This window comes from Corvus moneduloides, chromosome 1 (assembly GCF_009650955.1).
Source record: "Corvus moneduloides isolate bCorMon1 chromosome 1, bCorMon1.pri, whole genome shotgun sequence".
NCBI classification, from domain to species: domain Eukaryota; kingdom Metazoa; phylum Chordata; class Aves; order Passeriformes; family Corvidae; genus Corvus; species Corvus moneduloides.
In genome coordinates this window covers 147,631,224-147,703,312 of record NC_045476.1, presented here as the reverse complement: position 1 = coordinate 147,703,312, position 72,089 = coordinate 147,631,224, and the positions used below count along the sequence as shown (strand labels likewise).

The 72,089-nt window shown below is 38.6% G+C and overlaps 1 protein-coding gene across 1 annotated transcript; it reads right to left on the bottom strand.

Annotated features, from left to right (window-relative positions):
- Positions 1–21,198: 21,198 nt before the first annotated feature.
- Positions 21,199–59,910, bottom strand: EMC2 (ER membrane protein complex subunit 2). The gene is made up of 11 exons (XM_032131550.1): positions 59,808–59,910; positions 53,391–53,504; positions 52,685–52,749; positions 48,364–48,449; positions 45,450–45,507; positions 34,472–34,557; positions 34,242–34,301; positions 31,833–31,914; positions 30,585–30,695; positions 29,611–29,715; positions 21,199–23,790 (listed from the first exon to the last, which is right to left on the bottom strand). Exons 1-11 carry the CDS (start codon positions 59,845–59,847, stop codon positions 23,704–23,706), a joined length of 894 nt encoding a protein of 297 aa, XP_031987441.1. The 5' UTR covers positions 59,848–59,910; the 3' UTR covers positions 21,199–23,703.
- Between the last annotated feature and the right edge of the window lie 12,179 nt (positions 59,911–72,089).

The window sequence follows — 72,089 nt, the reverse complement described above, 5'->3', positions numbered from 1 at the left end:
GCATTGTTCCTGTGGCTGGGACCAAGGAGCAGGTAACTGCCTGGGGGACACCTGTGCCCTACAGCCCCTCGGAGGAGGACATCTTCCATCCTGCTGCGTCTGCCCCCAGGCCCGTGACATAGCCCTCGTGCAGGAGGGTTGGGCAGTGCAGCACAAACCCTAAACTGTCAGGAAGTTGCACTGCTGGCTCATCCAGCGGCTCCCAGGTGAGACCAAGCAGTGGCACGAGGTACAAGGACACATGTACGGTGGTACACAGGGTCTGTCTCATGTTTGTGTTTTTGCTCCTCTCCCTGTCTTACCCTCGTTAGCATCTCGTTAGGCACAGTTGGCAGCTGAGCATCTGTCAGGCAGATTGCACACTTGGCACATTTCTTAACAACTTCAAACACCATTCCCAAGCATCTGCAAGAGCTTCTGGGCCATTCCTGGCTGTTGCTGTATCGCCCTAGGTGGGCTGCTCTGGGTCTTTCTGCAGGTGTTTGGAGACAAAGCATGTTCAAAGAAACTTTTACATCTCATTTTTACTGCTTCTGTCCTCTTTTTGTCTGATGCCAAAGATTAAAGAATGCAAAGATTGAAATATAGAAATTATATTTATAATATGAAGGCATGTTCATGCAGCTATTTGGTCAAGCCTGTGATCTGATGCTGGTCAAAATTCAATCATGTGTATGTTTGCAAAGCAGCATTGGACACAGAGAAGACATGTGGCCAATGTAGAAGGACACTAAGGGAATTATCAGGCTTAAAGAAACATAAGGGTTAAAATTACATTCCAGTTTAGTGGCTGGAGATTTTACTTAGAACTCTGGAATAAAGATTTTTATATATCATCTCAGACATCTTAAAGAGAGCAGTTTATGATGCAGGACTCCAGAATGATAACTAATTATATGTAATGTGTTAATCTAGACGAGGAATTTTGCAGTACCCCTAATTAAGGAGAGTGATAGGATGCTAAATATCAGGTAAGTAACCTCTGGCAGGGAAGCTTGTTCCCGGAACCTGAGGAACCCAGCGGTGATCCATTTTCTACTTACTTCAAAAACAGTGGAAAGGCTTTAACTTTTCCAGATTCTTGTAATGAAATCTTGCACTATGAAAATGCTTTCTGCAGCACACCCTGCACTAACAAAAGTCATATTTGTCAGTGCTTTGGAATGGGAATTAGCACCACAGTGACCAGAAAGAAAGCATTTGAGTATGCAAAACCACTGTATTTGAATAAATCACCAAGAAAAAAAGCAGTCTTCAGAAATACCAAAGATTTACCTAAATATTCTCTCTTAGAAGCAAAAATAAGTGCTTTGGAAGGCTTCATAAAAAATGCCTCATGGCAAGCTGGCTTTGTGTGATTCAAATCAATGCAGAGGAGACTAACTGTTGTTATGCTAAACTGAGCCATAGTTTGATTTGACTGGTTTTGGAGTTCAGCAGGTTGTCTTTGCAGACATCCCAACTCCTTCTGCAATTGGAGGGCGAGCTAGAATAAACAAGCATGGGTTTTGGGCCCAAAACTGGAAGAGGAGCCCTAATTCTTGCTGTGGATGGTAAATGTGGTCCCTGGGGTGAGGTAAGTAGTGGCTAAAACTCTAAGGTAGAAACATCGGATCTTTCAGATGCTTTTGCTGTCTGTGACTGTCTGTGAATACTGTACATGATGTGATGGCTAATGATGCAAATGTGCCTGGGTGAGGCAGTTCCACCTGAACCATCAAATTCTGGGCTGTGCCTTGCTGGTGGTATCCAGCCTGTGACATCTCCTGCATTAGCTGAAGGGGCCCTCCAAAATTTTCTGAGGCAGGGACAGCCCTGGCTACAGCCTATTTCACTTGGATAGAGATACCTGGACACACAATAAGCTGCTCCAAAAATGCAGTGTGGTTCCCCTTTGCAGGTGACAGTGGTGTGCTCACAGGCACTCAGTCCTGGGCAACCAAACCATCCTTGCTCACCCGTCAGGTCCCTCACAGACATTCCTGGGATCAGGGCAAATGAAGGCAGGATTTAAGGCAGCATCACATTAGGACTCACACCACAATCTGGGTGCGCTCACGCTCCACCTAAGCCAACAAGTTATATGATTACATATATTATATATAATATATATTATATATTATTATAATATTTATTATTATTATATATTATTATTATTATTTCAATATAATATATATTATATTAATATGATTAAGGGATGTAAAGTATCATTTCAAAATGCAAGTGTCAGAAGACATGGGGCCAGCCAAGGAGCAGCTGAGAGGAGGTGCATCACCCCTGCTGTTCCCTCCTCAGTGCTAAGCCCTGTCTCTGTCTCTGGGACCCAAAGCAGGACCACTGGCTATCTGGGGCAATGAAGCTGGGCCAGGAGCGAGGCTTGAGCTCCAGCAGGCAGGTGTCCATGGTGTGAAGCTGTTGGGCTGCTCCTACTCCACAGAGCACTCTCCCAGCAATGTCAGGTCACACTGTGGGAGGAAGGACTTATCCCAGTAGGCAGGAATGTGGGGGGTTGAAAAGAGTCTGTCTGGGCACAGGCTGGGCCTGGTGCCTGCCCTTGGGCTGTTTGGTTTATGAATGTGTTGTGGGGATGGAAGTGCAAGGCACTGTTACAGCCCTGCAACCCTCCTGCCACTGGGCCCCAAGCCTCTTGCAAGTCCAGCACAGAGAACAGAAAATGCTCATCTCAACATTTGTAAGGAAGCAAACCAAATGCCTTCAAATTTTTAAAGCACTTCAGCTTGGCTTTGTCAGTTATGTAGTGGTGGCACAAGGCATGTTTTTATAAAGAAGCATGGTTTTAAAAAATAGCAATAACCCTACTCTAATTAGTCTTCTTACACTTATTAAGGCACTTTCTGAATAAATTGCATTTTAAGCATGACAGAATGTCATACTTTGGGTGAAAAACTTTAATCAAATACGTTGGAAAACCCAGTGATGACTTTCATGCGTCTTTGAGAGTAAAAACAACTAAAATCTTTTTCTCCCCTGTTATAAGCCGCAGTTCAAATACTGGAGCAAGGTCACTTTTAAACAGACACATTCCACCCAATCATTGTTTAGGTGAAACAAAATGTTAAGGCCTTTTTAGATTTATGCAGTAGCCACCAATGAAATTCTATTCAATATAAATCAAAGAAATTGGATCTATTCAGATTGATGGGGATAGGGGTCAGGGAAGCATGCCCATTCCTCAGCAGTCAAAGTGACAGATTGTGTAGGTTTTCCACAAATCTGACGTGGTTTCTTAATTAGAAACATAAAGGAAGCGGATATACAAATCCCACTGGTATCCGGTGGAAATGAGAGGAGAATGCCAAATGATAAACCAATATTTATAGGGGATTGTTTCCAAGAATTTATTACATTGTTTTTCCATTTAATTATCTTGAATTGGTCCTATAGAAATACTATAAAAAATATAAATGTGCTCTTATTTAAAAAAAAAACCCCAAAGTCCTGTTTAAAATGGGCTAATTAGTCTTACTAGATACATTTGAGATCTGCTGTGAAATCCCAAGGCTTAGTCTGCTCACAGCATAATCACCTTAGCTGACATCTCTCATTGGAAAAGTCTAAGCTTTACAGGGCACTGGGAAAGACGATCTCATGTATTATTCCAACATTTACAAATCTCTAAGGCAACTGGTTCCATTTTTAGTAAAAATTCATACATGTTGTATGATTCGGGGTTCATTATTTGCATTGAAGAAATTAATTGTATGTTTACAAAAGAAGGATGCAAGCAGCAAGAAAACCATTTCCCAAAAAAATCACCTTTTTTTCAAGTAACTTTTTCTAAAAGAAATTTTTTGGGTAGACTGGCTCTAGATTTTTTTTTTTTCTATCAGCATTCAGAATGAAACAAGAGAAAATATGTACCATTTCCTCTCAGTCATATCCTTAATCAGATTCTGTTTTAACTTTAAAAAAGACATATTGGGAAATTGCTGGAATCAACACCTACTTTGAAATCAGAAATAGTAGTCAAGAGCTTCTATTCCAGACCAACAAAGTGTAACAGTACATACAAAAACAGACAAACACTATGAGGCAGCAGAAGATAGGGTATATTTCCTGCAGAATGAAGTAGGATCAGGTAATTTTACAAGTACTATTATTTTTTAAACATACTCTGTGCTACAATGACACTTTAGAGTTTATTCCTAGACCTGTCTGATTTAAATAATATACCAACCCTCCTCTAGAAGAATTTAAACCCAATTTCAGAAAAAACATTGAGCTTCATATGTCCTATTAAAATTTATAGTTCTGACAAGCTTAAACATATTTGCAAACCTCATTTTTTCAATCAAATTTGAAAGGCAGTGGCTTGGTATGGATTGGCAAGACAGTGTAAATATGAGGTATGGATAATCAGTGACACTTCACATTCATCTAGTTTTCCACAGGCAGCAGGTAAAATGAAGATGTGCATTTGGCTGTGAGGAATGGGGATGTGGATAGAGCCCTGCCCATGCAGCAGGACAGCAAGGGAGAGAGCTTGGCAGTGTCTGGCTGAAAAACTATCACAGGCATAATGGAAGGTGGAGTTGATCCTTTTTACTGAACAATGGGCAGGATGAAGAATAAGAAGGTATTATGAACTGAGGGAAAGGAGCTTATTTTTGAAATGATAAAGAGGAATCGGGGAAGGATTACAGAGAGTAATGTCAGAGAGTGTCACAGTCAAAGCAACAAGGCTGAAGGATGACCCATGCAGCAATATGCTCGATGGAAGCAAACAGCAATGCTGCATTTATCATACCTAGAGAAAGTGTGCAGAGATCAAGACATGAGCTGGTGAAAGCTACAGGGTGAGCTTCAGCAGTGCAGTTAGATAGGAAGGGCCATGTCTTAGAGAGGCTAGGCATCTTCAACCCTTCTTTCTCTCTGAAAACTCAGTCCTCTTTCCAGGAGGGAAAACTTTGAAAGATGTGCGGAGGTGATGTGTCAGTTAGATGGGTGACAGCCATGAGGTGCTGCTATCTGCAGAAGTGAGGATGGAGGGGAGTCTCAGACCCTGGCAGGCTGCTTCATAATATAAAGGGGACAAGACAGCTAAATACAGAGTCTCAATGAACAGAATCAGGTTACAACCAGAGGACAATTTTTGTCCCCAAATGCACACGTATCTGTTGCTTATTTTATTGCATACGATGTGCCAGAGTGTTTTTTGACTTTGCACAGCACAGCTCATATTAATGCAGCTGTACCCTGCCCCTCTCTCCTCCAAGAGGGTGCTCTCATCTCTTCTGGCTTTTGGAACACTTCCTCAGCTGACCAGCTCCCCAAACAGCTGGGGATGCCCTTTCCATGGACATATTCCATGGAAAAATGATGGTTGTCACAGCCCAGGTCAGGCTAGAAAGTGTACTACCAGTTACACTGTATGACTGCACAGCAGTGCCATGTCTCATGTAGTTTACTAGGATTTGTTCAGATTAATTTAGCTTACCAGATGGGTGTTACTGTGTTAGAGCCAACCTGAAAGCAGTCCTATTGCTGGGGGGGGTGGAGAGGGTGGAAGGAATCATGTAGAGGTGGGCCTTTGCAAAAGAAACCTCCCGAACAAATCCCAAGCTTAACTAACTCACATAATCTCAAGAAAAGCTTCCCCCATGGCATATATACTCCTAGTTGGGAAAATTCTACAAGGGCCAAGTTTCTGCATTAAGCTGTGGGCCTGGCTTTCTACCTGCTGCAGGCTGTGGGGTTGACCAGATGCTTTTAACCTGTCCTATAACACTTCATGCATATTAATCAATCACCTTAGTACTAGGGAGACATGTGCAAGCCCATCACCTATTTTACTGAACAAATTAGGCCTGGCTTGTTCCACAAAGCTGTATGCTCATTGCACAGAACCCATCTTAAAGCTCTGCTGATGGTTAGTATTTATTATCTGCACCACAGTTCAGCCTGTGCACCCTGAGCCTCAGCATATGAGGTGCTGTATACAAAACCAGCACTAAAAGATGTTCCCATGCTCCAATGGGCTTATTCCGATCTGGCTGCTTAGCAATATTGAAATGTTTTGTTGAATATTAAGATTGAATAAGCAGACAAGGTATGTGGCATGTATTCAAGTATTTTTTAATGAGAATTTCTAACCCAAATGACCTTTGAAAGGTAGAAGCTGTCATTCCAAGAAATACATAGGGGCAGGCGTCATCTTTTACAGTGCAGAATCTGACTCGCTTTCAAAACACTGGCACCAAAAGGGAGACTTGCGGACAATTTCTGTCGTAAACATTAAGAAAAAGTGACTAAACACTGGAAGAAACAGAAAAGCCTACACCTTTTTGAGAATTTAAACTAATCTATGATGCTTCAGGTATTTTCCTTTAGAATTAAGTACTTTGTCTTCTATGGTGCTATACAGTACATACAGCAGGGAATACCACTTTTGAGAAGCAAAATAAGCCTCATGATACAAATCCTGCTTACTGCACTTAAGCAAACATTCTTCATATTGAATCCAATAGGACAACTTCTGAAAAGTAGAGGAGAGAATTTGGTCCATTATGTGGCTATCAGATTTAAATTACACCAATAACTGAGACGCATGGGGTATCAGTGACAGGAATACTGGACCCAGAGTGTATGATTACTCAATTACTTCAATGTCTGTTGGATGCTTAAAGGCTAAAACAATTTTGGGTTCCTTCCAGTCAGTGCATATCACTGTCAGCTCTTCAGACAGTTTACCTTTCCCAAGAAGCTTTTGCTTACCTTATCACCTTCCCAGATCTGCTGCCTGCATTCTCCAATTACTGCACTTAACTGCAAGCCACGTTACATATACTTTACACTTCATCTTTATCTGTTCCATTTTGGTGATGTGATATTAGGCAAACATCTTAAACTCACAGCACTGGGCTTTAAGTCACTGACATCTTAGATTTATTTTTCCCAAAGCTTTCAGTTTTAGCAGGAGCTCAAATGGAGCACTGAGAAAGTGGAGCAGGGAGCCGTAGTCCCAAATGTGAGGGCAGTCTGGGAAATTAATGTATTCTTAAAGTGCAAGACAAAAAGAGGTAAAAATCTTCAGTACTCTGTAGTTCTGACTCATGAAGGAGATCACAACATTTAAAGTTGAAAAGAAAGTTGAAACAAGATAATATGAATCAAAAAGGAGAAACGTGAAGCAAGGGGTCTAATTAATGTAGGTTATAAGAAATCTATAAAAGATATTATATTAGCTGGAAATATTTCTTATTACTGTTGTTATTTCTATTTAAAAATCTTGACGGAAAGCAGCTATTCACAGAGTGAGACAGAAATATCTACTTCCTTCATTAAACACTTTTATCTGATTTAGCTTTACCCTGCAGTACCACTACTTGAAATGTAATGCATCATTCAGGGAAATAACAGCCAAGACATAGATCACTTATAAAAGGAACGTGCTTAATACTTCATATCAAAATCAAATGTGTTTGTTTATTCTAATTTGTCACATGGGTCTTGCTTATGTGTGCTGATAAAATTAATTCATAACCAAGTGGCTCCTGTTTCCATCGATTACACATTTTGAGCATCAATCATAATTTTTTACAAATAGTCACCAGTATTTTCCTTGGTTTGTTTTTTCTCTAAACTCTTTCCTGATCCAAAACTAAAGGAACAGTTTGTAAGACAAATAATTCAGCAAAGACAAATGAGATAAATTTATCACAGTCAATTCATACCAATAAAGGGAAATACTAAGAAAATCAGCAATGACTACAAAATAACCAAACTATTTAACTGCTTTCTATTTTTTTCGTATTAAAATATGGTTTTAATATCAGATAATAATCAATACATTGAAAATACTGTCTAAAGAAAGTGGGGCTCTCCACATAACTTCAGAATATTTCTTATCCTTATGCTTCCAGGGCGAGGGCTGAGGCTTACAAAGCACACAAATCCCACAAAAGAGGGCTGGAAACCTATATAGCTCTTCAGAGTCAGGCTACAGTCAGAAACAGGGCTCTGAAAGAAACTTTACAGGCACTGAGGGCCCTGATTTAAAACTGTCTTTGGTTTCTGACATCTTCAGGGAAGCACTTCAGCATTCATTTGATTATAAGCAAATGCTTAAACAGAGGTGACTCAAAAAACTTGAAAAACTTCATTTCTTGAGAGGGTATCATCAGCACTGCAAGTTGCTTAGCAGGTCTGTAAATCATATTTTTTAAATATCAAGTCCAAATCATACACATATGCCCCACCCATCTGTACATAAAACAAAATCATATAAATTCATGGACTGCCTTTCTTAATGAGGCCATATAAACACACTCCATTATTCACAATTTAAGAAAAAAACCCTCTCTAGGTAATTATATTAATCGCTGATTTGAACTTTGCATAATTCAGACCTAGTAATCCAAAACCTGTCTCAAATTAGAAAAAAAAATGGATATGGTAGTAGTTAATATTAAGGTGGAATTCCTGATTGAACCATATATCTGGTAGTGTTTCAGATAATTAAACTGAGCTCTAACTAATATGAAAGGGTACAGTTATGGTCAGTTTTTATCTTCTAGCATTGCAGGGCTGTTGGGACTTGAAAATTATATGCAGGCAGGTTTGGAATGGGTCCAAGGTAGACCACACTGAACTAAGTAACATCTGGTGTATACGGCCTAGGTTTTTCAAAAGTGTGCCTGGACAGCTGTAAAATGGAAATTACATACATCTCTGACTAAAGGCTACATGTAAAGCTGGCAGAGCTAACTGTGTGTTACTTGGAAAGGCCCTGTTCTCTTCTCAGAGCTGGGTGCAACCATCCTGGAACATTCGCAAAGACATTCCAGTTATGCTGTAAAGAATTTATTCTACATCAAGTGAATGAGAAATACTTGTAAAACCTGCATCTTTGACTAACATTTCTCCTACCTCTCTTTCATGTTTAACAAGTTGAAAATAAAACAAAACCAAGACACTTCTAAGAGCCTGGTCCAGCCTGAGGATGTTACCTACACAGAAAACATGTAGATGACATCAGAAACTGTTACTGTGGTATGAAATGCTCCAGAAAGCACCTCAGCCACCCAATGCCTTGGGTGTTGCTGCAATGACACTGTGTAAGCAGGGAAGAGCATAAGCCTAAAAAGGCTTCTCCAATTAAAGAGAGGTGGAGTGAACCAAAGAGTCGCATCTAAGAAATTAAGGAATTAATGTGTTTGAGTACAAGACAGGACTTCTTCTTTTTTTTTAAGAAAAACTAAATGGCAGTTCATGATCTTAACAAAACCACCGAAAACACTTCTTCTGTCATTTGACGTGCATATTTTTGTTGGAAAAACAGAAGATTTGGTCCAAAAAAATCATAATTGATCTTTGGTGAAACAAGTAAAAGGCAAGAAAGCAATCATATAACTAAAATCATAGGCTGTCTTTAAAATAAGTTACATGTTTAGGTAATTGTTACCGTTCCCCAAGGAGAGCTGGCTGTTCCTGAGACTGACTACAAGACGTACGAGCCTGGAAGGGATAGCCTGAACCTCAGCTTTCCAAGATAACCTCCACCTCACAGCTCAGTGTGCTGAAGCCTCAGACCTCACAACCACGTGGTAGGTTACGTTTGTTTTTTAATAGGAGCAGTTAAAATGCCTATTGATCAAATTTGCCTTGCCTGTACCAGGATAGGGATCCTGGCTGCTTTGGAGTGACAGTAAGAGAGATGCTGGTCTTTAATGGAGGAGCTCTCACTCCACCAAATTCCAGTGCTTCAGCCATTTGCTGCTGTGACTGGAGGTGTGAGCACAGCGTGGGATTGGGCCCCTGAGGAGGGGAAGGTAGGGCAGTGTGGTTCACATAGAGGGCTCTCCTTCTTCATTTGTAGGGAAAGAAAAAGACAAGAATTTCCTCTTAGGATCACCATGAAAAATGTGCTTTTTCTTTATAGTTAGGCTCATAGCTAACCCAAATGCATGCCTGAGACAGTAAGAATAATATATTGTTATATATAAACAAATAAAAAGTATGTGAGATGGTGATGGCCATGGGGAGCTCCTGATGAGAACAAACCTCTTTCCAGTAGCTTGGGTGCCCAAACTGGCATCCAAGTGCCAGTTGTGATAACTAAGTCCAGTCAATACTTCGGTTAAGTTTGGGCCACATTTGTGCAATGTGCCAAGCCATTAGTCCTTGAGACTATAAGATCTGAATCCTTTTTCTTCTTCTTTGTATGCAATACAACACATTTTTCCCAAAGGGATGTCTGAGTGCTGTCCCCTGCTGCAGCCACCCCCCAGCATGGTGAAGCGCTGGGCTGGGCAGGTCAGTCACACCCCACCAGGGCGGCTGCAACACCAGCAACCTCAGCTGTCACTCTGGCTGGCTGGAAGCCACTTCACGAAGGTTTGTGACCTGTTGCTTTCACAAAGAGTCATACTGTAAAACTCCAAGAGACACCCCAGGACAAAGCACCTGCAAAGTTCACTTACTCCAGAAATATTTTTTTCATTTAACAGCATCTGAAACCATTAAGTTGGAAAATAATAGTGTTCCTGAAAGTGAAAAAAAATAAGCCAAACCATTTTCCTTCCAAAGTCTGAAACATAATTCCTAGGCTATGAGTATTGCCAATTTTTATCCCTCAATTACATTTTTGCTCACTTTAAATCTAAATCTAATGCAAACTGCAGCTGAGATTTTACAGCATATCAGCTCCATATTTAAAATTCTGTCACTAACTCCAATATGTCAGATTTCTTACAACAGGCAAAATGGACCTTTAAAAGCAATGGTTTATATTAAAAAGGGCTTAAAGGGCTAAGGAACTCTTTACAATAGGAATGCTCATTGCAAAGGTAAAGCAGAGAGAAGTTAAAGTGCAAAGGTTAGAAATAGTATGATTTTGTCTTCAGAGCAGAAGGTTGCCTATGAAAATATGCCACTGCCCAGCAAAACATTTCAAGTGACCAAGGTAAAGGATGACCCAAATTTTACTATCAGAAATGAGACCTGGTTACCAGTCCTGTGGATGCTGAAATGAAAGTTGGGCAAAGCTATGTCTGAGAGAAGAAATGCAGAGAGGTGAAGGACTGAAAATATGAAAGACTGGGCACACAAAACTTTCTGTGCAACAGTGTCACTTCAAGTTTTCTTCTCAAAACTCTGCCTCGCTTGAAGAAATGCTTCCACTCTGTAAACTGTTTTGCAGCCATTTCAGCGTGGGAGATGTTAACACCACAGCCACATGGCAGTGTGTACTGACATGCTGAGCTGCAGTTATTTGCTAGAATTTTACTCCTGCTTCACCATCTTGCACTGTGTATTTATGCTGGATACTCTAAATTCAGTCTCAGATCAAAGTTTTTAAGCAGAGGTAGCAACATCCACCATGCCTCAGAGCTCCCCACCTGCCTGTTTCTGCAGTGCCTGTGCCATAAAATACTCCTTCCATAAAATAGCCACTAACCTGAGGGGGGAAATTAATCCCTCCTTTGTGCTCTCCAGGTATACACCATCTAAAAGAAGTCATGCTTTAAAATACTAACAGCTTAGTATTTCACTACCTTTTCACTTTTACATGGAAAATATTATTACTTGCAAAGTACTCTCTGCTTTTCTTCATCATCTGAAAATATTCTTTCTGATTTGAAATACAGGGAGCACAGAAGAGATCCAGCTGCAAACTCAAATTCAGACAAACTTCTAAGTAACACCATGGCCAGGGATGGCTTCACTTCAACCTGTAACTGATCAATTTTCATAAGGCCCAAATACCTAGAAAGTCAAGAAAAAGGCAAACATACTTTTTATAATAAATTTTTGAAGTTTACCTACACCCACATCCCTGGGTGACCTATAAGTTGATTCACTCAGGAGCTATGTGATGCAGCTACTGGAGGGAATACCAGTGGACCTCTGCAGCATAGGTCCAAGGCTGCCTGAACCCACTCATTCACCTGAACTTGCCTCACATCCATGCTGGGTGGACACAAGCTAGGAGGCAACATATTTTTTTTTTGTGACTGAATGCCAGGAGCAAAACCCTGGGTGGCGTGGGTCAAAGTGTACAGCAGCATGTACCAACCACACATGGAAAGAGCGTCAGACAGGCACTTGTCCCGTGCTTCCAGGATCCCTCCATTTGCTGCCCACGGTGAGACATGTTTTAGATCATATCTCTAACCAGCTTGCATGGAGTAAATGGTTCCATGTCTTGGTGCATTTCTAGGTCCTTCCCTGCAGTGCCTGTCCCAGTGCTGCTGTTGCTCTGCCTTTGTTGGGATGGGTCCTCTCCCCATCCCAACAAAGGAGAAGGCCAAACACATCCCTCCTTGCTGGTCACCTGGCCAGAGCAGTACATGGCAGAGTCCCTGTCATTACAAATTTGCTCCTTCCCAAAAGACAGGAATGGCTGTTGCTACTTCCTACAGGAAGGATTGTAACTTTACCTGTAGAAAGTTACACACGTCACAGCCAAGCACAGCTACAGCTCCAGCGCGTGCCTCCAACCACACCGTGCGCTTAACCAAAACCCATTCCAAGTCAACATAAACTGAAATGAAATCCATGGAATAGTTTACTCAATGCAATTAGAGCAGATCAGGTTTAATTTCCCACTTAGCTTACCATGGCAATTGCTCAGCACCACCAATACAGCCCCCTCCACTTGTGAACAAAGCACTTTGCTGCTGATTCTTTTCCCAGCACAGCTCCCCATGGTTGGAGATTTTCTTGGCTGACGTGGCTGCTGTATGAACAGCCTGACCAGATTACCAGGGTAGCTAATGTCCTCACTTCATCTCTCTCAACATCTGTACTGACAGTGCTGAATAACTACATTTAAATAGAAGCCTTGCATGTGAGTTTTCAAAAAACTTACTCTCTGCAAACCTGAATACTATTTTCAAACCAGACACATAGAAAACCCATGCAGCAGGTGACATTTGCAGAAATGAAGAAATGACATTTGCAGAAAAAAGCATCTGACTTTTGCAGAAATACTCTCCTTAGAATTGAAGTTTGCTATTCAATTCCAGCTAAAGCAATATTCCCAGTTAAAAAGCACAAGAAAGGAGGAGGAATGTAATACAACAGAAATAACACATTTTAGAAGCTTATGGTTGCAGCAATATCTATACAATATTCACAAAGAGGTTGTGAAGCTTAGCCCCATTTCAGCCTAAAAAGCATTAGGCCTGGGCTAACACTCCTGTTGAACCCCTCCAGTTCCCAGTGAATCCTCTGAGATACCACAAGCAGGCACAGAGGAATATCCAAGTCCAACATGCCATGCATGGGCCACCACATGTTCCATGTACTCTGACAGGACCTCTGGGGCAAGTTCCCCATTGGGCTTGAATGTAGCAGAAGGCCGTCAAAAGTATCGTGGGTCTCTGCACTTCCCAAATGCATGTGGGATGTGTGCCCCAGACAAAAATCTTCCATACAGGCTGGCTTTGGGAAGGGCTCTCTCACAATGAACAGGCACAGCAAGTTCGGATAGAATTTACCTCACCAGGTTTGGTTTGTCAGATGGTTTGTCAGGACTTAAGCCTGACTATACCTCATAAACATGTCCTTTCAGAGTCACTCATAAACTGGAAATAACACATCCTGCAAAGGAGAAAGTGCGGCTTACAGTTAACTTATTTATTCCTATCTAACATACTACAGACGTCCTGACTTTTACAGCATTACATGTTTTGAACCTTTTCAGTAAAGTGGAGGTTTCTCATTTCAGCCTAACTGCTGTTAATCTGTTCCAAATGTTAACATTGCAAATAAGGTCTGGTTACCATCTCTGCCCCAAGTCGATAATAGGAACAGAGCTGATCAGCATCTGGTTTAGTTCAGAGTACAACTTGCTGCCTAATGCTGCAGAATTTGGGTTGGAAGATTGTTGCATTTCATGAACACCACAAAAAAAAATTAACTAACAACACTCACATACAGTCATGTGTCATTATTTATTGCTCTATAGGCTTGCTGAAGATGGAATGTCACATTACCAATTTTGGCAAATTTCAGCACACATAAACAGGCCAAAACCACTTAACATAAATTATACCAGAGCTGCCTAATGACAATTAAAAAAAAAAAAAAAAAAATCAGTTGCTTACTTTCCAGACTTGTGGTGGAAAAATAGTCTAAAAATAAGAGAAAATTTTTGATCAGTTTCTTGTTTTATCATGTACTTTAAACACTTGACTTGTCATGTGTCCCATTCATTACAAGGTGTTTGGCAGTGCAGCACCTTCAATGTAGAGAAACCTATGATTTATAAATGAACATGGTCTAAAAATTATTTACAAAATATAAATTAGTATTTTAATGGAATATAATATTTGACCTAAAAGTCACAAAATCAAGTTCACATTCAGATCAAAATAAAAACTCCTGCTGAGTTAAATCAGAGCTGATCAAACTCTCAGTATACAGAATAATTAATCTCAGGATTAGCTGTGACCCCACTAACATTCAGAACCACTTCTCATTTTTTCTTCAAACCCTTTTCACACTTTATTCCACATCCCTTTACTGTGTGATCTATCGTTTTGCAGTAGACCATATAAAAATTCTGCCTACAATATATTTCAAATATATTTCTCTTGTTAATCTAAATGGCAGATTATCTTTTATATAGTCAATGAAGACTACAGGATCAAAAGCTCTTGACAACTATGGAAAATATAGATGGATAAATAATAAAAGTTTTAGGTTAGCAAGACATGCTAATTTATATCCATCAACTACTCACATTGAGGTTCGGTTTGAGCAGAAAAACTAATAACCACTTCAACTATTAAAAGACCATTTTTTAAAATGAATGCGTAGAATGCTTAAAACATCTGGAGCCAGTATAAAATGTACATGAATTCTGCCAAATTTACCCTACACTTTCCTGTCACTCGGAACACTGACTGGAATGACCCACATGACATAAATTTCTTGTTACCTGGGAGAAATTACTTCTTTCCCCAGACAGATTTAGCTCGTTGATCAGCCAACTACTAATAAAACATTTATGAAGTTAAGCAGGATAAAACTGGTAAGCAATGTATTAATTTCATAGCAACACCTATGAGCAGTGATTTTTTGGGGGAACCAAAGAGTTCATTGATTGTATTTTACATTTGAGGAATCTGAAAGAGAAAAACCCTAAATTACTGAATTAAACCATGTTGCAGAGCCAAGTTAGTAACAAAACTCAGGAAATGGGAGGTTGCTTCATGTTGGTTACAGAACTATACCATTGCCCACAAGATTTTTGTCTTTATGTAACTCCCACTGCACAAGAGAAAAATAACCAATAAAAGGTAATTCCCAGCAAAGTTAAACTATTTTCTGCATAGAGACTTCACCAGAGATATTTTAAACTACTTAGGGAGGGGAAAAAGGACTGCATAGTCCAACTGAACGACTTGAGAGATAAGACATTACTAATGAAACAAAGAACAGAATTTACAGGTGTCTTTTGTAGAAAGATCAGCATAATAAGGAAATTTATCTACTTAACCCCGCTAAAATCATATAAAAAATGAAAACCCACCAACCTTAAGCAGGTAAGAAAAATTATGTTTTAAGATCTGTCTTTGCAATGGCATGCACCTTCCTTGCCAGCATCAGTTACATCAGTTATGTCTGAGCTAAGCAATGTGCTGAGTTAATCTTGACGATCTGAAGATGCATCTGTATGTCTGAAAGATAATTCACTTTATTCAAGCTCAGTTAACACTTCAGTAGTTTGCTGATACATAAAGTTCACCACGAAAGAAAGGCAAAGTTTTTCTTTTCAAGCTGCCAAGAGGAGCTGTCTTGTACTGAGTTCTCCTTTTTTTCCTACCATCTCTGGGCCAGAGACTTGACCCACAACATGATGGATAGGTCACTTGCTGGGAATACAAGAAACACAAGTTCAAATTCTCTTGTAATCAGGTAGACGACATAAACCCTCACCTCCTACCACACAGGGAAATGTCTCAGACATTAGGTTACTGGCAATCCAGTGTGGAGTAAAATTTGTGGGTATGGCTTTTTCAGTCGTGAAAAGGTTCCTGTTGGCTTTTTCTTTTTTCTGTTATGGAACAAAAGCAGCAGTCAAACCTCAATTTTATTGTAAAATGAAATCCTTGCATTGTAGCAAGTCCTCAGTAGTTAACTTCCCATCTATTTAGTCTTCTTCATTCAGGGTATTTGTGCTCCCCTCCCTCCTACTCCCATGTTGGCACTGAAATGTTGGTCCCACAGACTTCTTCTGATGACTGGGGTCACAACAGCAGACATCCTCCTGACACTTTGGATTTCTCTGGCTCATATATCTGAATTGACCAGAGGTAAGTGAACACAGCCAATATATGGCAGTCTTCTGGTAGTTCTTGTTCACTGCCAAAGAACACACTCTCAAGTCTCACCCACTACTGAAAAGGAAACAGGACAAAACAGTAGAAAAACCACCACCCCGACATCATCCCTCCATCCTCATACGTCACAGTTGGCCACAGTACATTGACAGGAGCCTGCCCCAAAGAACCACCACGAAAGATGTAACTGGTGGGACGCAACAGGCAAGAGACTGTGGGAATGGACATGGAGGCACAAAGAAAAAGGATCACAGGGCTTCTCCAGAACCCAGCAGTGCACAGACTTTGTTACACCTTCCTTATTTCAAGCAGACCCCTAACCTCACTAAGTCCTACAATTTCCAGTATCTGTAGCCTTTTTTGCATTCATTTTGTTTAAAATGTTGATCTTACTGCATTAGTCAGCAATCACTTTCATTGCTTTCTTTCTCTACTTTAGATGCAGATGGCCACCTATGAAAAGTCACTCTTCAACTGCTTACAAACACAGCGCCATTCAGACAACTATCTGTTCTGCTTCCACTTAGGAGTCTGGCAAATGAAGGACACAAAATAATTTTTTTTTAAAAATGGTGCCTAAATTTAAGAATAAAATCCATGTCTAAGCACTTAAGCACTTAAATATGTAGTCTGATTTAAAAAAAAAATTGGAATCAATAAAGTGACAGCAAAGCCAACTGGGAGCTGATGACTTGGAGAATTCCATCCCTAATTTTGTTGTCTAAATAGGAATCCAGAAATAGGGCCCAGGATCTCATTTTGAACAAAATATTTGTATGTATGATGCCTAGAGCTGGAAGGAATAAATTGAATTATTGATCTCCCCTGAACTGGGAAATCACTGGAATTCATTTTAAAAACACTGTTCATGTTATACAGGCATTCAGAAGATTGAATACGAAGGTTGGGCATTGAAAAGACACGAGAAAGACTGTTCTCCTCCTAAACACAGATGTTAGATGGGGTACCAGGCCCTACTGCCTTGGCACAGAAAGCCCATGTGTTAACCTAGAACCAGTGTAAGACATTGCTCCTTGCACTGACCCCAGCCACCTGCCAGCCTGTCAGGCTCATACCCCCCAAATTCACTTCCTGCTATGTAGTTAGACATCTGAAACACCAAACTTCCATGACAGAAGGCTTTTTCTGCAGCACACTGGACATTAAAAAAAGGGTCTAAAGGAAAACAGACATAAGTCTCTTGCCTGGCTTGTCCATCCAATTCCAATGATGGTATCATGTATTGATTTGCTCTCAAGGAAGCTCCCAAATTATCACATCTACATCTCTGCTTTACTGAGAAGATGGTTTGTATACGGAAAAACTTTGATGTTCTTTGAAACCACTCTAATAGTTGTAGCTGTTTCTTTCATATGGCCATCAGGCTCAGAATTACCTGAACATGGGAGCTTCCCAAGAGGAACAAATTATCTGTATTAGCAAAGGCTCCTTTCTAAGTCTGGGTGGTGCCTACACTTAACTAAATCAAATTTTACTTAAAAGCTTATTAGAGCTTTTGGCTCCATACAGACATCACATTTCTGGGAAGTTTTGATCAAAAAGCTTGGCATGACTACAATTACAATATTGTTACAAGGCACTAAATGTTATTGATATGTTTAAAACAGAAATTCTGTGTTCATTTTATATACAATTTATCTCAATTGCATAAATACCAGGGTATTTATAGATTTCTCAGAGTTTTCATCCTCTCTTTGAATCTTTCAAACATATTTCCAGCTTACAATAAAGCCTGCTAATAATGGCCAAGCAGCCCATAGAATAATCATGTAATTAAAAAAAGGAATAACAACACTGATTTCAGAATTGAACAGACACAGCAGCTCGTGACTTTTAATAGATCTATTAATTTTTTATGGTTTTCATTCTTGATTCTAACTTAAACAGAATAAACTGCAACAGCTGTCCAGGGAAAAAGATAGAGTTCTACTGGGTAGTTTTCTTACACTGCTGCCCACCTCGTGATCTATCCACATTTACATGGTTTCCAAAGTCTAAACTGAAACAAATATTCTCAGATGGGCAGTGACAGCTTTGAGTGTCGTATCTGTATTTAATGGAATAAAAAACACAAACCAACTTGTCAGACACACCACTGTGTCAAGCTCAATTACCTAAATAAACAAGAGGCAATGGTTAATTTTACTTGCTGCTCACTTTTTCGAAATTGCTTCAGTGTTGATTTTTGCAGTCTCTTCCTGGGAGGATTACATCTGCCTGGTTTAAAGTTTCACTTCTAAACATCATGTCCAAAACCTGAAAGCTTGCTACAGAAAAACTATAAATCTGGGAAAAGATCCTTCATTCTCTGGGGAAAATTAGCCTTGATCCTAAGAGGAATCTTATTTAAGCAAGCCCCACCAATGAGACAAGCAGTGCTTCTATTGCCAGTGCAAACAGGTTGTGGCCTGCCACGATGGAAGCCCACCAGAAACTTCCCATGTGAGCAGTCACTGTAAATGTGTCTTTCTCCACTGCCTTGAGGCAGATGCCTATGTGCCACCCCAATGTCATGAGGAACCCTAACATCAACAAGGTCGCATTAAAAGCAGTTAAAGTACACACGGATGAGGAGAGAAACATTTTTGCACAATTTCTTTCTTTGTTAAATACAAACTAACACCTCTCATTATTTTGGCAATGCAAAAGTGCAGCAAATTTTGTCACGTTCTACAGGGCAGAGAGCTACTGGACCTCTGCTGACTCACACAAGCTGAAAAGGTGGCTCGTCCTCCCTCCAGCCATCCCTTTGACCTTGAATAAAGAGCCTCCCATCTGGAACTGTTTTCCTGAAGTGATTCATCCCACACTGTTTCACAGGACGCACAAAAAGACCCAGTGACTGTGAGACCCAAACTGCAGTCGCCAGTTCACCACAACAGATCTTTCCATACACTCGCAGGTCATTCAGCACGGATCACATCCAACCTCAGCCATTCTCTGTCAAGCACCCACAAAGGATTTGAGCAGACTCAGCACAAGGCAAAGGCTTACATGCTGACCTTTAGGTGTGCACTGGTCACTCAGTGCACTGAAGCCAATAATGTGCAAAACCTACAGAGCCAGGATCACTCCAGCAAGCTGATCCATCTGTACCCTCACCTCTACACCAGTCCCAAAGCAAAAACAGATCTTCTGCAAGATTCCAGCTGTGGAGATGCTAAGGAGAGAAAGCAAAGCAGAGGACAGGACTGTCCTTAGTAGGAGCAAGATCCTGCAGGGAGACTCACAGCAATGTGCAGCCCTAGTGGCAGCTGAGCAAAGCTTAGGTGCTGTGCTGGGTCTCTGAGCACACGGACCTGAGCACCAACTCCGCAGGCTCTGGGCTGAGCCAGGCCAGGCTTATTTTGCACTTTTCACCATGACTACTCAGCTCTGGGATGCTGAGTGCACATGAATGGCATGTTCTTTGCAACTTGCCAGTGGAAACCCTACTGTGGCACTGGGTTGAACAGGCCCGTGTGCTTCTCTCCAGCCTTATTTCCTGCCTGATAAGCATTGAAAGGATTGCACAGCTTTGTACAGGGGATTTCCTCACCACAGGGCAAAATATATTCACTTACGAAGTGCACTGATAAACATTTTCCATTTCACATCCAGCAGCTGAAAAACAACTTTACCAGGTGACTTTGGTGCGGTTGATTTCTCTTTTTTCTCTGGGGTTTTTTTTGGTCTTTCTGGTTGGTTGGTTGTTGTTGTTTTGGTGGGGGTTTTTTGTTTGGTTGGTTTTTTTTGTTTTCGGTTTTGTTGTTTGTGGGGGTTTTTTTCTGTTTATTTTTAAAAGGCAGGTAGATTAATGACCCAGTTATTCCTGGTAACTAGTCTCTGGGTAGACTCAACTAGTCTGTTGACCTACTGTAGACAGTAGTACAGTGGACTACCTGCCATAGTTAAGTAATAGCCCTAAAATTCTATTCATACACTGAACAATGCAAGTACTACGCAGTATTTTGAGAAATACTAAGCCGTGTTAATTTTCTAGACAAAACCACAGTCAAAAACTGTATTAATGCTCTTCTAATCTGACACCAACTTGAAGGAGGGTGGGAGTAGTCCTTTGCTGCATATGGGGATATGTGCACATCACACAGCATTGTTTCACTGGGATCTCTATGGTTTAGATTATAATAGAGTTTTGGGTTTAAAGCTGAATATATATAAACTCTTAAATTACAAGAATTATTATTGCAAACCTGACTGTAGCTACAGTTGGTGTTCTTGGAAGATGAAAGTGCAAGTAACAAGAAGCTAACAAATTCATGCCAGTAAGTCAAGTTTAATTTGCTTTCCTTTTCCCCTCCCTTCTAAAGCTGGCTGAAATACAAGTTCCACTGTAAATGCAGTGACTAGCAAACATGGATGCCATTACAAATACAGCCCTGCCAAGAGGAAGTCCTCCGTTGACTAATAACAGAGTTTCCAATAGCAACTGCAAGATATTCTGGGCACTGAACTGAAGAGATTTAGGGATATATTCTAAACAAGATGTGCTTTTTGCAGCTACGAATTGTATAACATTTGGACAAAAGGTTTTGAAGAAGTCACCAGTAACTTGTATCACAAAGGCAGAACTGGAGGTTTTGGTGGCTCTTCAATAACCTTTACCTCACTGGGTAACACTGAGATCTCCTTGTCAAGCCTGTTACCAAAGTATGGTTGAGAAAATAAAGACACGCTCATCACTACATAGCCTGGCATTGCAAAGGTCCCAAGCTTTCGCTGTCAACTGAAAACAGTATGAAAACATGGCCTTTTATTTTGTAAAGAGGAGACTGAATGCTTGCTAATATTTTTGTGTAGCATTTGTCACTGTCAGAGCACAATACAGAACATAATGAAGTTCATTTGTTAATTAAGTAACCCATTCTCTGAAAACCTATTCTTTAATGAAACATACCATCTGTAACATTACAAAATCATTTACTAGAACTGGAAAATTCTGTTACAAAGATCATATTATATGACAGCTACTCTTCTCAGCAAGCCCTTCCTTGCTGAGAGTTCAGGGCATTTCATGCAGTTGCTTCTCCTGCAGACAGAGGATTTTTAAACTTTATTTTTAAGTTTGAATATGGAAAATACTCTCAGTTTCCATTGCTGCAATTCAGTAGCTCTGTCAGAGACCGCCCATGCATTTTCATAGGAGTAATTTATTTAACCTTTTGAAGTAAACACAAATTTGTCAGAAATATTTGCAAGGTTAACTTGTAAGCTCTACTATGTGGAATTTTTGTCAAAATACAAGCACAAATCGGAGTGCTAAATAGTAATTTCAAAGAGATGCTAAGCAGTAATGAAAATGAGAAGCTGCTAAGCAACCAAATGACACAAAAATTGTCATCAAATAAGTGAAAACAAGAACAAATTTCCTTATAGAGAAACTGATATACTAAATACCCAAGTCTGACATAGTTATATTGAACGCTGTCTCTGAACAAAACTTTATATACAACACATTTCAGCAGCAGATGCCTGCTACACAAAAATACTGCACTACTGGTTTTTAATACCTTGGAGGTAAAATGTTATGTACCAAGTAATTTTAACCTTCAGTACAACTTCCCATGATTTTTCATTTTAAAATGCAACCAAATTATAGGAGACGCAGGTACAACAGAAAAAAAACATTAATGAGGGCTTAAAACTCTAGATGGCACACTCATACAATCAAAGACTACAACAGAAATACACAGGTTCAACTATGATACTTTCCTGGTTTTCCACCCAAAGCATATATAATCTACCCACAAGTACTGTTCTGAGGCCAGTTTGTGAATTATTATTATGAAAGGATGTGCACTATTTCCCCAAGTTAGAATTAGATGATTGAATATAATACTAGGCAGTATTTGCAGTTTTGTAACACAACAGCAGTGAATTAAGCTATTTTATTATTCCACATACAATTAATTCTCATGGCAGGGCACCCATTCTATCACACTACTGGACTCCAACCTACTTCATGGATAAGAGTCAGATCCTACATGTTTCTTAAAGGCCCAGTCTCATGCAAAAAACAGCTCAGTTATACAAATTTTCAAGCTCTGAAGGAAGTTTTTGTTGCTGCTTTGTTTTTAAGGAACTCAGCTGTGTTTTATTACATGAAGTCCATGATCATAACAAGGACATTTTAATACACAGCCTTTAACCTACCCATCTATATAGATTAGGCAGTATAAAATCTGAAAGTCTAATAATCTTGGATGGTTGTAACAGCCATGAAAACAACACTACAATGCTGTTATTAGAATTTGCCAAGGCTATGTTACTGCTGTTATGCAATCTTACTGAAGCTGTAGTAAATGAAATGACATCTGTGCAACTCAATTGCCACAGTACACATGTGAACAACATCCAGAATGATCAGAAGTGCAAAATGCTTTAATTAGGGTGTTTGACTAATTATCTGAGTAAATAAACAAGTGCCTAAAGACAAATAGAATACAGTTTTGCAGTGTGACAGATGCTTCATGCTGATGGTGTAACAAACACTATCCCCCAGTAAGTACAAGGCAGCTGAACAAGCTGTCTCGTGTCACCCTTTCAGTGCAGTACCTCTTGCTCAGTGTGGAGAAGCCAAAGCATCACAGCAAAGGGGTGCCCACACCAGGGGCACAGAACCAGCAGAGACCAGCACAGAGCCTTAGCTGAAATTCACCATGTGAAACACAAGTACAGCAAAGGACACAGAGAACGAATAAAAAAGAGGGAATATCCATATACTGATTGGAGAATTATGTGGACACAGAAGCATTTGCCCACAAAGCCATGGAGAAGAATGTCTTTAGCCATAAGCCAGTATCACAGCACCTCTGAAGCAAAGTCCATGAGCAAATTTTCTCCATTTCTACAGTACTAGATATCAATTCATTAAAAAAAACCCGTAACAAACCTTCTCTAATAAAGTGTACTCATAATCACTCCTTGATGTATTTTCCAGAGTGTACCTCTGTAGCATGCTTTAACTCTTAAATATGCAAGTAAGAAAAATACTTAGCATACGTTATTAATCTACATATGTAAATTTGTGATTTCCATTTGCAAGTTCAATAAGTCTCCGTATTTTTTTAATCATTTAACAAGTTTATTTCTACAAATTATGGCTTAGAAGCAGGTACTGTACATACAAAAATCTGAGGAGACTGATGTGCAGCACGTCGTTTCTTTATATTGTTTATGTGGATAAGTTATTCATTTCAGTGGGTAATAATCACATTTCTTTATAGCAGCAATAAATAGGCATTTTACTTTTCATAAAATGTTATTTTATATAGCATGTTAATCAATACAAAATTAACTTTTAACAGCACTAGAGTAACAAAACCCACAGGTTGAGTTGGAAAATTTCATATTAGATCTCTGTGCCAAACTAAGACTGAGTGATTTGCAGGGTCTCCAACATGTCTTCCACTGCCTTCAAAGAGTATTTAGTTTCTTTCTTACTGCGACCTGCAAACTAAACAGGAAAGAAAGGATGGTTATTTGTCATATTTCTGAAATTCTATGTCTAAAACCTGTGAAAATAACAGTTCTAAACATCAAATACGGGTAATTAACTGTATTTACTACAAACTTAAAAGCACAAAACTGAAACTCAGAATTTTTACCAGAATACAAGCTATATCACCCTCCTTCTATGAAGCAAAGACAAATTACTTTTTGTTAAAACAAGACAGAAAATGCTCTACTTATCAAGATTTACTATGAAATAATCCAGACAACATATATTTTATGGTTCAAAGTAACCATGAGTGATGACATTGTACTTGACTGTAGCCTACTATTAAAATGGCAATTTCAGAGAACATTTGAAATAAGTCTGTCTTGATAAGAAAGCAAGATACAGCTTAATAAATACTACTAATGACTTTAGAAAGGAAGGGGCAGAAGGACAGGAAATGCTGACCACTCCATGTTGAGCTCAAGGGTTTTTCTAATGATACTGACAATTCCCATCGCTCATCAGCCATACCTAACACAGGGGATTCATTGACCAGGTTGATCTTTAGTCAAAGGAAACTCCTAACCATTTTTAATACACCTGCACTAAAACGTTTTGCATTTCAGGTTGGAAGGGGTGGTAAAGAAATTACAGAAATGGTTACTAAAACTTGCTTCTAGTAAAACAGTCTATTCTCTACTTAAATGTTATTCTCTACTTAAATTCTCTACTTAAATCTAAACACTCAATAAATTTTCAATTTGAAGTTTTTTATTTCAAATACCACTGGTGTCTCGCATAGTTAGTCCTTGATTTATAATGTGTCCCTTCTCTCTTGTAATTAACTTAATTTAGCAAACTCTTCATGACCTGTTAAGAAAGATTAAGTCATCAAACTCAGGTAATATCACACCAGCAACAAGCTGCAGGACCTGTTAACCTGCTTTTGACCCCGGGGCTACAATCTAGCATTGCGATTCCCAATCAGCACCGAGTTTTTTAAAAACATAGTTTTGGCACAGCAAATGATAAGCTATTTCAAATTAAATAGTTAGGAGAAATGTTGTTACTGTGACAACACTTTACAGCTTAGAGATGTACTGAAAACACTGTATTTTCACGTTTTTTATTTCCAGGTGATTAACTGATGTGCAAGGTTTTGATTCTAGTAGTATATATAAACCCATTGCTCAGGTTGTGCAGTTTCCAGAGTGCCATGCTATAGTCAGCTTCAGAGGAAAACCCAAGATTTCTTAACACTCCAAGGTGAAAGCAGCAACTTTTGCTTATACCTGATTGAATAAAATATCCTCTCTTTGTTCACATTAAACAGACACTTGAGAATTCCAAATCCTTTCACAAAAACAAGCAAGTTAAAAACAGAAGTCAAAAGTTTCAAGTGAAAACCTGCTTCAAACTCAAAGCATTCAGAAATTTCAATAAAAAGCACAGAAGCCTAAATATACTGTGGTCAAAAAGCACACTTTGCAAGCCATACAGAAAGCATGCAGAGAAAAGCTTCAAAATAGAAAATTTTTTCTTATTCTCGCCATGGACACTGGAAGCAAAATTGACATATGACATTAGTTTAAAAAAATGCTACTTGCTAATTTCAAGAGCGGTTGGCTTCATGGTACTGACATGTAGTTTAAGCTGAACAAATAAAACCACTCTGCGTCATAACAACCAGAAGTACACTTGGAAATGTAATCACTTCAAATTTGCCCTGACAAACAATTATTTTGTCTATTCAGCCATTACACAGCAATTTGACTGATTGAGCTGGAATCCATTTCTTAAGTCATGATTTAATTTTCTCTTTCCCAAATGGTTAGTAACAAAATCACCTCTCCAGCCATAAATAATATGTAGATTGCTAACACAGAAGAATTTATGCAATGTACCCAAGAAGCATGTATCTGGAAAATTACTACAAGTAGGGTCACATTGAAGATTTTTGTGAGCATTAATCAAACTCGCCTGCCTCTGCTGAAATGCTTCTAACAGAGGACATGCTAAACCAATTACCTAATTGAAGAGCACCAGGTAGCCTTATTTTGTTTTGGTGGTAAGGTAACTATGACTCATGTCCTCAGTTAGAACAGACAGAAGTTCTTGTCGGGGTCTGCACAGATGGAATGATCCAGTTTCCCAGTCATAAGGCAAAAGTAAGCTTATAATAATAATAAACTTAAAACTAATTCTTTGAATAGTGACTACTTCACTAACTTCTGAAATACAAGATTAAAATTAAATTTTATTTGGGTTTTTTTCCACCCAGTCAATTAAATTTAAGAAGCCTGGAGAATAATGACCTCTTTTTTTTTTTCAGAGGATGTGTTAGCAGCCAGGAATTCCAGCTCCATACAGCAGCCCTAGCTACAAAACCTTTCTGTCTTCCTGAAGAAGTTTACATTTCTCCTAGATTAGACACAGATGAGAAGTACTAATCAGCAATGATGGTTACATATTTAACATCAAAATAAGTATATTAACTAGATGGAGTGTCAAATATCTGTGCTTTTCAGAAATTTTTTAAATTATTCTTTATCACCATGTTTTCCTGTAAAGACAGTGCTGCACAGTCTAACTGACATTGGTGAAATAAGGTTTTCTATTTATACTCAAACATTGCTTTTTTTAAATGACAATAAACTAAGAAGTTTCTCTGATTTCATAGAAGAATGCACAGAAAAAGCAAAAATCAAGTGCCAAAGCACACTGCTTGAATGACAGAATAAATTGAAAGAAGGGGACTAGTAAAAATATTTCAAGTGAATTGCATATAAAAACAAAAAAAAACCCTAAATAATAAAAAAGCAACTATAGCCAGTTATTTGAAAAAATAAAGGCAGTTTTCCAAAATTACTGAGAAAACTGCTGATAATTCAAGTTCAAATCCAAACTGAAAACAGGGAATGATCTCACTGCAAGACAATTGCTCAAAAGTAACTTTTTGCATTAATAACTTGGAATTTGAAGTCACAATTTCACATAATTTGTCTAGATATCCAAATCAGGATTCCAAATGCATTTTGCTGTCTTGAACATGACCACCAGAAAAATTTCATTTAGCAGTATGAGAATGTCCAACCAATAAAATAAGTCAATGTTAAACCCAACAAGCTTTTAAGGCTCTTACTGCACTTTACAGGTGGATAATGCATGGAAAGTGGGGAGGACTTACAGAGATAATATAAATATCCAGCTTAAAACCAAACCTGTCTAGACATACCCTCCACTAAGGCAGGAACACTGTAAGGGCTGCTTGCCTGGCACAAGTGGCCAAGACTTCATCCTCAGGTCCAAATGGTGACAATTTCCAACTGCTCAGCTCACCGAGGAAGCAACAAATCAACACTGACTCATAGGGGAACTGCCACTTACAGCATCACCCAACACCACAGGCTGTAGCTGCTGGATGTTCTGAGTCTCTGACACAGAGACTGGAGTAGCCAAATGCTTCTGCAGCCATGTAACAAGGTCAGGAGGGTTGGGCTGGGGCTACCCTGCCCAGCTGTACTCTCTAGAGCTTCTTGTGGTTCTTCTGGGCAGAGGAAGGGGGTGTTCACCCCATTTACTTGCCAGATCCTGGCTTGAGCTTGAGCACTTTCATTTTCTCAAGAGCTGAATTTTCCCTAAGATTCTAATCATACACAGTGTTCTTCACTTTATACCCCAAACAGCTAACAAGAGCAGCTAAAGTATGCTATATATATATATATATATATGTATGCATGCATGTTAATTGTGTTAACATGGCCTGTTCTGGTAAGCATCAACCAAAAATGCTTAATGTAGTATCCAAAAGAACTCCACAGAAACAGTAATTAAAAAAAATTCAAACTAAAAGAAAAAAAAACCAACAATCACCCCCCCCAAAAACCCCACACACTCAAAAATGCCCCCAGCACCACACCAATCCCAACAAAAGTCATGTTTTGTTAGAGACATTATGATCTTAACAGTAAGCCATGTGGAGAGAAAAAAAGGAAAAGAAAAAAAAATCAGGTATGCTTATCTGGATATGCATCAATTAACTAGAAACTGTCTTAATTAAACATCCATTATATTTAGAACCAGGAGTTGCCTATTTCCAGGTCTTCTAGGCCAGTCCACAACCACTACCGGTTTTAAATTTCTACCCTGATGCAACCTTAAAAGGGGCTGTTTCCCAGAAGTGCTTACAAGTCTCTACCGGTACTTTGAACTCCAATCACAATATTTACTTAAAACATGTGCAAATCCACTCTAATCTAAGCAGTTCATTTACTAAGATGTAAAACATGGAATACTGGTTTTCACAAAAAATTCACACATCTTTTAAAACCTGTTTTGTTCTATCAACTATGAATCCATAGTGTATTCCATTCTTTGACAGTTATTATAAGTTTTTTGTTGTTTTGGTTGGGTTTGTGTTGGGTTTTTTTCTTTTTCTTTTTTTTTGGAAGTTTTGTTTTGTTTTGAATTCTGCAATACTTGAGTCTTCTGTCAGTGCTGTGCTTACAGGAATGTCAGGCCTAGTTCAAGTCAAAAGAAGCCCTGGTTATTTATGAAACATCAGACAAAGTAGTTAATTCATACACACCTTACCATTGTGAGCAGGTAAATGGTTTATTAATGAAAAGCAGAGTGATTTAAACAGCAGAAGAGAAATAAAATTTAGGCACATAGGTATAAAATTCTTCATTTTGTCCCCAGGGATACAATACTCTTCACTGTACAGTCAGAAGCTACAGGGCCAATTAGGAGAAATGGAAAATACCTCTAAGTTGGAATATATCAAAAACACATCAGCCACAAGAAGCTGCACTCTTGGCAAGGAACTGACATGCAGTATGTATTAGGAAAACTGCACTAGTTGTAAAAGGAAAATATAATTTAATTTCATAATAGATGGTACTTGTAAAAAGGCCATTTGGTAGTACTAACTGTGAAACAGTAGCAACAAGAAAAAAATTAAATATTGGGTTCCGATACTGAAATATTGCAGAGAGAAAGAAGTGTTACATGTATACAAAGTCTTTGCATTTAGTATCAATACTTTTGCTCAAAGAAAAAACTGTGGGGAGAACTGGACAGTATGATTTTGATGTTCAGGATTACTTATATATAAACTTTGATTAGCAGATCATTAAAAATAGCTGTAAGGGAGTCAAATCAGCATACTATATTTGGGATGCACAGACAGCAGAGTCTCTGAGCTAAAACATGTGTTCATTCACAGTTAGAGAAAGAAATAGATGCTTATAATACAATAGGAAATATAAAAGTTTACACCTAATTTTTCAAAAAGTTGAAAAGACTTCAGCAAGCTTTGATCGTGGCCTACAAAGTCTATGTTTTCACAACTCAACAAGCATTTTTCTACAAAACTACACAAAACCAACTTCAGTCACAAATACTAAGGCAATTAAATACGACTTTGAAAGGTCAGAATAAACTCAAGGAAAATAAAAATTCTAGAATTTTCATTTGTTTTCTAGTAAAACAGAAGTGGGTAACAAAGTCACTCTAAAGAGACACCAAGTTCTACCAAAATAGCTGTAGAACCAAGTCTTGGAGGTCAGTATTACACTAGTGTACATTCAGTTAATATTAGTAGGAAAAATCTGTTTAAAGTTATTAAGTACATGATAGTAATTAATAAATGTAAAATATCAACCTTATATTAGTTAAGGTTTCCTGGAAATCAAACTGAAGCAGAACATAAAACATCCAAGCAGATTATGCTGATTTACATGTCCTATTTAACCTCTTGATCAGCAGTTGATAAAAGTGCAGGAAAGAACTATAGAGCATGTCAAAAGTATCATAAAGCGGTGAAGTACTAACCTGGTATGCTCTGTTTATTTGGTTTGCTGCCCAGCTGGCATATTTCATATTATCTTTTTTCATTTTTGCACTTGCTTTTGGATTGGAAGCAATATGACTGGCAGACTAGGAATACAATAAAATAAAAACAAAACCCAGTGTAACTATAAAACTTATGTGCATGAAATAAGAGAACATTCAGCATCCTTACAGTCCAAGTTCCATGCACAGTGACAGTGGAAAAAGACAAAAAAAAATTTTAAAGTTACTGGCAAACAGCATCCAGGTAAGAATTAGCTGAACTTTTTAAGCTATTGTTTGTTCTATTTAAAGCTACATTAAACTTCAGTTCAGTTGTGTATTGAGTTAAGAACCAGACCTGGACATGATCATCTAATCTAATTTGCTTTTCCTAAACTGAGAGTTATGAATTAGTTTTCCGCATTCAATTTGTTACCATAGACAATATAAAATACATCACTTGTATGTCCAAATTGCCATTAAAAACATGACATTTTTCCCTGTAGCATCAGAAAACACATTTTAAAAGCAGGTAAGACTCTACATAAAGTATGTCCACTTTTACCTGAAAGAATAAAAAATATTACTTAAGAACCAAAGAGAGTTTTTTACTTATATAAATAAATGCACTGTGCAAGGAATCAATGCTACTGTGCTGGTATTCTTCAGCAGTTCATCATCCTCTAGACAGGAGCATGTCTTTAAATCCTTTTTCAAGAAATTACCTTCCTGTGCCAATAATTATAATTCTTTTGAAAATACAGGCAAGACTTAAAGGTTAAGAGCACTTCAAGTAAGGAGTACTTACTGGCACAAAATTGTCCATACTCCAAATGTACATAAAATACTTTGTATTTTAAAACAGTGTTAATAATCTGAGCTATTAAGTTAAAACAACAGGGGGAAAAAACAAAACAGCAAATGGCAAAGGATAATTCAAAATGATAACATGGAAAATATATAATCATGCTTACCATATAAAGTCCAAATAGAGCTCTCATATTTCTGTTGTTAAGCTTCAGTGCTTGTGCAAAATACTTTCTTGATAGCTCAAGGTTTTCAAGCCCCCCCTGAGTGTATTTAACCTGTAAAAAATTATAAGCTCCTGAAACTTGCATGTCATTCCTACCTCAGGAATTCACTCTGAAGCAATGATATTACAAAAATTCACTCCAAGTTTGTTTCACATGACATTTCAAATCAGGTTGAGTCCTATCAAAGGCCAAATACTGGCCTGGGAGAAATTCAAGTTCTTCGCAATATATACATTTTAAAATATTTAACTATAGGAGAAAAAACCCCAGCATTAAGTTAATTAATGTATTGCTACAAGATTAAAAAGTGATTACTTTTCACCTACAAATACTTGAAACCTTGGGATAGTCTCTTATGAAAAGCAGCACAAATTTAAATCTAAATTCTGACTACCAGAAATCCATACTGACAGTATGTTTCCACAGCACGCATGAAACCAGTACACAAAACAACACAATGCCTTTCATTATGTATTCAAAACAGCACACAAAGTTTAGAGTATTACTCCACTGTTTTTCCATTCATTTTTCCAGATATTAGATCAACAAAAAGAGGGATAAATACTACAAGATATGCCTCGAAGTCTTTCTATGAGAAAGCTACTAAGGCTTTCAAGTTTTAATGTCAACCCAATTTTATCCACGTTAACTAAACAAATTAAACCCATTCTAAGCAGTTAACAGTACAATTTAGGAAAAAAAAATATAATCTGGAAAAAAAAGATAATTCAAATGGCTAAAGCCTTGAGCTAAAACTTCTAAATTTACCTCTAGTTTTTACCTCTCTTCCCCCAGTGCTCCTTTCAGGCAGAATTTGGAATGTGGATTTCAAGATCTGAGTCCACAGTAACAGGCAATATATCATAACCACCTAGGAAGCACTGCTGTAGAAAAATTTAACTTCTCATGCACTTAATTTGAAAAGCGCATAAAAACTTCAACAAGAAGAGTTCAATTAAAATTAGCTTTTATCTTCAATAATTCCTGCCCTAACTCTTATATTTAGCTTAGTCACACTGAGTAAGAAAACACAGTTTTCAAAACATATTCAGGTCTATGAGATGTTAACATTCTCCGTGTACTCTTTTAAATCTCTTAGGGAAAAATTAAAGAAACCATTTTCACCACTTCTGTAACATAAAAACAGAAAATGTAATAAAACATAATCGATTTTTCTGAAATACCTACTTCAGCATATTGCTGACAATATAAGTGGTTGTGTGGATTAGTCATCATAAGCTCCTCTAAGCAGAAGGCTGCCTTTGCATAGCTGAGGAATACAAAAAACAGTGATAAAATGAAACAAGAGTACACAGCTCTTCGCTTCCGTTTTTTTACAGCACAATAAAAGTCTTACTTTTCCCCCCATAAAATCACGATTCACAATTAATAAAAATGTTTCATTTTAAAATGATGTTTAGAACCAAGACAAAATACACAAAATCTAATAGTCTAGGTATATAAGGAACAGCTCACGAAGAGTATTTAATATACTTCTCTCTTATTAGTAAGTGCCATTTCTTATCAGCGTGATGAGCAGAAACAGGTATTAGGTACTGTAAGATACTGAGCTGAGACTACAAAATAATTCATTTTTTTCCTAAGAAAATTCAGCTACCTGAGGATTCATAAAGCCAACTACAGACCATAGCATTTACACTGTCAATTAACTTTACCTGACAACAGTCAGCCACAGAACTGAGATCAAAAAAATCATACTAAGAACAGTTCTAAAACTCAAACAGATCAAATCTATGTAGGAAAATGGCATCAGACCTGTCCAAATGGGCAAATCCTTATCATTTGAAAAGAAAAGGCTAGTCCTTGAGGCTTTTTTTCTGAAAGCTTTCAAGAAAGAATTAAGAAGTCAAGCTCAAAATGCAGGTTTATTGAGCAGAATCTCGGCTTCATGATCTTTCAAATAATAGAATTTTCTGCACAATTTGCATCGTCTAGAGATACACGATACCACTAGTTTACGTGATAGGATTCCAAAATTCAGAGACACAAGGTTTATAAGGACAGTGCGGGTAGATACCTAATATCGCAGTAAAAGCAATTTAGCAATTATGAGACCATATTAAACCATATTATCTGTAAAATCTTGTATCCTAAAATAATACGCTGTGGTTTTCTCTAATGCATATTATGACAGTTGTGTATCTATAACAATTATCAATTTTGAGATAAAAGGGCAGCCACCTCATTCTCCAAAAGCAGAAGCCAGAATCCTCATTGCAGAACAGGGTAGAACTGAGGACTGCGTAAACCTTGTACATCTAAGTGTGTTTATGAACAATGAGAGCATGGTGATTTCACAAGCCCAATTTTTCCCTGTTATCAATAATAATGATGCTCATAGAAGTACAGTGAGCACTGTGAATTCTTTCCATGAACTGAATTTCTACATACTGCTTTTTATTGGAATTATAGACCAAGACAAATACAAGGAAAAGTAATTCCTTTCTTGGAGTTTACTGCACAATTTCATAATAAAGATTATAGCAAAAAAACCCCAACCCAATAATGGAATACGTATGTCTGCACCACTCTCTCATTCACTTTCGTACTGACAGATCTGACAAGCTTAAGTATCTTTCTAGCTAATTTTTTTTTAGTAGCTGTTTTCTTGGAAAAGTGGCTGGTAGATTTCCCCAAACAAATGGAAATCCAGGTATCAAAATTCTAGATTATTTCTGAAGTCATCATTTAAAGGAATTTAATAACTATTTTCTTTGAGAATGGGGTGCAAAGAGAGGTGACTGGGGAACAACTTTTCCCTCACAGTGAGAACAGCTATTTCTTCATTGACAATTTGATTCTTCTACTACCCTCTGAAAAGGAAAGAAGGAAACAATGTGATATAATTCAGGCTGGGCTGAAGAACTAAAGAAAGAGGGGAAAAAAAAGATATGCCTTTGGGTGGAGGTTTGAATTAATGCTGTGATATTAGAAAACTTGCACTAAGGCTTGGAGCTAATCCTCTCACACTGGGATTTCCTCCTGTCACTACAGCAATAAAAAAAGCTAACAAAAACATTAAATTCCAATAAGCAAGTTACTACAACATTCAGCATTCTTGATCGCACTGGGTTTTGTACCCAGGCGACCAGATGCCTCCAACTCTGGATCCATGTTTTGCTTTGTGGAGTTTTTTTTAAAGGTTACTAAAAGTTCTGGGAGAGGTAGGCTAAAAGAAAATTGGAATATCAGTTGCTGTGATCAATTGATTTTAGAAGTAAAGAATTTACCATCTCTAACAAGTAAAATACATCACTTGAACAAAAAAAAAGATGGGAAGTAAGTGCTGTTCCCTGCTGCACTCAAACCACTTTTTTAAACATCAGATTTTAAAACTTACTGAAACACACAGGTAATTAAGTAAACTCTTTCTGTTTGAAAATCAAATGCCTTCTTAAAGTATTTGGTAGCCACGTAAGCTTGGTAATTATTTCCAGTTGAGGCCTGTCATGTTGGAAATGAGACAGCATACTTTGTATCACTAGTCCTTAAAAAAAAAAAATCACTGAGGTTTTTGACTTACACAGAGTGGGTTTCAAATTAACAGTTTTTATGTGGACTTAGCAAACAACTTACTCATGTTCATTGATGTAAAGTTCTGCAAGTTCATGCCAAGCTTCTTGGTCACCAACAAATCTGTACAGAGACGACAAGAGAGGAAAAAAGAAAAAAAAGAAAGAATGTGCAAGGGATTCTGCAAATGACTAGCACTGAAGCAAAAGCGTAAATTAAATGCAAATTCCATTTTAATTAAAAAGATTTATCAGAATGGCAAAACACATTCCGTATTCTTGCAAGACACTCACTGTTCCAGATACTCATTCAGCTCTCGGATGGCCTCGAGATTTTTCCCCTGGGCTTTTCGAATGGCAATCTTACGCTTTCTTGCTGCCTATGGGTTGACATTAATAAAGGATTAGGCCTCATAATTCCCTGGGTTTTTGTAAGGAAAGCAATTTGACTGTGCAAATTATTATCTCAATACCAGTGGAATTCCACTGCAGAGACACTGCTAGGTTGAAGTTTATAAACATACCCTATGACATCCCACTGAGAGATTGAAAACCTCTTCTTACAATCGCATTATGTATGCTTTTCTTTGGAGGCACAAACTGTATGCATTATTTCATTCAAATAAATGACTGTCCAGATTCTGATAATTACAAAACAGCAGGGGATGCTAATCTTCAGCCGTTCCAATGACCCCACCTTGTCATTCACAAGATCCATGACTATAGAGGAGAAATGGTGACTGAGTCCTAGAAAATCTCACAGATGCATCTTAGTTGTTGTACTCTGTTTAAGTATGGCTTTCAGCCATTAAAAAATATTCTTGTTGGAGTGCTGAATGCCATCTTTAACTAATGCTAAATACACAACAATTTCCTAAACAAGTCTCTCATCATTCTTGGAGCACAAAGTAGGCTCTGCAATGTAAAGGGAATACAAAATAGTCAATTCAATGGCAAAATCTGAGCAGTACTTTGATATGTGGGTAGAAAAGTATTTCAATTTAAACAATATAAAAATGAGTTTTAAGAATTATAATGTATTTAAATTTTGAAGTACATAGAAGTTGTTAGAGACCAGAAGCAGATAAGATATACAGGATTGTAATAGTTGATTATTCTGTACTTCAATCCAATATTCCAGCTTCTGAATGATGCTGGTTACAGTTTTCAGGCCTGTAGGTGTCATCAATCCTACAGATTATTCTGAGCTGGAAGGGACCAACAAGGATCTCATCGAGTCCAACTCTTACTAGAATGGTCTACACAGGTGTCGAACCTGTGACCTTGATGTTATCAGCACCATGCTCAAACCAACTGAGTATCAACATACACTTGAGGTGTGATTCAGAACAAAGGAATCTTCCCAGCTGGCAGCAAACAGCACACCTCAGCCACCCTGAAAGTCATCAGATTAGAAATCTGAGAGAACAAAAGAAAAATACAATTCCAGCATAACATAACTTAAAGAAGGAATGCCATCAGCCTCCTTCCTCACCTCTAATCCCTGTGCTCTTGGGTGATCACAACCACTGTGATCAGAAATGACACAACAGATGGTCTAGTGTACATGATGTCTGCCTGTACATACACTCTTGTATGCCATTTCTCCATGAGATAATAATGACCAAAAGTATAAAGCACACTTTTCTGGTAATTAAGTCCCACTGCTTACTCCCTTCATAGCTCTCATCCTATTTCATATCTTATAAAGAGTTTATACAGTTGGGTATCACCTTTCAGAAGCCTTGACAGCACATGAACAGACAACTTTTCAACAAAATCTTAAACAATTTTAATCTTTGAATTTCAGATAGCTCTGAAATTAATTTATTCATGATGTACCCAAGTTCACAGTCACATATGCCCTGCAAGAGTTCTTGTAGATTTACATCATTTTAAACATAAATACTCTCCTAAATAATTTTTTAGACTTTAATCACCAATTGAACTAATCAATTGCTTCCAAAAGAAGAGAGGGATAAACTAGTTCAAGCATCAAAACAGAAAAGGTAGAAATGCTTTTGACATGAAGTTCATTCTTTCCTTTTAATTAATCTCCTTTATCTCCCTCACAAACACGTATTCAATGAAAATTCAGTGAAAATAACTCAAGTGAGGAAAAAAGTATTTGACTTTTCTGATTAAACGTAAGACACAGGCAGAAAGAACATTCATCAGGGGCCAAATTAGAACACAAGCAGTGTGGCTTCCACTGCTTCTTTGTCAAACTGCAACCTGTGAAGTTACATACACCATTCTACTTTTACTGGGAGACATCTGGCTAAAAGCCATAACTGGAAATTTTAACTGCTGACACATTTATCACTGTAACAGCAACACTCTATTTTATTTTTGCTTTTTAAAAAAATAAAGGTAACAGCATAATTAAACTTATTTTCTTTAAATTCAAAAAGAATAATCCCACATGCTTATCATGCTGCTATTACAAACAAAACCATAGAGTAACAACCAAAAAAACCCTAACCAAAACCCCGGTGATTGTTCGCTGTGACGTTTTATGGAGCTCTCAAAGCGTTTGTAAAGCAGGTCACCCCCTTGCTATGGTGGGAACACCAGGGCAGCGTTAACCCACTACCCAAAGCTGTCATTATACACAGCCCAGTGACCTGCCCACTGAGCCTGAAACATGAAAAAAGGGAAAGTGGGGATAACAGCATGCACAGCCAAAGGAATGCATCAAGCATTCGTACAGCCAACCAAGACAGAAGGGTTTTTGCAGGTAACAGACTATTGACTTTATAAATGTAGCTTTTTAAACGTAGCTGTTGGATTAACAACTCAGTTATTTTCAAAATTTAAAGAAATCAAGAGCCTGATTAAAGTAAACCCTTGAGAACTAAAATAATCTATTAAACGTATAAAATCAATCAATGCATATGACAACTTAATTTGCAATGGCAAACAGGAACAGTCTACATAAGTCACTCTCCTCTTTGTTTCTAATGCAACTCCTTCAATTGCATCCAAGTCAGTCCTCCAAAAGAGTCTGGAAACACATTTTCCATGGCTGCTTTATTTCTTAACCACAGCACTTCCAAGTAACATAAATCAAAGAAGCCTCAAGACATTCATTTATGAAAAGCTACAACTATTTCTAGTCCCAAATAGAAGCTGATGTTTACCTACAGCAAACATGTAATCTAATGCAATCTAATAACAAGGACAAAAGCATTAGACATAATTAACATATTCTGGTGGTAGTACTTAGGAATTAAATGAATTACATATACATTTGACAGAAGCTCCCTTCTGCACCAAATCCCATGAAATTTCTTCAAAATTACACTTTTACAAAGGAAAAACGGTATTTAAAACTTCCCTTTTTTATCACCAAAAATATAGCAGCACCTGGGTTTGGAATCTGCACTCTCTTCACCCTCAGAAATGCTGGGAGCTAAGTTTATTTACAGAAAACCCTGAGTTTACAAAAGAGAGGCTCAGCCACTCAAAGCAGTGGTGACATCCTGAGGAAGAACAAAACATTGTCTAGTAGCACAGAATTTCTGAAAGTCTTTTTAAAACCACTGGAAAGAATTCAGTGAGGATGTAGAGTTTTTTTAAAGCAAATTCTAACTTTTTCCATCACCTGAATAAAATCATAAAGCCAAGAGATATGCACAGAGTGTTCAGTAGATCTGAAGTATTCAGATCTGTGATTCACAGTCATGATATGACAGGTGAAAAAATATAGACATGAAAACATACTACTACTGCTTTTAATTTTAATGGTATTATTCACAAACTACTTTCCCACCTGACTTCCTAGTTTTTCTTTGAATCATAAAGTCTATCAGGTTTTTTTAAATAAAAGTAAAATTCAGTAATTCCAGTAGTCGGTACGTTAAGAAAAATATATACAAAAAGGTCTGCATTACAACCAAAACATGGGCCTATTTGTGTGCTGCAAACTTCTAATTCTTGTTCTCATTTATACTGCCCATGAGCTCACTGTGTGAGTCAACTTAAGTGCTGCTCTGTGAGCTGGGGCTCACACAGTTTCCCGAGCATCCGGAGGACAGCAATATAATTAATGACAATTTACACTCATAGGATCAATTTTTCTTTATTTCCATACAAATTAAACAAAATGCCTTACTGCACAGAACCACAACGAACACTAATAACCACTTTAGCATACAAAAATAGTTACTTGTTAAGTAAAGCCAGACTCACACCAATTCTACAGAAGCTTTACCTAGCATTTATATCATACTTCCAATTTATTACCTGCCTTACAACCAGCTGATAAAAGAAAACCAGGCAATTTCATGTTTTATTATGTTAAAGGTCCTTTTTACCAAAAACCTCACATATCAAAATACAAACTCACTTTTAAGGGACCTACTGCAAGATACTAAAAAACTGCAAAATGCAGAGTACAAATCTGTTCAATTATTAATTTCAAGGCGACCAAGAATATTCTTGAGAAATTTATTTTTAACTACAGGGACTTAAAATTATTTTGAAGTCTAAGAAGCCCACTAAAATAGGCACAAACAATTACCTTGATAAAGATTTAAAAAATAGCATTTAGAGAGTACATTTCAGTTCTTCACATCACAACAGTAAGGCTTTCTAGAACAAGCCTCATACAAAAACTAACTCAATCTTCTTTCTCCTTCCACCTTAAGTAAAACGGAAAAGGCAAAACCTCCAGTGCTGTAACAAGATCTGCAGTGTTTGACCACGCAGATACTATGACATGGATTTCCCCCATCAATTTTCCAGAGTTTAAAGCAAAACTCTAGAATGGTTATTGGCTAATTCTATAAATCCACAATTCTTAATTGAAACATACAAGCATCTTAAAGTAATACTTTACAGAAACAGTATCATCTGGACAAAGGTACCTCAGTATGTACAAATTTGTTAAGGAGTGAACCTTTCTAAGGTATTTCTTTGAAAGACTAAAAATTCCTAATCTGGCATAAGAACTAATCGTCCATTTGTCATGATTCTTTTTAATTAGCATTAAGTAGACTCAAAATGAAGCGAAGACTTGAACATTTATCAACTTCTGCATTTCATTAGTAGAACATACCAAAAGAGAGTCTAACATTGTTCTAAATTTCATGGTTGCAAAGAAAGTATTAGTAGGAGAATTTTCAGGGATTAACACCCCTAGGAAAGGAACAACTTCTTATCTTTATAACTACTACAGCATTAAACAAATGATACTTTTCATTTTAAAAAGAAATTTTTCTCTCTTTTTAATATTTTAGAAAATGTGCATTTGGTCTAAGAGTTTGATACATTGAAACATTTTTCTTGAAATTGCAATATGCAAATCAAAACAAGTGTAAACAACTACAACAAAGATGCACGGAAAAAATTACACAGATGTCAAAAAATAGCACGCGATCAAAAACAACCACAATAAAGAACGTATTCTTACCAGAATTCAGACTTTTTTTCAAAGTCAGTTACGAAAGACAGTTAAGTCATGCAAACCTATGCAGGCACAGAGCCACTGGGTTGAAGCTGCTCCTTTAGGGATAATGTCAAAGCAAAACATGACTTGTTACAGAATTCTGGGGGAACCCAATAAACAACCTATAAAGACTAACACCAGCATGGAGAAAATTGGTAGAAGCTGTAAAGGCTGAAAAGCTAAAGCTTGGAACTGGCAAACAGGAAAAATGCTATATACCAACAAAAAGTAAGAACAGTTTACACAGAGGAAAGTAAGGCTTCCCTAATCTACTGGAGTTCTTCAAGGAATCACTAAGTGTAGATGAATAAAGATCCATGTAAAAGTCATCTTTGACTTAAAAAATAATTTCAACAAGATGTCTCACCCTGAAGCTGAAAGCTCTGAAGGAAACTAGAGTTACCACAGTCTAATAGGGGATGGATAAATAAGTAAAAAAGGAAAGGGCTCTCTGCACTGAGAATCCCAGAATCACCTGTACTAAAAACTACTAATCAGCACTCCTGATAAGTGATCTAACAAGGGAATTAATAGTGATGTAAAGTTAAATGTCGATAAGGAGTTTTTTAAGTATAAAGAACAAAAGACAACAGCAAAAAATAGCATTCAAAATAATGAATCATAATAAATACTTTTATCAGCACAATAAAACAAACCCTGAAACTTAATCTACATAACTGGCTGCATATAGGGTCAAACAATACTAATTTAATGTACACAAAAAAGCTGAGTTTATCCAGTTAAGAGGGAGATACTGGACTTGCAATAAACAGTTCTATAAAACATCAGTTCAGTGTTCAGAAGCCATCTTAAAAAAATCTAAAAACCCTGCTCCAAAACCCAAAACTGAAAATACGGTGATACTGGAATTATTAGAAAAGAATACAGAAATGAATACAGAAAAGAATACAGAAAAGACACATCTGTGGCATCATTTTGTTGTTTTTAAGTTCATAATGCTCTTGCATTACTGACTGCTGTTCTGTCCTCTCATTTCTCACCCAAATAAAGGAAAAAACACAGAACTGACACTCAGAACAGCAGCAGAGTTAAAGGCACAGAATGGCAACAAGAATTGCTGCACATTAGGACTTGTTAGTTTAGAGGGGAAAAAAGTGCAAAAGATCCCTAAAGTCATGAGTATTAATAAGGTGAAAACAACTGCTGACAGTAACAGACGAATTCAGAGGCATTAAATAAAATTGTTAGATTGAAGGTGTGGGAATGAAAAAAACCCAGGAGATTTGCCCAATCCATTAATCAATTACAAAATTTAATTTCTCAATTATGTTGTAGATGTAGGCATGGCAAACTTAAACAAATTTAAAATAAATCTATGCAGAAATTTCATGAAGAGCCATTAAAAACAGAGTTATCACTTCTGGCACAGGAAAACTGCAACATGAAGATGAAAAGAAAGTGGCAGAACAGACCACAGCAAACTGTCATTGCCCTGGTCTTACACACCTCTGGATCTGCAATAAGTCAAAGTCAGACACAGGACAAGTAAAACGGACTTTTGCCACAACTGCAGTACAGCTGTTCTTATGTTCTCAAATACTTAATTTCAAGATACAAAATCTCCATCAACATTTGGAAGTGCTACACTCACAAAACATGGGAAAAATGGAATGCACTCTGCTCTCTTCACTGATCACAACTGAACAAGAAGCAAAAAAACCCTGCAATGGTAAATGACACTCCGTCAAAAGCAAAAAACCCGTACTTTTAGGACCACATAGTGCATTCCCAGCTTACCCATCAGTTTTCGTTGGGAACTAACCAAAGTAGCAGCTGCAGTTTTTCACACCTCTCACGAGCTCCATCCTGCGTCAGACAGTGCCAAGCTATCTTTCTCGATTCCCTTAAAAACTACTACTGTACACACCTAAGTTTAGGTCTAGCTCTGTCTTTCCTGGCAGTGCTGCCAATATATTTAATGAAACATCCATGTCACCTCAGAAAATTCTCCCCACTAGATGTTTCATTTGGTGAGCAGTTTTCCTTTTTGCAACTCAGAGCATCCTGTAGATGAATGTACAAAGCTGCAAGATCTTCACAGGTCTCTGTTAAAAATGAATTCACAGCTGCTGCAGCAGTTTTAAGGAAATATCACAGTTCAGATGATAAACAGATAAGCAATGCTCCAATTCAGCACTCGTTATTGTCATCTTATTTAGTGTGGACAAGGAGGTGGGGAAAGAAGGGTTACCTATACTGTCCAGATGGTAGTAATGCACAATCACAGAAAGAGATGAACTCAGATATTCATGGTATATAATTGCTGCCTATTTACATGATACTAAGTACTATGATTTTGCTCTGAATCTTTCTAGTATTCTGGGTTCCCAGAGGTCTTGAACCTCCTGTGTCTCTTCTGAAGTACGTCCAGCTCATCTACAAAAAGCATCTCAAAACAGTAAGAGAAAGGGCAACTTCATGTGACCATATGCTAACTTCACGTGACCATACACATACACTTGTCCCTGCCCACTCCCATAACAGTAAAGTTGATCAGAACACTGTCTTACGACGAAAATTTTAATTATTCATTCACACAATTATATTACAAAACCCAAGAAGTTAATGAGACTATCCACATGTCCTAAGCTAAGGAAGCATACAGAGTGTCCTGCATGAAAAGCTTGGTTGAAAAAGTGGCAAGAAAAACGGCTGACAAATTATCCTAATAAAGACACCAGATTTTCTGTGGATTAGAATTAAGGCAGAACTTTGTGCCTTATCTCACTTTTCCCTGGTGCTGACCAAGTGCTCTGCAATCTTCTTGATGGTTGAGCTGAATAATCAGGAGAAACTGCTGGTGCACTAGGATGACAGTGGAGTGGGTTAGACACCAATCTAAGTCTTGATCACATGAACTCAGTTTCCTTTCTCATCAACAATCTTCTCTGCACTGCTGCGCAGACCACCTCAAGAAGTGCCCAACTGAAGAAAAATTGTCTACCTAGAAGGCTTTCCTCCAAAGCAGAGCATGATAAGGATTTATCAACAAAATACATAAAGAGCAAAAACAAACAAAAAAGCCCTTTCTACCAACACCACTAAAAAACCAATGAATCTCTTTTATTTTGTTCAGAGAAACAGAACAAGCATTTTATCTGAAGACCTACAAACAAATCAGTCACTGTTCAGCATCACTATCAACATTTTTAACTGGACACTACACGAAATTTTAATTAATAAAAAGAGCCCTGTGATAGAAAATACTATGCAGCCTCAATAAAAGTAATCTGTCAGCTTGACCTCTAACATGCCATGACTTCAATCAAAATAGACCAGAACGGAAAAGATTACAATTCTTACCCTATTGAAATGTATGCAAGTTATGCATTTCACGAGCCACATTTTAATCATTAAAGTCTTTAGAAAGTGACTATTACTCAACATCTGCATGCTTTGAAAAATAACACAAAATTTCTGAGGTGACATTAACATTGTTCCATTGTCAAATGAGTTATCTTTTTCAGCAAGTAAGAGCAGAGTGAGATAAAACTTAGAGATGATCATATTTTAAAAATAAAGACTATTTTGAATTCTATCATAAGAAATCAAATAAAATAATTACTGTTACCTTAATTTCAGTGCTTTGCATGCAACAAAACCTCAGATGAAAGTGGAAATGTCCATTACATAATGTGAGTTCAAATTTTACTTTTTAGAATGGAAAATTCTGCTATGTGTCTAAAGGAAGTAATTTTTTGGAAAAATCTTTTTCCATGCTACTTTTTGATCAGTCAGTGCAAGGTATGATTTTTACATTATTTGTGTGAACAAATGTCTATGTTTCACTTAAAGCACTTGCCAAAACATTCAATGTATATAAGCAACTCCATGTGTCAGCAGACAGAAGAAATTTCTATAAAGCAAGGTGAGTGCCAAGACAAACTCAGCAACAGTTGCTTTTCTAAAATCTTGAAATATTTTCCTACAGCAGCCACATGTGTGCATGGAAATAATTAACAGGTAAATGACACGTAGAAATCTGCACATGACAATTTATCAAAACTTTTTACTTAACTTTCACTCTTGACATGCAAGCCTTACTCAACCAATTCTACAGCTATATAGCAAGGAGCTTTTCCTTTGCATTTAACATTCTCCAATTCTATTATCAGATCTTAAAAAATCCAACCACACAACTGTTCTAATATTTACAGCTTATGCTTCTAACTATTACAACTTTATGGATAATCTTTATGATTTGGTTACGGAAGAAATCCAAATAAAGAAATAATCACGCATTTCACTTATTTAAATATATCGTTTTATAAAGTCATCCAACAAACCACTCAGATTAGCTATGCTGAGATAGCTGAAGAGTAGAACTGCCAAAAATGCATGCTTCGAAGATCTGTGGTCCATAAAAGTCACTGTAATACGGTGCTCCATTTTTCACTTTTCAGAAAAAGGTCATAAAACACGCACCAAGGTGACCCGTTCTGTGACTTCACTGCAAATGGGTTCCATATTGGTTCTACATGACTCTGAAGACTTAGTGTCTCTGAAACTCTCTGGGCCATGCACAGATAAAATCCACCATTTACTGGGGACACCTATGCTTGTGCTCAAAACTTCTTGAGCTCAAGCTTCTACTTCTTCAGGGAGGGTGAAAAAGAAGAGTGAAGAACTGCAATAGTTCTTTTTACCCTTGCAAAAAATCTGTGAGTTCTATCGCTGCTAACAGACAGACTTTAACCTACCACTGTGTCCAAGTGCTTAACTTGGTATTGCTTCCAGATGTGTTGCCTCGAAAATAACTTTCTAGTGGTTTGGGGTGTTTTTTATTGTTACTGCTTGCTTTTTAATTTGTTTTGTGGGTTTTTTTAATGGTTTACTTAGTTTAAGGGATGGCACTTGATCTATATCCAGCTCTGGCATAGCCTAGTTAATCCCAGTTATCTGTGTTTCTGTGGGTTTTCCCCTCCTGAATAGCAGATCTCATCAAATAAGCTGACCAAAGAAAGGTAGAGGTTCAACACACACCTAGGAAGATTTACCTGAGATTGCCAAAACATCTGCAATAGCCGATTAGTATTACATTTACACAGTTTACCCAATAGACAGCTCCTCAAAACCAAGTAACACTTATACCCACAATGATTAATAATAATTTATTAACTGTCCAATAAATATGTATGTCATACAAGAATCTGAAACTCCACAGTTTCTTCATATTTCAAGTTTTATCCTTGTGGGAAAAAAAAAATTCCATGAAAATATATTGCTACAAGTTTCTCTAGACTTTTATTTTGGCAGCCAATAGCTCACAGTGGCTTTCACAAACAGTATTCCAAAAATGCTTAGAAGAACAGTACAGTCTGTCTCAGATTTTGTTTTATACAACTGGCATGCTTTACGCATTTTGATTCAAGAGCTAGTAAAGTGTCCCAGACATACATCAAAATAACTGCTATTGAAGCACTACCTGAGTGTATTAATAGTTAATCCTTAAGTAAGACTATGCATTAGGAACATAGAAGACACATGGCAAACTATATTACTCTTTTAAATACTGAATACTCTGGGAAATGAAAGAGTGCAAAGGCCCAACTCTAAACACTACTAAGACTTCTGGAAAGATTGCTAGTTATAATCTGTCTCCTAAAATCTGTGTTTAAGCAGGTATTATATCACATCTTCCCGCCAGGAAATGAAGGTAACATTGGTTATTTTAACAGAAAACTAAAGGAAAAAAACACAGTAATATAGACACACATTTTTCCACACTGAAACACAGAAAATATAGTCACAGTTTCAAACAACACATCACTGCAGTTTAGAATTATCTTTTAAACTTACTGTGTTAGTTGAATCTTCTTGTAAAATTCTATCATATAACTGGATAGCATCTTCATACCTGTTCAAAGAAATCAGTCATATTTATTTCTTTTAAGACAGAACTTCTGACTTTTTGACTCTTCTTGCAATAGTTAATAACCTTAATAAAGTTAATAGTTAATCCCTCCTGCATTTTTTTAAACTGAAATATAATATACATATAATAAGCAAACTATATTTACACAAAATTCTTTTGAGTGAGTGCTAAGTATCAACAGCAGTATTGTATGTCACCAATTAAGAAAAAAATATGGGAATTGCTTCATGGAATACCGTTTCAGCAACAACTTAGGTATTTTACACCCAGTATCTTACTCTCCTGTCTGTTCTCTCTTTATCTATACCTGATAGGTCCAACCATCACATCTCTTACTCCCCCTTTCACATCTCGCAAGAAACAGAAACTCCAAAATTTGAAAAGCCATCCAAAATAATGACATTTCACTTCATTGTTTTAACTTAGAACTTCATGTAAAGTTTCTTCTGTTGTGACTTTATATGAACAGCTGCATACAGCAAACTGGAAAGATTCCTATAGGATTCTACCCCAGATTGTAACATAAATCTTGAAAGAAAATGTTTTCCACCATTTCCCACTTTTTATTATTTGTTTATCAATTAACTCTGCGATCTGAACTATGCTTGAAACAGGTTACTTCAGGTGCTGTGAGCACTTCAAACCTTCTGGGAAACAGATCTGTGCATTCAGTCAGCTGTGTACATGGCCCAAACAAAGGAAGTAATTCAAACCATATTTCACTACACAGCCGTTGTGCTATCACCACAGAACAAGGGCATACACTGTGTCTTCATGTGGAGTTTGACATGTAGCTTTTCAGAGATACTGCTGATTGATTTTTGATGCTCCACATTCCTTAGACATCACCTTAGACACACATTTACATCCTCTCACTGTTCCCTAAACACTGCTGACATTATCATAGCTCAGCTGTCCAGACCAGCTACCACAAGGTATAGGAACTAGTGCGAAAGGAAGCACAAAACCAGAAACGAGTAGAAGGTGGCTGCTACAGACTTGAGCAGATGTACTGTAAAATGCTGTATTTTTGTTCTCTGTTACTTGCTGCTTTGTCAAATGCATTTTAAAAGACTGACTGATGGCCATAATCCCAGCTTCACAGGGTGAACTTCCAGAACATTATTCTTTTTACTAGCAAGTGTGTACAGGGCTGTCTCATTCTATGGGGATGTTCTTCACTGTTTCCTCTTCCTGTTGGGGAAAGCAGAATCCTCCCTAGATCCTACAAGTCCTAAAATTTAATAAGAAGTTCACTTCAATTGAAAACATGATGCCTCCAGCCTAAATCTTCCTAGACTTCCTTTATAGTCAGTGGAGAGACAGGCTCCTCCATGGCATGGCTTAGAGCACCTGCACAGGGGCTCCTGTTTAAAACAACCCCAAGCTGAAGCCTCTTTCTTCTCTGACTTCTAGAGAAAACCTATGGACATTAAACCAGCTTTTATTAATTTCTCTGCTCCCTGATACTCTAATCTCAAGGATCTGACCTGACAGAGACGTTTTGTCAAGAATTTTCATGAGCACTTTCAGAAAACTATGGCTCAATAGTGCTTCATTGCTGAAACCACACATAATGTTTGTGCAGCAGTCATCTCCCACAAAGATCAGTTCCCATGCAATAACATCTTTAATGCAGTCACATAAGCCTGAACTGAATTATGATCTATTGTACTTCTGAATAGGTTTCAGGAAGGGGGAAAAAGTGCTGCCATTCTCTCACTGTCTTCCTACCCTATATAAAATGAAGACAAGAGAGCTAGGTTTAATGGAAATTCTTCAAGAATGTGTATTTTATATAAAGTGAGTGCGAAACACAGAGCATCTGGTTGCCCTGAGACAGCTCCTGTGAATGGAGTCCATTTATTCATTCTCGATCCAAGCAACAGACATTTATCAGTGTTTCCTATTAAATACCACTTTCAAAGCTAATTTTGCAAGAATGTAATGGATGAAGAACATATGCTAAGTAAGTAGCTTTTCAAAACCCATTTAGGGTGTACTTCCAATTCCTTTTTATCAATATGGCCCAAAGGCTCCAAACTCACCAACTTTGTATGCAAAATGTGGCACGGAACAGATTTTCTATCATTCAAAGTCACTGGAAGTCATTCTCAACACCCAAGTGCTATCAAACAGAATGTTGACAATAAAGATGTATCCAAGGAGAAATGTGTACAATGAAGTTCATTCTCAAGCCCTGAGGTCATTCATTTGGAAAGCTGCAAAGTTTTAATCTGTTCATTATTTTAGTAATTTCTGTTAAGCTTAGTACCCTATGACCCTTCTATAGGATATTTCAAGAAAGTCAGACTGATTTTTATGTTCTGCCATTCTATTCCATATGTTTTTTGATTTTTTTTTCTATAACAAACTCTGTAGATTTAATCCTTTTTAAGTTCATTTCCCCACGCTCAGAAAACAAGAGTAAAGAGCTGCACCCTGCAGTAATCAGGAGTATAGAACAATCACGGCAAAAAAAATGCTGGCACTGATTTTCGTATGCTCCCCTGCCTCTGTGAGATGAAACTTACACCTCACAGAATCTGCCAAAAAACTGTGCGGTGTTCTACTGTATAATGACTTCTGCTGTCAAGTAAGAGATCCTTCTGATCTTTGATCTCTGATGGGAAGATTGCAAAAATGAAACACTGCATAGTACCCGCAAAAATGCAACACAAGTGTCTAAAAATCTTAATATGATCATGCACACTGTTACTTCCTATAAAGAAACTGCCCAGCATTATTTCGCCATTCTGTAATGGCTGAAATCTTTTTTAAGAAAGAGCAAACATTTTTTCAGACAGAAAGTATGTTTTTTTCAAATTCAGGTTTTACCTTTCCATAGCTTCAAATCGCATTCCAGTTAACCGTTTAACTCTGTGGCTCCCAGGAAACTGCCGCCTGAGCTCCTGAAGACAAAACTACACAAAGAACCACAAAACCTATTGTGAATATAATTATCTACACAGAAACTAGAAGAAGACAAAATAGAAAAAAAAAAAAAAAGGCCTTGGCTGATAATTCAACAACCTGGCATGCCAGTTCTGAATAAAAGTAAATACCAATTTCTGAAATAAGCAATAAAATGAATTGATAAAAACAAGGTCAGAAACCGAAATTCTGTCTGTTAGAAGACTAATTTTAAGTATCTTCCATACAGGGCACTAGACTGTCAGGTCCCCTTGGGAATAGTTATTTGCCCTGAAAATTACACTCATGTACTAAAACAGCTCTGATACCATTAAAACTTGAATTCTATTTAGTTGCCACATAGTAACACAAGACAGTAAAAAAACCAAAATAAAGACAGTAAGAGCTTAAGTGATACTTTTTTAATAAATGGATATTTCACAATGGAACAAACTATGCTAATACAATGCTCTGCGTTTATTTTTAAAATAAAACTCTGAAATCCAAAGAAAATGTTTGCCACTGGCTTGGGTACAGCCTGCTGGCAGAAGAGGCATAGTTTTTAACTCCTGAAATCAATGAGGCACCTGGGCTGGATAAAAAGAATTCATCACAGGCAGATTTCTCCAGATTAGCAGAGGATGTTTTGAAAAGGGACTGAGTCACAACTTCCCCAGAGCAAACTAACTCGTAACCATATCTTGAATGTGCCTAAACAGCATTTCAGAGTTTGTAGCTGACTCATAACAGTGGGAGGCAGGATAGTCCACAGGCTCTCAAACAGACCAGTGGTGTGCATCACGTTAAAAAGCTTCACACTGAATCCTCCTCTTCTAGGCACTTATTTATGCAACTCAACTTAGAAACTTGTTCTTCAGACATAAGGTTCTAGTAGAGGCCTAGCTACATAATCTATTCCATCTCATCACATCCACAGGTCAAAGGAAAAAGTACAAATCAGTAACAATTAGTAGGATCCCTCTTTGTTTCTGTAGATAAACAGGTTGCTAAAGCACATTCAAGAGGAATATTTACATCTCTCATAGATGCTAAAAAATAGAAAAGGAAGAGAGAAAAGCAACAGTAACCAAAGTTGTAATGCTTAGCCTCAAGCAAGAACAGACTATTTTCATCACAACCAACTTAATTTGCAATGAATCAAGATCCTTACATTGCAATTTCAGATAGAAAGACTCAGGTTTAGTACAGAAATAGTTTACTGGCACTCTTGAGTGATGTCTAGGTGAACTGCTGTTCCTCTAGTCACAAAAAACTACATGTACTTAGCAGCATGTTACATGACATCTGAATTAATCTGACCATTCTTAAGAGGCAGGAAAATTTACATAAAACTCAAGAAAAGTAGATTCACTCCAGCTTTTAAAACCCAGACAACCTTGTAGACTTTAAAAAAAAATACAATAAATCCATCCTGTGGTCCAGTGATCAGTGGATCCCAAAGGATAGTGATTTTTATAAATACATGTACTATTCTTCTCCACAAACAACAAAAATTGTAACACTTATAATAATAAATTACATATTCTGCAGGAGGACTTTGACATCTGAAAAATCCTCATTGACAATATGAAAGTAGTGCTCAAGTGCAGGAGTAATACAAGACCAGAACTGTTCACATTAGATCTCACTACACAATCATTACTCAACCAAACACTGCCAGAGGGCCAAAATAAGCTCATGTAGATTAAGCTATTGGACACAACAAAGTGACAGGAAAAGTTGTAAGAAAGTCACAAACAACTCACTGTAACACTGATAAAACCAAAAGCACAAGAATAAATTACAGCAGCTGTATCTTCAAAATGTTCTGGACTCAGCAGCATTGAATGTCCTCTTTAAATGGAACTTGTAATCCCCATAATCATTTATTTTATTGAAAACTGGTTTTGCACCACGTCAATACTCTAGTTGCGACATTCTCTCAGAATTCTCTCAGTTACAACGGCAAACATAATTTGCATGTGAAACTTCAGCTTGCACTTAATTTGCTTTCTGACTTTTTAAATATCAGACAAAGGCAGAGAAATATAAACCTGGACTTCAGCAGGTAAAATACTGGTAATTCAAATGCTGCCAACAACAGGTGACTGCACTAAACCACCTGTGTGAACCAACTGGCTGGTTGCAGCAGGGGCATGGACTACACATGGGCTTTTTGTGCAGGATGGAAAGGACAAAGTAATAAATACAGGAAAGAAAAAGAAAAAAACAAAAGACAGAGAAATGCTTCTGAAAACTACCTCAGCTTCTCATTTGGAGTAGATGAGACCTCTCCCCCTAAGAAAAATGCATCACAGCTGTCAAAAGCTCACTGCTAAAATACCAGAAGTTCTAAAGCTGTTTGTCTACTTTGGAGCTACAGCTGTGGTAAAATGCCACAAATGATGTTGACCTGTTTGAATTAATGACTTCTTTATGATAAATCAATCAAATTAAAAAATAAAAAATAACTCTAAGTTTCCTCCTATGATTTTAATCTTGTTTCTGAGCTGCATATAAAATGTTGCATTCCCCCACACTATTCCTTAAAGGGCACAGACACTGAAATTTAAACTCCCTGCCAGGGTTAGTACAAACAAATAGTGTTTCACAACTTATCTTTCAACACTGGCTCCGTCAACAATTTTGTGAAAGTCTTCTTTAAAAGACCCTGAAAATAAAGACTAAATCTGTTTTACATATAAATCAGTATTTATTTAATCATGTATTTATTTAAACATTAAGTCTATTTGGTTTTGTTTAAACAAACAGCTATACTACAAGAGTATTTTCTTCTGAGGGACAAAAGAGAAGGAAGTTCAGTGGGGTCACAAGTTCAAAGTCTTGTACTGTATTTTCCAGCATATTCCACTTTATCATATATATCATATATATGGGATGCCAGATAACCCTGTCTAGTTCTGCCTGCTTTCAAACTGCCCTTCTCCCAACCACATCCTCTAGTCTGTCCCGTTGCATTACGTTTTACCCAAATGACATCACATGAAGCTCAAAGATCTTATGAGGTATTTTGTCATCTGACAGAGAACAAGGCACTGGAGAAGTAATTGCTGTGAAAGACCTGGGGCCTTGAAAATGGCTTTTCACGTAGAATAAGCTCAAGCTTGATGGCTTTCAGGGTGCAAGACAAGCCTCTGTTTTCTTCTGTTTTCTGAAGGAGGGGTGAAAAGATTATTAAAATTTTCCTGCAAGACATACTTTTGCCTTTTCCTGTTGTTGCCTTTAAAGGATTAGCTAAGCTGACTGGGTTGTTTTGTTTCAGTGGCTTTTTTTGTTTTTAATCTAACGAACAGGTTACAGTTCAAAATAAGCTAATTCTATCTCAATTGTTATTTGTATCATTCAAATAAATTTACATCCAAATTAATAAAACTCAAATATCCATTAACAATATTTTTATCAACAATCACCAAATAACTTGGATTGCAACGGACCCTTGGAGTTCACCTGCTCCAAATCCCCACTCAAAACAGAACCAGTTTCCAAGGGAGTGCAGGGACATATCCCAACCTATTTTTAAGCATTTCCAAAGGAGATTCCACAGCTTCAATGTGCCAGTTGTCATAAAGCATTCACAAAGTTTGTCCTAATACATAAATGGAATTTCCTTTGTTGCAGCTTACATCCCACACTTGTCTTTTGCTGCACATCTATGAAAATGTGCCCACCTTCTTTCTACTTTCCTTCCCATCAGTACATATTCAAAAATCCCTTCTTGACTTTTCCAAGACTTAACACAGATCTCCCAGCCTTTCCTTATACATTATGCAGTCCAGCTTCTTATTCATGTTGAAGATCTGCTCCAATATGTCAATGACTTTCTTTGATGGTAGCCAACACGACATATAATATGATATGTAAGATGGCTCGTTTTACCTCAAAACATTCAGAAAACCAATATAATTTGGGAGTTTTTCAATAAACAAACATTCTCTGTACAATATGGCAACTTTAATATTATTCTTGACCTTTAGCCCATACCAGAGTAGCTGTAAATATTTTCATGGCTATTGGAAGAGATGTGATCTGTATAAACAGAAGTTATGCCTTAGAGGAGGTAGATGGCGGCAGTTCCTTCACAGCTGTGTATTTCTTGACAGATATTCTTTCTACCAGTCCAAGCTATGGAGTTCAGAATATCCTGTAACTGTCCAAAAACCTATTTGGAAGAGACACCCAGGATGAAAATATACAGTGTGAAAAAAAAGCCAACTTGAAAACTTACCAATGCCAAATCATCTCGACTGCAGTCCAGGGCAGCAATCATCACCTGTTCATAAATTATCCAAACTGGACACAAAGAGACAATAAATGCAGATAATTGGTTTGGAGTTTGTTTAAGACAATAGGAAGCACCTATCATGTAAACAGGATTAATTAATTCTGTCTGTACATTTTTCCCCATCTACTCTCATGAATCACATCTGAAACAGGGACAAATTAAGAAACTGCTGGAATTAATTAAAAACGTATTTAAGCAATTTAGTGCTTTTAGTGCCGAAGTATTTTCTGACATCTTGAAAGACAAAAAAGCTCTAATTCTGTTTTTCCCAACAAAACTGCCATATTCTAGCCAGATCCCCGTGAAGACTTGCTTCAATTTCTGTCACAGTGTTGAAGAACAGAAAATCAGCAAGTAACATCTAAGTAACAGCTGCACATGAAGTTTTTGCATTGCAATCTAAATACTAGTACAGCAAGTTAACAGTTCTAACAGGTAATTTTTACAGCTGTTTTCACTGCAGCCCACTTTTGGGAAAGAAATAAACTCTTGGAATTCTGGAAGCCTATTAGACTAAGAAAGTAATATATATTTCATCAACATCAGCACATACTGAAAGACAACACAAAGGCTGTTAAATAAAATAGAGACTGAAAAAAGAAAACCAAATCAGACAATGAAACTTTTAAAATAATGGTTGTTTACTTACTGTCATCTCCAAGTTTAGATGCATATTCATTAATTAACTCTTCTCCAACATCCACTATCTGTTCACTGTTTCGGTAGTTTTCTTCCCTCCATTTCCTCATTTTGTCACGCATATCTGTGGGCAAAGGGGAGTAAAAAAATTGAAATTTCCAGATAGTAATGGAATTTGAATGTGCATATGATAGATAAGATACACATATGAAGAATGGTTTTAAAGAGCAACAGAGCTAAGAAAGTTACTTCTAATACTAAAAAACTACAGAGAACAGATCTCTGAAACCTCATTACCCAAACTGCACTCATACTCTAACATAATCAGTTCAACTTCTAAGTTTGCAATCCCTCAGGACAGTAACACATGCAGTAAAAAAATGTATACCTAGTTATCCAATAAATAATAAAATTTATCCATTGTTAGGTAGAATAGGCTACAAGAGATTTCTCCCAAGTAGTTTCACACATTCACAAACAACACTAAAACTGCATTTCTGCTACAGGTGGATAAATTTTCGCTTGAAATTTTAGAAAAAACATTAAAACTTCCACTCTGAAAGGAAGTTACACACTCCTAGAGAAAGGAGCTTCAAGAAAGGTAGACATGAATGTGAAGGCTTTCTATACCAGGGAAGTGTCCAAAAAAATATCACTGTTTACCTAGGCAAGATAGAAAAGACTGTTATTTTAGCATTAGGATTTTTGTTTCAAGAGTACATTTAAGAGGAGAGCAGGCATTTTCTTCAAGTCAACTAGAAGCTACCTTGCCTGAGCTTTATTTATCTTCTAGATCAGGAAATTGCTAAGAATGCAATTTTATATATACAAACATTTATATATGTGTAGATGTTCTATACACAAGAACAAATGTGGAGAAAACTGAAGGAAAATAGTTTTCATTACTAGATAGTGGCTTTACTAATAAGAAGGTACCAGGATAACTGTTGCTAATATTTTTTTAAAACTTTACAACAGCTGGAAAAACAAATACAGCGATAGATCTAAACACTGTCAGTTTTTCTTGCACTTCAAAACACAGAGTTAACATAAATGACAGTTAAAAATTAAGCACTGAAAGTTGTTCCATCTACCTGAAGTGATCTCAGATTGCTCATAGGACTGTTATTGTGCTACATTTTGTGTTTTGAAATTCAACCAAAACCACCACAGGGTTACATTTCATATGCATGGGCAAAGTTAAATGGTTCTAGACATATGATGGTCCCTGGAAATTCAACGTTAGACGGCAAGAATGTGAGCGTGCACAAACATTCACAAAAGCTGACAAGCTAAATGCCTGAAAATAAATAAGCTGTCTGATTTCCACCCACTCATTTACTTGGAAATTATCAATGCCTTCATTTCAGTGTGATTCCAAATGGAATAGTGTTTGAATTATTTATTAACAGAAAGTACATCTACCATTCATCACACAAGCTCAACATTCACAGCAATGGAAAAAAACTTGTAGGACAAAGAATAGAATGTCAGCTGATGAATGAAAGATTTATTAATTTTAGAAATACTGATTTTATGTAGAAGGTAGAAGAAAGAAAACACTAAGAAGTGCAGTAAAATTACATAAGGTTTTTAAAAACTGTCAAACATAAACAAAACATTACATTTTCTTAGTCAAATCAATTTTTTACTAAGAAATCTATCAAAAGAGTCAGATAATAATAACTTAAAAGTCTTGGAGATGTAATACAAGGCTGGGCAGGAGCAATTAGCAATTTTAGAAGAAAAAAACAAGGTAAAGAAATGTCTAAGTTTAATTACAATTTCTCCTGTCACATATAGGCTGGTGCTGAGCAACTGATACATTCGTTTTAGACTTGGGTTCTTCTAAATTGGCAGGCTTGGCACATGTAGATCAAAAGCATTACAAGTTCAAAGGAACAGAGGCAGCTGGGACAATGTCTGCTGTTTCCTAAAACCATGCAAGAAGTCTACTGCAAGCCAAGAGACACAACCTGTGTTTTATTTTTGTGTCCAGTAAAGTGTCAGCTCATTTGGCCTGAGCAACCAGATATGAAGTAATCCTCCTATAATTACCTACACTTGCACTGATGAATTGGATCATAGTTTTCAAGTCCTTGGTATCTAAAAGCCCCTGATGAAATGAAGGAAATTACCACTTTGGGGCAGACAGACATTTCAGACTCCAAAATGTGACCTTGTCATATAGCTGCTACCACGGCAGTCAGTCAGGGACCCCGCAGCCATTATATTTCCAGAGCTCATTTGTATATTGATTCTCTGTTACAGACACGAAATCTTCATGCACAGCCCACCTCTGTGCACTCTCATCTGGCAGGTGCAGGCAGAGGCACAGGTGTCATAGCTGAGTGCTGCAGATGCTGCCTCTAACCCTGGCAACTCTGCTGTCAAAAGGGCCTCAATTTAAAAAAACCCCCAGCATCTCACCTTTGCCTGCTGTAATCCCATAAATCCATATATGAAACCCAGAGTAAACTGATCTGACCCTTTGATTACAACTGAAAATTAGGAATAGCTAAAAGAAAGCAAAGACAGAACAGAACACAACAAAACCACATCAAAAAATCAGTTAACTGCACATAGATCATCATGGAGATAAAATCTTAAGACTGTTTTCTATTTCCTAGAGTCTTTCCATGCAAACTAAATATGAATTCAGTTTCTTAGTCACAGAAAGGGAGTTTGTCACCTAAAGTGGACTTTAATGACTAGAGACATTAAAGATGGAAGTGCTCGGTTTTTAAATTCAATAGGAATTTTCTCTCTTTTTGTATACAACACGTTCCCAGATACACACATTTGCAAGAAAATGGCCTTACATATAAACAGTTAAAACTTCATCTTATAAAGCATTTTATGATATTTTCAAAAATGACACACAGTTCCTTGAGAAAAGTCTCACATGAACATGGTAACAAAAACTTTTAAATGCCACTATTGGAACAGTACAATTTTTAATACAGTAGCATTACTAATTTAATGTTACAAAGAACTTAAGCAAGAGGCATTCAGAGCTTATAAAAATCTTAGAAAATACTTTTTTCACTTTTTCAATTTATATCAAAAGAAAGCTAATTTTAGAGAATATGCCATATTTCTCTTTTTCATTTTTTCATGATATCTACTGAAGAGAATTATTGACTGAAACAAGAGTTGCTGTGACAGCGCTCAAAGATCCCCAAAATCTTGGGGAATGACAGCCTGAAGTCACTGCTTCACTTCAGCAGCGTGTGATGTGTTAATGCCATTAAGCTGCTGTGCAAGGGTAAGAAAAGAAAACCTGGCTTTTCTGTCCAATTCTGACAATGTCAGATGCATTTTCTGTGAAAGTCAATTGTTATTTTAAGAGGTCTTGAACTGCTGCCTGTTTGCAGATCATGCTAATTTTGCACATAGAGGTTAACTACAAAACTTGCTCCTAAAATGAAGTTACAGAGGTGTTTGCTTTTTTTAATATTTCCACTCATGGCACAAAATCATCTTTAATGTATCACTGAAAATATAAATATTTATTCTATGAAGTTCTACATAGCTTAAGAACCACCTAGTAAGAGGCTGCACATATCCTGGTACCAAGTGATGTCCAAACCTAATACATTATGATCCTTTGTTACACCTGCAGCTCTTGGCTTCCTGTCACTCCACATAGTTTCCAATTCTTTTACATATGAAGGAATCAGGAAATATGCCATTTTCTATAGGATAATTAATAACAGTATCAAAAAAAAAAAAAAAAGGAGCAACATATTATCTTTGTCTCAAGTAAATAAGCTTTACTGCAAAATATGTTACATAAGAACATATAAGCTTGTCTTTCAATACCACAGCACCCTGTGGTATTGGATCATCTGAGCCCATTGATCAAGACCATGAAGTTAAATGGGATGTTTTCCTGCTACACAGATTTCCAAGTACACTTTAAAGCCTGAGACACAGCAACAAAGTAAAGAAAGAAAAAATAAAAACAACAGCTCCCACGCTGGAAAACACAGTTATTTTCAGTTATCTTTCCTAACCACCTGTACCACGCATGTACCTAACATTTAACTATGGTTAAACTCCTACCTCTGTCTCAAAGAACCTGAGTTAAAAGCAAAGCAAGGTACAAACTATTTCATTTGTTTCATGTAGTTCTTCTTTTCTAACTTTGAATCACAGATTCATCTTTGAGCAATATGTAAGTATAAAATGTCTTGTTTAGAAAGGCCTGGGTATATAAAGGACATATCAACCATACACTCGGTTTCACAGAAATAAGGCATTTTAGAAAGATTCAAAATGAGCTACATAAAATTCCTAGAACTGTGTTCAAGTTCTTTGCTAGGAACTAGGTGACAACACTGCTGGGATCACCTCACCTATGAAAAGCTTTATTGCACCAGGACCTGTTAAAGCTCACACAGAAAAAAAGAGAAAAGTTGTCTTCTTTAAGAAGAGTCCTCGCATGGTCTGTTGCAGGACTCCATTTTCACCTTATTTTTTGTCTCTTAAAATAGAGAAAAAAAATACAGAATTTTTCGAATGTGTGCTTCTAAAGTGGAGACAATCTCTTGTACCAACATACACCAGACTTTCATTTGGATGTACACAACTGAGAAGTTGAAATGATAAAACTCACCAGCTGGTCCTCCAAAGTTTCTCATTCAACCCCACCCACTCTACACCTAGCACAATGCCACAAATGTCAATCAGAACTCTTGGAAACAGAATATGGAGGTTATTTCTAAGAGCAGGAAGCTCACCTCAGTATGAATTAGCCACATCCAGAAGCAGTAAGCTTGAGTATCCTACACCTGGCCTCTATGTTAGAGCATAAACATAAACTCTGCAATGCCCTGGGCCAAAACAATCTAGGGCTAAATGTACAGAAACATGTTCACAGTGCATGTTACCCACCCTGTGAAAAAGCTCATTTCTCTTTCCAGTCACTGATACTCAAGAACAACAGGAAAAAAAAACCCTAAATCCCAGTTTTGTAACATCTGCTCAAGAAAAATAAAAACTGGAAAATTTTTCAACACAAGGTGTTTTAAGGCAACTTCTGTGAAAATCTAGTAACACCAGTAATGATCCATATGAGCTCCATCCAAGATGAGCTTCACAAGTACTACAGCTTCATTCAAAAGATATAAAAGAATGGTCAATCAAGGTTTTCCCAATCAGTCTAATGACATCATGGTGATACAACCAAATATCAAAGTAAAATTAACTGACTTCCCGACACACTGGCAAGCAAGCCCACTTCTTCATCCTTATTAATTCACTTACAGCACTATTTTCTTCAATAAGAGCTAAAATTTTTCCTGAGATTAATGCAATTTGAGCCAAAAACCGAATGTTTGAAATTCCATTTTGTTTTGCTTCAATCCTACAGAAAGAGGTACAGGAAAGACAGCATGGGAGCTATTTCAATGGGCAATTTACTGGCTTCTGCTAAAATACATCCCATGCAATATTCCTCCTGTTAGCTACAAAACCAAACTAAGCAACAATTCATGACTGAGGAATTATTCTACTACTCAATTATTTCTTCACAGATTAGCAGTAACAAAATGAAAACCAAAGATCACACCACTTCTCTCTGCATTATCTTCTCTACAGTATAATGTTTGTAACGCCTGGTATATAGCTAAAGGTTCCCCCTTTATGGCCAAAATTATTATTATAAACCATTCATTTATTCTTCACAGGAGACTGCAAGGGGCTTGAATGCTGTCTTGAGCTCACATGTGAATACTGGTTATGAAAGAAGAACCACTGAGAATGTCGAGTAAAGCTCAGACAGCATTGATGCATGAAAAATAAATCACCATTATGATCGAACAGACGCGAAAGCCATTAAGACCTAAGGGGCAGGATTTTCAAAAACTTTTGTCACTTCAGAAGTTCTTGGAGTTTCCCCACAAACGCTTGTGATCGAGTTTTACGAAAATATCACGTAATTTTCAGTCCACCAAAATATGAACTATGGCACAAACTGCTGACCCTGCCAAGAGACCATTATTCCTGGTAAGCGCTGTACCACGGGGGGAAGGCCGGGAAACGGCAGCGCAGCCGCCGCGCCGTGGGGACGCGGGGTCCGTCCCCGCGGAGCGGAGGCACAGGGAGGCGAGGGGAGGCGAGGCGGGGCTGGCCCGCCGCGCACCGGGGCAGCGTCACCGGCCGGACAGCTGCGGGCACCGAGGGGCCGAGCGCAGGTCGCCGCTTCTGCGGCCCGGCCGCCCACAGCCCGAGGAGTCCGGCGGCCGCTAGAGCCGCCGCCCCTCGCCCCTGTTCCCCGGGCCTGGGTACGGTCGCCCGGCGCCGGCCCGGGCCCGCCGCGCTGACGGGCTCCGGGAGCGCCGCCCCCTCCCCGCGGCCGGGGGCCGGTCGGGCCGGGCACGGCCCCTGCCCCGGGCGGGGACCGCCGGCTGCGCGGCGTTACCTTCCCAAGTCACGTCGTACATCTCCGACACCTTCGCCATCTTGGCGGCCGCCCCCGTGACGCAGCGCGGTGACGGCCCCGGCCGTCATTGGCGGGAGGGCGGAGCGGGGCCGGCCCGCGGGGCAGCGCCCGGGGATGGCGTGCGGCGCCTGACGCCCGCAGCGCCCGCAGCTCTGCCGGGGTCGCCGCGGGGCCCTTCCGACCCCTCCGTCATCGTCGCTGCGGCCAGAAAGAGCCTCGCCCGGCTGGAGGAGTCCCCGAAGGGCCGGAGCGTCAGGCAGCCGGCGCCTGTCTCGCCAGGCCTTTGGGCTCTGCTCGTCTTTGCTCGCGTCGGGAGTGCAGCGACGGGGACACGCGTGATCGCCAGTCCGCGGCGCTCCGTGCCTGTGCCGCCCGCGGGCAGCTGGGTTCAAACCTCAGAGCCCAGAGTGCAGGTGCCACTAAGGGCTGCAGGTTAATCTCCTGTGTTACATCCGCATAAACTGTCCGGGACCAGTTCGCATGGCGTGAGGTTGTACACCTTCAACACACGCCGGGCGAAGAGGTGCCTGGTGTGGTTTGGGTTCAGTGTAAGCCCCCGGGAACCTGGAGGGGGGCATGAACCGTCAAGGGTTATCTGCCTGTGCCCCAGACGCCCCATGGGCAGTGAACCACCACAGCGATAAATTTCTGACCGTGAGTCGGAGAAGCCCTGAGGGGCTGGACAGAGAGGAGTGAGCCAGCTGTACTCACCTCTTTGTCCTCTCCACTTCTGGCATCACAGCTTCTGCTCTGGAGATGAAGTGTTTCTTAGTAAATAAGGCTCTCGATTTCAATACTGTATAGTTGTTAAGAAATAGATGTAGCTCTGCTGAATATACTTAAAAAAAAAAAAAGTTATGGATTTTTAACTTAATGTATGCTAAAGAAACTGGGTTTTGGAAAATATCACCAGAAACTTAATTGTCTGATGTTTAATTCTGACAAGATCTTTTATGGGAAATCCCTCAGACTTCATACTCAAAATTAATCCCCTGGCTCCATCAACAAATGAACCTTAGTATCAAGAAAGCTTTCTGTATTTATGTTTCTCCTCTGACTAGAATAAACTACTAATTCTTAATACTATCTGCAGTGTAATTACATATTGCAATTTTGACAGCTAAGACGCCTCAACTGGAATTCAAATGGTGGTCTAGAAAGACAGGAGGTGCCTGATTTTTCTTCCCTCTAAAGTGGTTTTTGGTCTTCTAAGTGACTATATTGTTTAGACCTTGTATAGCATAGCTGTACTTCCATCTAATTTTAAATTGCCAGTGCCTGTATTATCTGAACACTTCCAAAAACATTTATATATCTATTCTCATAGTATGTGAGTAGGGAACTGATATTCTTGTTCTACGAGTAAAGGAATGAATACGGAATGATTATGATCCAGATGCATAAAGAATTTAGTACACACCTGCTCTGCACATTATGGGTAACACTGATATGGCTGAAGTAAAAAGAAAAATTAACTTGGAGAGTTCAGTGCTGCTGGAACTCCTAATGTGGGACAGACAGAACTTTTAAGCGTATAAATCCAAAATTTTGATCCTTTTAAAAGCCCCGCCAGCTGTTATCTAATGCTGAAGGATCTGAAAATTCAGAAATGTGTATTTGAAGCATTTGGGAGGGGTTTGGACTTTCTGTTCCCTGCACATCTAGCTCTGTGCTTGTGCACCTGCCCACAACTTTGTCTTGGCAAGAGGCAGGAGATGGTCCACCACAGGCACTCAGTCCAGTTACTGTTCTCAGTGATAACTCTGATCCCTCTCCTAGCTAGATTTAGACAGTTCCCCAGTTATGCTGGATTCCTTCCAGGACGTGCAGCCCTTCACCTGAACTGTAAGAGGAGACCAGGTCCTGAAGTTACACACTGTAAGTGTTGCCTGCTGCCTTTCTTGGACGTGGTTTCGAACGACTTGCCTAAAATCACATATGCTGTGTTCTGCCAAGCTCAAAGCTGACCCTTCCACTGCATACCTCTGCTCTTACTGTGGAGCAGAAAGCCATCCACACTCACCAAGAGACAGGAATTACTGTTACAATATCATATTATGCCAGATACTGTTATAGTTGGAAACAGAAATGTTTTTGGTATTAAGCTTTTGCTTCTTGGAAACTAAAACAGTGGTTTTGAAAGCTGTTTTCTAATGCCAAGGAGCTTCATCACTTAATTCAAAGTTTAAAGTGTTTTGTTAATAAAGCTTAAAATGCTCTAAAAAGGGAATAGTCATGTGAAATCTCTTTTCTGGATCTGTCATTTTCTGTTCTTCTGTTATTTCCTGCCACTTCTGCAGGAACTAAGTGGGAAGGTAGTGATCCCAATCTCACATAATAAGCTGTAAACGCACAGGTTGGTTGAGGGCATTATTTAAAAGTGCAGAAAACTTACCACCTACTTTTTGTAGGTACCAGAGCTAATTCTACATTTAACAAAATGAAAATGAAAAAATTTTTTTTTGTTTTTGCTCTGTGTGCTATTAAAAAATCCTCTCTCTTTTATTATGAAACAAATCAGTCAGTTTAGTAGTAATCCAGTCAGAATTGCTGCTCAGACAAGCGATACCTGGTAAGGAAGAAAAACATAGTAATTTAATTTGCAGTTTACCAATATAGCAAAGTATGGAAGTCTGTGTCCTCTGCATGAGATATGGGACATATAGAGACATTTGGTCTTATCACCTAATAAATAGGATCTAGGACCTATTTTAGTTCAGTAATGTTGGGGGGTTAGTTTAGCAGTGTAACAATGGTGGCATCCTTCAAGTAAGTATGACATAGGAGAAAATAACTCCAGGACAGCCATGACACAAAGAAGAATGTACACATGCAGGATCCATGTACGTTGTGAATGAATAAAGTGAGAATTTGTCCTCTGTGTGAATCAATGATTCATTTGCTTGTTAAGATGCACTTTTCCACTGTGCAAGGTATGGACAAACTTCATTTTATGTGAGGAGCATTTAAAGATATTCCTTTCTTGCTTAGTGATGCTAAAGATCAGTCCCAGAAGTTAAATAATTGGATGAAAAATATAGGGAATTCAAAAAATTTGAATTATGCAATTTACGGACTTTGTGCTTTAATGTAGGTGTCTTTGAGTCTGATCCTATTCGACATTCATTTATTAATGTTAGAGCTTCAGATATTTTCTTGCATCAAATTTAAAACTTACCAAAGTGAAAAAAATCAGGTAAGAAAATAAATTAATACATTTGCTTTACTATGATGGGTAATATATACAGGAGAATATTTTAACATACTTTTAGGTTTTATCACAGCATCACCACAGTAAGAAAAGGCATATAAATTTTTTTTCAGTAATCTTGAAAAATTTGAGGCTTTTTCATATCATTTTGACCAGCACAAAATATTATATATTGGAACATACATAGCAAAGTAGTATCATTCTTAATTTTTAAATGCAGCATTAGTATTTACAGTCAATTTAAAATTTCTGACTCCTAAGCTAAAGAACAAGAGGAGACCACAGCCAGAGGATGTTTTTTAACCTTAGGCTATACATTTTCCTGGCTATTGACAATCACAAATGTAAAACATGCCAGAATCACATCACTCAGCATGTCATGAAAAAAGGCAAAGAGGGGACACTTTTGGAAAGCTGGGGAAAAGAAATATAAATCATCTTGATGAACTGACAAATTTAACAATCCTTAAGAAGTCAAACAACAATTCCTCTATGGCTTGATACTCTAAACCGTACCCTGAGAGCCTTCTGAGACTGAGTCTAAAATGGCAGTGAGGTGAACAAACATTACAGATCCAAGTTTCTGATTCCACAGAGTAAAGTAGTGTATGTTTCAAAGTTCGTGTTTACAGCTGAGTGTACACAAGCTTGAAACTGGTCTCCTACATACACCTGTCTGCGTATTTAATGAATACTTTTCCAGAGTCTTAACTGTGCCTGTGGGCATTAAGTAAGTGTAAGAATTCATTAATTGTAATATGTTGCCGAGGCTGAAATTTGTTCCTAGAAGCTGTTTCCTATAGCTAAAGTGAGCCAATTTGCAGTAAGAAGAAGCCTTTGACGGGGTCAGGCGGGAGGTGAGGAGGGACATCAGGCCGGGGCAGCTCCTTTCCCTCCCGGTGGATGCCAGGAACCGGGCCAGCCCCGCCGGGAGGCGGCCGGAGCGTGGCCGTGCCCGCGCAGCGCTGCCCGGTGCGGGAGGGAGCGGTCTGGGCTCAGCACACGGCCCGGCTGCCGCAGCCCTCGGCCGAGTTCTGTCCCACTAGCCCGGCCGTGCCCCGCTCTCCTCAGCAGGGCTCGGCAAGCCGTGCTTGCAAGCCGCAATGCCCCTCCGAGGGCAGAGCAGAAGAAAGAAATGCCTTGCCTGTGTGGCGGCGGGGACGGGTGCTTCTCTCCTGCACAAGAAAAGAGGACGAGCAGCGGCGGGACCTGAGAAATCCCCTCTCCTGGGCCAGCAGGCGTGCCAGCTCCCGACCCGCCAGCTGGGGAGAGACAGAGGGGGGGCTCGGGACTGGGGGTCTGCAGCTGTGCACGTCCCATGGATTTCCTTCAAGGATGGTGGGGACAGTGCAGGCAGCTGTCAAAGAGGGTCAGATGTTCCGTCCTGCATTCACCTCCCATCTTCCAGCCCAGTTACTCATCTCCTCATAGCTGCAGTAGTGTGTCATATACATTTGGGGTCTTTTTTGACTGACTTGAAATAAATTGTACTGAAGTTAAGGGAGTTAGAGTACTCTCCCTGGGCTGAAGTCTGCTCTCGGAATGTTTCTTTAACGCCCTCCTGACATCCTGACCGTTTAAAAATCTTCTCATTTCTGAACCGCATGTCTGTCTCACAAAGAATTCTCCTGTGCTTTCCCCCATCCTTATTTATTAACTTTGTTCCCTTTCTCAATTTCTCTCCTTGTGTTCAGCTACATCTCATTATTTTTGTGGTGTTTCTGAGATGATTTTGTCTGGACAACCACCGGATTTGGAGAGGAAGTTATCTCTTTGTAGGGCAGCATGTTTTATTCATGGCTAAAGTGATTTGTGTTTTTATCCTTAAAAAGAAAGATAGAGGAACCAGTTATTCTACCTGCCAAGGCAAAATGATGGTGACAGTTTGTCACTGGTACATAATACATTCTTGCTTCAGCAGAGGCAGAAATTACTTCCATGCTGTTCCTTGAGCAAGGCATCACCTCATACTGAGGAAAATAACCAGATTTTGTATACGTGTTTCTCATCTCAGAATTAGAGATGAGGAAATCAAAATACAGGGAGCTCATGTAACTTATCTAAACTCCTAAAGCAAAACAAAGGACTTACTCCCCATTTATGCATAATCTAACTGTCCAAATTGAAAGTCCTTATTCCTGATTTCAACCATATTGCTATTTAGTATTCATACACATTTCTTTTACATGCTGCTCTCAACATGCACTGCCAGGTCCTGCTGCAGTTTGCGTAGGTTTGTGAGGTGTCAAATTTCAACATTGATTTTTCTAGGTATTCCAGCCCTTTTCCTGCCTTGACTTTGTAGAAACTTAGTGGCAATATATACCTCCTTATTCGTCATTTAATCCCTCATTTTCCTACAAATTGTTTGAGGCTGCTTGGCCAACTTTTATGAGCTTCCACACTGCCAGCTAGCTGCTGTTTTACCAATCCAACCAATTGATCACACTCAAGTCACAGGTTAGAAAAGTAGAGTTTGTGTACAAAGAATGGGGCATGTCTGGAGGAGCTACAGTGAACTCAACCATTGCAGTACTAAAGCACATCAGTATTAATAACAGCCACCTAAGTTGTGTTTTTATTTTACCAGAGCCATGAGCACAACAAACATATGAAACAGCTCAGCCGGGAATCAAATGAAGTTCATTAAAGGGCCAAGAATGTCTTGACTATGTACCCCTGCTACAAAATCCTGAACTTAGACACTTGCTGGTTCTCTCAATGCTAATCTACTCTTTGCTTCATTCAGTTCTTCAGCTTGAGGCTTCTTTGTGGAGGCAGAAACAGACTAGAAGAGCAGTAGTAGAACATGGACACTGCAATAGCAGGTAGTATCCCTCAGCAAGTGCAAACCTCTGTGCTCTGAGCCTGCTCCATGAGATGGCCTGGGGAGTTTCTCCACAGATGCTTTTGGTAGCACAGCCTCAGTTGCACCCTGAGCTACCAGGAAGTCTCAAATTTGCCCTCTTTGCTTGGTCTAGGAAGAAAAATTTCCGAGAGGAGGAAGTTTTCTCATGCATTGATAATGAAAATGGAGGATTCTGACTTTCATGGGGTGTCACTAGCTTTGATTTGGGATAGAAACTTTAGTAAATAGTTTACACATCTCCCCCACATTGCCACATTCTTGGCAGTGTAGCTGCCAAATGACAGAAATTACATTTTAGAAGCACAAGACAAGCAGAAAATGCCTCATAATACTCAAAACTGTGATTCTAATTACCATGACATTGTTACACACTAGAGCTGTTATATAAGATTTAAAAAGAATATACAATACATCATTACAATCTGCATGAGTGAGTGTTAATGGACTGCAGCTCCAGAAAAAAGTTAATCAAAACAAGGCTGTGATTTTGCCTGCAAAGAATATTACTTCATCCATGGAAATTGTTCCTGTTAAAAGTCAGCAGCAGATGGGTTTCTCTCACTTCACTTTAAGTGCATATGGTCTACATGTCTATATACAAGCTATTTATCTCAGGTTCAGTTTCTACTCAGTGGAGCAAATTATGCATTTGTGGGGTACGTCCCATCCTGTAGAAGGTATCCAAGGCATAAGTGGAATCACAACCAAATGCAACTCTTTCTTTCCACTAACTGTAAAGGGAATTGAGAAGAGTAACTCAGCTGCAGATGTCTTCATTAACAATCTCTGTGTTTACTTAGATGAGCTATCCATAGAGGGGTATATCCTGTCCTTCCTTAAGCCTTGCTACAGCCACTGAAAATGAGATAGAAGAAACTGCCTTTAGGAAATCTCTTTCTGTTAGGGAATAGGCTGTTAAAGTTCTCAATACAAAGCTCCTGAGCATCTTCTTGGTTCACCCTGGTGATGTTCTTATTTTCTCTCACTATTATAAAGAAGTGACATTTGCAAGTTTTTGTACATTTATTAAATGGTGAGTTAAAGAAATGATCATACCCCTTAGTTTATGTGTATATTCTGCAGTCACCAGACTTGTAAAAAGGTGTCTTAGAAGAAAGTTCTTCACTGGCATGAAGAGCCACCATGCTTTTCCTGTCAGGAACCTCTGAAATAGACATGTCCTGAACAAGATGATCAGCTTAAAAGAAAGCTGTGGAGCCCTGAATAGTGAAAGAGATCTTTTGTATCAGTCATAACCATGTTCCATTTGCAGAAAAATTGCAACCCACCTAGTTAAAAAAAGACAGTGAAGGTAATTAAGTGTTATAAGAGACTGCTTGGGCAAATTATGGAGTCTTTGTGAGTGAAGGGTATTAAGAACAGACAAAAGAGGACTGATTGCACCAGAGGATGGATTTCATGTTTCTATGACTGCCTATATTACTTGATTGAAAGAGAATAACTTACCTGTGGTGGCCGGTGAACATACATTACAAGGGACAGAGAGTTCTCAGTAAGACAAGTCCCTAGTACCACAAAGTACTTCTTTAGGTTACGGTGACCAGAAAGGCTTCTCCCAGGATGCTTGTTCTGTTACATTAATCTATCCCAGTTTGGGTTCCCTGGTTGGCTGTTAACCTTTATCCCCTCGTCACTCCCCCAGAGCTTCCCCATTGGTCCCTGTTCCCTAGTCCCCCCTTTTCCCCGCCCCCAGATAAAACTGTGAGTTTCAGGATCATGTTCATATTTGCCTCTGCAACCTTTGACAGTGTAGCAGCAATAAATGCTCCTGCTGGAACGCACACAAATGCCCTTCTCAACTCTTTGCTACCGACTGTAACACTGAACCCACCCGTGCTTCTGTGGGTGCACGTGGGACCCCACAGAGCCGGGAAGGGACAGTATTAAATGGCGCCTGAACATGGACGGCCTCGGACCATCCCTGACAGCATCTCCAGTAGTTCCTGGATTTAAGTCACATTTGAGCAACCACAGCCCCAAAGAAACCTCTGAGTTCTATCAGGGGCTCAGCAGGGGAGACCAACAACCTTCTGGGGAAAGAGAAGACTGGTCTAAAGTTCATGGGCCAACCTCAAGGTCGGCGTTTTTGGAGAGCAAACGGGATGGGGAGCCCAGGCAGACGTTCCAGGAGCCTTTTTATTATTTTATTCTGGCATCAATCTCATATACAGAGTTGAGACTCAAGAGATGATACAAGGCTGACATCGTCATGGGCAGCCAAAGATTTCCCTGTTACAGAGCATTCTTAAAGGCTTTTTAGCCAATAGCATGCTTCTAAAGTTTACAGACAACTGTTTCAACCAATCTTCAATAGCGCACGTACATCTATTGCACACAATACTTGCTTGTTATGCCTTATAAAATAATGCACAGTATTCCATTATTAAGCTTGAACTTACCTATCTTGCTAAGCATATTTTCTACAACTTCAAGACCTATCTCAGCCAAACCTAAAAACTCTAACCATTGTTTTAATGTCCTTGCTTGCTATATAATTGTATCTTCTTCTATCTTCAAGTTTTTGCAGCCAGAGCTGATTCCTAAATTCTTTTGCTTTATTTCTGAAACTTGCTTTTGTTTCTCACACCGAAGAGCCTTTCCACCTTTTGTGTTTCCCACAATTCCCCCTCCCGGTACAACCATAAAGAATCCCTTTAACTTAGTCGCTTATCGACTACCTTGCGTTTCATAGCTCCTCTACGTAAAGGCACTTCTTCTGCTTGCTCTAAGCGGTGCTATTTTACACCGCAGCAATTTTAATGCTGTGAAAGGTTGGGTCTGTTTCAGGAACTTAGGTCAAATCCAGCGTTAGTTGTTTTGTATTGTTCGAATAGGTCTCGTCCATTCCAAGGCCTTAATTCAAAGCCTTCATCCATAACTGCCTGAGTAAGATTCTGAGAACTTTCTATGATCCCTTTTCCTACATCATTCCCTTGTATGACAAAAACTTCTTTAACGGTTTTGTCTATCATTCATCACACACACTGAAGTATACAAGGCACAACTACCAATATCACCGCTACAATCATAACACATGTAAACCTGCTTTGCAAAGCTCTTTCAACCAAGGTGCAGAGCTCCATTTCTCAAACAAACCGTCTAGCCATGATCAACTGTCTTTTTGAATTTGAGACATTAGATCTTTCAGCTTTTGTATACTTTTGTGGATGGATTCAGAGTGATCAGACAAATTCATACAACACAATCCTTCAAATTATTCACAACCATGTCCATGTGCCAGTAAAAGGAAATCAATTGCTGCTCTATTTTGAAGGGTAGCATGTCTAACACTGTTGATGTCAGTCAGCATATCACTGATTGCAATGGATGTGGCATTGGTTTGTTTACTCAGCCAACATCCTACTTGATCTAATTGCTTCAATGCCATAGCTGAGGCAAGTTGGGGTACTAACAAACCTGCTGCAACTCTTCCCGCAGTTTTCTAGGGTCTGAACTCACTGTTACAATTCTCATCATATGGATGAGCAGATCTTTTCCCTCTATGTTTTTTCCTGACGATGGTTTTAGCACGGGTGCTAGCGCAGTAAGAGTAAGTTGTCCAATGTGGCATGGACACCTTTTGTGTTTCCCACACCTCGAGACTTTTATTTGACCCTCTAAGGTAATATGGGTCACTTTTGTATCCTTTTTTGTTAATTTCCTTTTATCTAGAGGGTTGGGAAGAGAGGGAGATGGGAGCAGAGTTCTCTCGTCTCCTGCGAGGAGTTTTTCTCCCAGTTCTAAGAATCCTTGTTCGCGAAAATTATCGTTATACCAGGGAAGGTTTAAAACATTTTGTTCAGTGGTTATTTAAGCAGTGGTTAGTTGAGTATTTAAAGTGCTTTTTGCAATGGTTGTTTATGTTGGGAAAAAGTTATCTGCTTTACAAGCTAGCAAAAGCTGTTGATAGTCTTGTGAGAAGGTTGGGAAATGTTAACCCCAGTTTAAAAAACGCTTTCTGGCTTCCCTCTCCTTGCATCCCTGTTCCCTCTGCCCTGCTTCAAGAGAAACTGAGAGGTGGATTCTGCCAGAGTGCACAGGTCTGCTACCGTCTGCCTGCCTCCTCCTGATTTCTTTTGTTCCCTGGCCAGGGTGGCAATAGCCTGGCTACCCTGAGTTCCTCCCCAGACCCTGAAGTAAGAGAAGGGGGGAAGGGAAAGGCCCCTCCCTTTGAAATTACAAATTGCAAAATTTTAACTTTAAAACCCCAACAGAAGCAACTGTCAGAGCCTGTGCCCACCTTCACCACCATGATGCCCAGCACCCAACACCTATCACCCTGCCACCCTCTGGATGCTCCTGGTACCACTGGCAACAGATGCGTGGACTGTGCCACAGCCCAAAGAGAACTGTGTTTCTTCAACCTCAACTCCACCCGTGAGAGCATTCATTCCAGCACCCAGAGAGAAAATTCTCTAAAAGATTTGAGGACTTGTTGGAACATTGGGTTGTGGGTACTTCTGATCATTTTTGTCGTTTTGTGTATGTTTGGTTGTTTGAGACGTTGTGTTTCGGGATCCCTGGGGGAGGCCTTTTTGTTTAATACAGAAAGGAGGAGTTGTGGTGGCCGGAGAACATACATTACAAGGGACAGAGAGTTCTCAGTAAGACAAGTCCCTAATATCACAAAGTACCTCTTTAGGTTACGGTGACCAGAAAGGCTTCTCCCAGGATGCTTGTTCTGTTATGTTAATCTATCCCAGTTTGGGTTCCCTGGTTGGCTGCTAACCTCTATCCCCCTCGTCACTCCCCCAGAGCTTCCCCATTGGTCCCCGTTCCCTAATCCTGCCCTTTCCCCGCCCCCAGATAAAACTGTGAGTCTCAGGATCATGTTTGTGTTTGCCTCTGCAACCTTTGACGCTGTAGAAGCAATAAATGCTCCTGCCGGAGCACACTCAAATGCCCTTCTTGACTCTTTGCTACCGACTATATTACTGAACCCACCCATGCTTCTGTGGGGGAACGCAGGACTCCACAGAGCCGAGCAGGGACAGTATTACTTACCTTCTAATATGACAACAGTTGCTTTCCCTGTTCACCTCTGCATTACCCATCTTGGATATCTGTAGTCATGATAAAACCATAAAACGCAAACTGTAGCTTTATAGTACTCAAGACAAGATAACAAGAGGAAATGACAAGAAACTATATGTAGTCCATTGAAAACAAAACAGTGAATGAATTATTGTTATTTCACACTGAAAAGCACATAGGGCTTGTGGGGTGAGTTGCCTGCTGCTCAGTATGAATATGGCAGTGCTGCTGCAGATGGCTGGAGGATGAACCCTGAGGGTCATTCCATGGGTGCTGAAGAAGCTCAGCAGCTGCAAGGCCATGGCTGTCTCCTCCTCTTACACACTGGTTCATGGGAGAAAAAATGGGAAGGGAACGTAGAAAGCAAAGGGAAGAGATTGTAGAGGGCATGATTTCTAGGGGGACATACTTAGGCCACAGGTAAGATTTGGCAGCAAGGCTGGTGTAAAGAGTTGCCTATGTTGTCCAGCTGTCATCCTGAGAACACAGCATATCCTCAGTTGTGCTGGTGCAACTGTTCTCTGTCAATACAGACAGGTGAAAATTAACCTAAAAAAGTTTTTAAAAAGGAGGATCATTTGCTCCAGCTCAGGGATGGTGCTTCAGTCTCTCAGTTAGGTTGAAGGAGCAATACACTGTTGCCATGGATAGGAGAAAATGGCTAAGGATTTCCTTACACATGGAATGATGAATCCCTGCTGTAGTGGAACTGCAGCTGGATAGTGTAACTATTATTCTCTTGAACTTTAATTTTATACACACTTCAGTTTTGGAATTATTCTGCATTTTAGTTTTGTTGAGCCTCGTTTGTACATTATTTTAGCATTTAAAAGAAAGCATTTGTTTTTTTTTGGCACAGCTGACTGTGGGCTTGTTTAGCTTTCTTTATCACATATTTTGCCAGTTTAATAAAATTCAGTGTTTGTTGAACAGTTTATTGCTGTAAATGCAATTGCAATGAAACAGAAAGCCTCAAGGCATTACTGAAATATTGCAAACCACCAAGCAATATGTACAAGTCTTAGAAATAGTGTTCCATGATCTCAAAATTGGAGGCAGAAAAAGCTCCAATTAAATCAATACTTAATTCAGCAGAAAAATCAATGTTTTATACACTACCAGATTT

Coding starts and splice junctions, on each gene's coding strand:
- EMC2 (XM_032131550.1), bottom strand. CDS start 59,847: ATGGCGAAGGTGTCGGAGATGTACGACGTGACTTGGGAAG. Junction 45,508..48,363: donor CGATTTGAAGCTATGGAAAG/GTAAAACCTGAA, acceptor TTCTTTGAACAG/GTATGAAGATGCTATCCAGT. Junction 34,302..34,471: donor CTGAATGAGTATCTGGAACA/GTGAGTGTCTTG, acceptor GTCTCTGTACAG/ATTTGTTGGTGACCAAGAAG.